Raw genomic sequence first — 72089 nt, 5'->3', positions numbered from 1 at the left:
TTCGTCGTGGTGGCCATTGACTATTTTACCAAGTGGGTGGAGGCCGAACCCCTAGCCCAGATCACTGAGCAGAATGTGCAGACCTTCTTCTGGAAGTCGGTAGTTTGCAGATTCGGGATACCCGCGTCTTGATAACGAACAACGGCAGACAGTTCGACTGCCGGAACTTTCGTAGATTCTGCTCTGACCTAAAGATCGAACAAAGGTTTACTTCTGTGGCGCACCCTCAGACGAATGGGCAAACTGAAGTAACGAACAGAATCTTACTCCAGGGGATCAAAAAGAGGCTGGACGAGAAGGCAGGCCGATGGGCAAACGAACTTTATCATGTCCTATGGGCGTATCGTACAACCCCGCGCACCGCGACGGGGGAATCGCCATTCAACTTGTCCTTCGAAACTGAAGCCGTAATACCCGTCGATGTTGGCGTCCCGTCTCCCAGAATCATCAACTTCAATGAGCAAATCAATGGAGTGGGCTCCGCGCAAACCTCGACTTGCTAGAGGAAGCCTGGGAAGAATCCCGAATCAGGGTCGCGGCTTACAAACAGAAAGCGTCCAACTATCACGACCTGAAGATACGCCCAATTGAATTCCGAGCAGGAGACCTAGTCCTGAGAAAGGCTGCTATCTCCCAACCGAAGAAGGTAGGCAAACTCTCCTTGACCTGGGAGGGGCCCTACCGAGTGAAAGAGATAATTCGCTAGGGGAGTTACAAGCTGTAGATATTGGGGAGCACCTACTACCCCACGCCTGGAATTCAAAGAACCTCTGAAAATACTATCAATAGATGGCCACTTGGCGTGAAAGCCAATGCCGTTGTAAGTACGCTTGAATCTGAATGATAAAGAGGATACTGTCTCCACAAAGACCAGGAGCGAACTCCTGGTCAAGAACGGGCCCAGGCAGAAAAGCCAAACCGTCTCAGAAATCCAGTTCACTAAAACTTGGGTAATCGCTGCTTGGTTCGCCCCTGCTCGTCTCCACAAAGATCGGGAGCGCACTCCTGGTCAGGAACGGGCCCGGGCAGAAAAACCAAACCGTCTCATAAACCCAGTTCACTAAAACTTGGGTACTCGCTGCTTGGTTCGCCCCTGCTCGTCTCCACAAAGATCGGGAGCTCACTCCTGGTCAGGAACGGGCCCTGACAGAAAAACCAAACCGTCTCAGAGACCCAGTTCACTAAAACTTGGGTACTCGCTGCTTGGTTCGCCCCGGCTCGTCTCCACAAAGACCGGGAGCGCACTCTTGGTCAGGAACGGGCCCGGGCAGAAAAACCAAACCGTCTCAGAAACCCAGTTCACTAAAACTTTGGTTCTCGCTGCTTGGTTCGCCCCGGCTCGTCTCCACAAAGACCGGGAGCGCACTCCTTGTCAGGAACGGGCCCGGGCTGAAAAACCAAACCGTCTCAGAAACCCAATTCACTAAAACTTAGGTACTAGTTGCTTGGTTCGCCCCGGCTCGTCTCCACAAAGACCGGGAGCGCACTCCTGGTTAGGAACGGGCCCGAACAAAGGCACACAGCTTTGAGTTAATCGATACTATTCAAAGGCACACAAGCGGAAACAGTAGACAGTAAAATGTAACTTCTATTCATAAAAAGTTGGGCCTCTAAGGGCCATTACAAAAAGTTGGGCCTCTAGGGACATTACAAAAAGTGGGGCCTCCAAGGGCAATTATAAAGAATTTTGAAACGGTGCCCAAAAGGAAAAGTGGTAAGCTGAAGACACCCCCTGACCCCCATCTCCCGGGGCGTCAGCTGCTGCAGAGGCGTCCTGCTCGTCATCATCCCTAGCCACCAGCGGATCAGGCAGGACGATGCTCGTCAGAATGACGTTCTGGTTAAATCCCTTGACCTGCTCAAGGCAATCCATGAATCCCAGTTTGTAAGATTAGTGGACAAACTGATGAGTTCATCCTTCTTCTTCTATACGGCCTCTGCCACGGCCCCTATCTGCCTCTCCCAAGCTCTCTCCCTCTGTGCATTGAGAGCTTCGGTGGCCTTCTGCTTATGGGCGGCCATCTCGGCCTTGAGCCTGCTTATCTCCTGGTCCCTCTCCTTAATGGACCTATGGAACTCGGCAGGCTCCCGCATCAACTTGTCGTTCTCCTCCTCGGATTGAGTGATCGCGGTAGACAACTTCCGACTCTTCTCGCGGAAGTCATGATAATACAATCCGATCTGATAAAGCGAGGAGAAAATGGCCTCGTCGGCCGCGGCTGGAGGCTCATTTAGAACCTTGAGCTTGTGTTGGTTCAGTAGGCCTTTGGTGATGATCTCCATGGCTACCCAGCTCTCACCCAAGCTGGTGTCGCTCTTCTGAACAGCCCAGTTGGATCGGAAAACATTGTCCCCGAACCTCGCGGGGGCGGGTTGGACTCCTTTAGCTGCGCCCCTGACTTAGAGGACCCCGCTCCCCAGCCGTATGCGCCGACCAGCTTCACAGTGGGCTTGCCCTTGGGGGGCGGTGCGTCCTGAGTCTATGCAGGGCTCGACACCTCGGAAGCTTTCCTTTTTTAGCCCTGTTGGCCCTGTCCCCTTGCCTCACCTTCTCCAGCTGGGACTGCTTTTGCATTTCTAAAATTCGACAGGACAAACAAGAATCAGTTAGGAATAAAGGAAAGAAAAGAGGAGCTAAAAAGCAAAACTAGCCACATATGTGCCGAGGTCGCAGTACTAATCCCGAGCCCGACCAGAATCTTTTCCTTAGAGAACTCCTCACAATGAATCATGCCCGTTCGTTGTAGCTCGTCACAGACTCGAGCAAACGTGAGCCCGTCCTCGCCTTCCAGGCTCAGCTTGCGACTCAGCGCAAGCGTGTCCGGCGTATCCCATTTTAATGGAACCGGCCATGGCTCGGAGAACTCACTGTCCTCAACATAGAAGAACCGGTTCTTCCACTTATGAATGGAGGACGGGATGCCCGTGATCATCTTCACCTCGGGACGCTGGCTGATGTAGATCCAACCCCCGTCCTTGTGCATCTTTAGATGTGCACGCATACAGAATAGAGGTATGGACAGGTTCCTTTCGAGACGACCTTGTACTAGATATATGAACCCGACCAGCGTCCTCCATGAGTCCGGTGCGACCTGGGCCGGCGCCAGGCCGTAATATCGGAGGACCTCGGCAAAGAAGGGGTGCAAAGGGAGCCTAAGCCCGGCTCTCAAGGACTCATCATATATACAGATGTCGGCACTCTCATTGCTGGCCCTATCTCCCTCTATGGCCGCCCTCAGTCTAAATCGCTCAGGGATGCAATATCTATCCCTAACCTCCCCTAGCCTGGACTCGTCAAGGATATTCTCCTCCTATAGAGCCTGAATGTTATACTAGGGATTGGCGTCCATCCGAGCCGCAGCTATAACCTCAACAGCCCAGCCCGGAACAAAAGTGGTGGACGCCTGTGCAACATCACTAACCCCACTCACCTCTGCTCGGAAGTAACTATCCGTCGGGGCCGGGGTGGTATTCAAATCCAAAATCACCTTGTCCCCACTATCTACGACCTCTACACTAACGCTAAGACTTGCCATGTACGGGCCAGGAACCCTGGGCAGATTCGTTTGGGTCCTCTCTGATGAGCTAGACCCCGAACTACCAGAGGATGCAGACTCCCCTGAGGACGACCCAGAACTGGACTCAGAACCAGATTCACTACGGGACATGAAGGATGCAGAAAAAGAAACGAATAAAGGACGCGCTCAAGAATATTACTGGTCTGAAGAGAGAGGCTCCTAACCCGCAGAGGACCACAACCTGACGAGCCGAACAAGCAGAGCAAAATGAGCAAAACAGGCAGAAGTAAAAAGTGAAAATGAAATGTGAAAGGTGAAAACCTCCTTTTATAAGCTTGAAGCTTGAGGTGGTTCGCATTCACGATCCAGGAAGCGCCACGTGTTCCTCATTAATGAAGGGCACACACTTCGAGGCAAGGGTGCGAGTAAATGCGGGCTTGTATAGGCTACGCGCGTACGATGTGGATGCGGAAAAATCCTCAATTGGTTAAGGGTTGTCTATGAAGCGCTTGAGCACTGGACACCTTCCTTCTAAGTGACTGTGCCCGTCTTAAAATCTGCCCGGCCCAAGCAGGACAGAATATGACGCGTCCGTTAAAAGACAAAAATATGCCCGGCCCAAGCCAGACAGAAAATCACGCGTTTCACAAAACGACAAAAATCTGCCCGGTCCAAGCCGGACAGAATATGACGCGTCCGCTAAAAGACAAAACTCTGCCTGGTCCAAGCCGGACAGAATATGACGCGTCCGCTAGAAGACAAAAATATGCCCGGCCCAAGCTAGACAGAATATGACGCGTCCGCTAAAAGACAAAAATCTGCCCGACCCAAGCCGGACAGAATATGACGCGTCCGCTAAAAGACAAAAATCTACCCGTCCCAGGCTGGACAGATTTCACTCCAAGTTTCTGCCGTCCCAGGCCACCCAGATGGCTTGCCCGGACAGATCCTTTCGCTTCATTTTTCCAGCCGCTCCAGAGCACAGTCTCATACTTCCCCAAATCATCACAATGACTTGGAGAACTGGAGGGCAACTGATGAGGTATGAAAAGCAACGACCAATTAGCTATCGACAAGTGGCCCTTAAAAGGCCCAGCACAAATCCAACACCTGCCCAGGGGTAATTCAGTAATTGCCTATGAGTGGGTGAACCTAAACCCACAAAAGGGCAGACACCTGTCCTGGGGTAGGTAATCCAACCACTCCAGGTCTCCTTCTATAAAAGGCCTCTAAAGGCTCAAAGCAAAGGGGGTAATAACTTCTGAACCACCACTCTTAAAGTTTTGGCTCTGCACTTCTGCTCATACTGACTTGAGTGTCGAAGGGCCCGTCCGGAGTACGACTCTGGGTTAGTCTTATGACCTCGTGCATTCTTGTGCAGGGCTTCATTCCTTCAGCTCAGTCCCTTGGGCCCGCCAGATCAGCTCTTTCGTCACTGCCGTATCTGTTATCGATTTCAGGCCTAACAGGAGGGGAAGAACCAGATAGGGTTCCTTCAAGGTAATGGATTCCCCCCCAAGCAGATTAGAAAACTCATCTGATGGATGGGAAATCTGATGGATGGGAAATGGTCCTTTGAGAATTGTCCTTTTGGGGGCATTCCAGCACAATAGAACTGCAATTTTGAGTCCTAGAGGAGGTAAGAGCCAAGGGAAGGAGGTCAGAAGCTTCAAGGGGTTCTTGGTCTTTTTCCACTAGCCCTTGCTGAGCGTGATGCAGAGGAGACAAGCAATTTTGACTTTTGCCCAGCTTGCGATGGGGATGTCTCCGGGTAGCTACTAGAGAGGGTGAGGGTAGCACTGGTACTCTCCTTTGAGTCATGAGGACAGCAGGATTTTTCAGCAATAGCAGCACAAGTACTGTCCTTGGGATCAAGAAGACATAAGGATTTTTCACCCTCTTTGGGTACTTTGAGAAGAGAGGCTGAATGAGAGGTCTAAGTTTCTTTCTCAACTAGTACACTGGGGACCGTGTCAAAGCTGTCATTACCAGTAAAAGGCAGAACTAGCTGTGCAATATCTGTACTAACCAGCTTATGCTTTTCTTCACACAAGGTTTTAGCCTCTAGTGGTGTCTTTTGTTGATGCACGGTGTTTTTAGAGAAACAGTGAGGCCCACTTTGTTCATAGGTCTAGACCATTTAATTGCTGACCCCACCGGGAGGGAGGGAGGGAGAAAGATTGGCTCTGCTGGTGTAAGGATTCTGCACTGAAAAATAGGGAGCTGATTTTTTGGCCCCCCAATAGGATACTTTTAACTTGCCCACGATTCACGTTGAAAGGTAGGGTGTATTATCAGCTCCCTATTTTTGAAAAATCCTGCTGTCCTTAGGGGGCGAGAAAATCATCCCTCGAAAAATAAGCTGAATAAAGGAATGTGGGAATTTGAAATGATGACAAGAATTAAATTATCTGCAACAGCATTTAATACGAAAATTGGGGATGACAAAACTAGTCTCTTCAGCTGCTCGGCTGTGGCAAGAGACTAAGAGTGTTATTATTTTAATTAAAAAAAACACGATATGAAAAGATTGAATGAGCAAGTCATTCTCCTATGCAACAGGTGATCTTCCTTTTTAACATGCTGAGTAAGTAATTCACCTGTGTAGCAGGTTGTCCACCCCCTTTTACCAATTGATTGATAAGCATTAACTTGTTGGGTTACTTTCTCTCTCCATATGTTTTTTAAGTTGGATGGTCCCATTTGGTGGACCCCACAGTTGTGGTACAAAATTGAACCATTCAACCAATCTGAATCGTTGGATCGTCAATGGCCTATGAGTGGAACATGCTCCCAGCCATCCAAATAAATACTTAAGAGGATTTAAATCTCGTTAGTGATAGAGAGATTTTAGGGATTTCTAAGTTATCTACAAATAAGGGTAAGATGGGTAAAATAAAAAATAAAAAGCTATTTTAGGCACAAAATTGTATCATTGGTAATTACGAAAATTTTGATGTAGATATGTTTTGATCTTTGGGGATTTTTAGTAGTTTTCCCTAGTTTTTATGTATTTTGTGAAGTAGGATGTCTCGTAGATCGAATGGTGGATGGGACAACGTGAATTGTGAAACCCCCATCCTGCTTTATTGTACTACTAGTGGGACAACATCGCACCGTTTGATCCGATCCGATCCGAATGGGATTCATTGACAGGTCTAAGAAAGAGAGCCATGTGAGATAATCGAGGGGTATGAATTGTCCAAAGGGGAGCAAACAACCCTAGGAAAGAGAGGCATGTGAGGTAATTTGAGTAAATGAATTGTCCACGGGGTAGCACATATTACCGGTAGTCTTGGGGACATGACTCATGTTGCCTCCAAAAAAAGCCATAATGGTATGACTAAATTGAGAAGAAATTAGAATCATCCACATCTAGTGACAGTGATTTTCTTTTTACTAAGGCCTACCTTTGACTGATCAAAATTGTCTAATTTAAAGGCTTTGCTCACATGTTCTAAATATACACCCAATCCTCCATCCTAACATCCTTTATTGCTAAATTGTGTCATTCATGCAATGCTAGCTTTATAACATAGTACATGCTAGGGCTGCAACAGGGTCGGGTTAGGTCGGGTTTTTCAAAATCCTAGCCCAACCCTGAATCCCATTATCTCGACCCTGACCCGCCCTGACCCTGAGTCAGGGCCGGAAAACCTCAATCCATTACCCGCCCTACAGGGCATCCCTAATTGACCCTAGTGCAAATACCTGTTAAGAGTACCAAAAATAAAGTAACCACTTATCATATGGAACAAAATGATCAATAAACAGAGAAAGGGAACAAAATAAGACAATATGAATTCAACAACATGACGGGCAATAGAGACAATTAATAATAATAATCTAAAGAAACATCAATCCAAGATAATAGAAAACATTAGCAAAAGAAACATGCACATATGGTTCAATTCTATAATAGAAAACTCAGGGTCGGGCCAGGTCAGGGTACCAGAGGCATTAACCCAAAACCCGCCCGACCTGAGTCAGGGTCTAAAAAAATGAACCCTGACCCGCCCTCAGGGATAGAAAATCCAGCCCTGACCCTATTCGGGCTCAGGGCGGGTCAGGGCTGACAGGGCCAAACTTGCACCCCTAGTACATGCAAGTCAAATCCTGCAATTGGAAATCAACAATAAGATCAAATTGTAGTTTCAAATAAAATGTGAAAGGAAATGAAATAAAAAAAGATATTGTTTCAAAATTAATGCAATGATGCAAAATTAAAGCATTGAAACTGTGGAATCTAAAATGAAACTCTCTCTATATTTGCACATTTAGGTTCATCGATACAACATATAGGGTCGCATATAGTTTCACACAGAAAGGAAACTCTCCATTTGCAACCTTTTTTAATTTCTCAAACAACAGAGAGATGATACAACGAGAAGATCTTATCTAGCCCACATACCATGTGGTGCAGAATAATCTAAATTCTAAGACCATCTAAGACATTATAGTTTGAAAATCTCCCCAATTGAACATTTCTAGCCATTAGATTAGAGAATTAATCAAAAAGGTGATGGAAAATGCCAAAGTTAAGAGCAGAGAAAAAGAAAGAATGTTTACCTCGAATTTAAAAGGCATATAGAGGACAAATCTGTTCTTCATGCTTTTTTCTTCCAAGTTTCATCTGTAAGATTACCAACATCTGTGGACCCCGATCCGAGAGAGAGGCGAGGGACGAGCCCCCAACGGCCTCTTGGATCATCCACGTGTGAAGGAGAGCTCTACCAAGGAACTCTCGAAACGGATGCCACCCTTATAGCATAGCACGACTGGCAATAAATGAATGAAATACGTCTTGATCTGGAGCCAAGGCTCGAAACCAAGACGTACCTAGAATAAACTCAGAGTCGCCATCCATGGATAGGCCATGGAACCCCAACAACAAATATGCTATGTGCAATGGATAACCAGAAATATGCATGGGCTCGTGCCTGATTACAAATGGCGAAGGTCTGAAGAGCACCCCCAATTCGTCCGAGTGCAAGCACTTGGTCTCTTATGCCTTTATTATTAACCTTGAAGAATTTTGGGCAAAAATCATGTAAAATGAGAACAAATATCCATGAGCGGACGTCTACCTAAACATGCATGGCTCGGGGATGGAATAATAAGCGCACACAAAATAATGAAAAAAGTGTCACCTAAGCATAGCTAGGTTATGAGTGTCCTGTCTAATTGGTGTCTAAGTTCTGGTGAACAAACACATGCATACTACAGCTAAAGGTATAAAATCAGAACATGAAAGTAAGAAAACACAACAAAACATACAACATGACAACACAACAAATTCTAAGACTCTAAACGATTTAGCCCGAGTCCTTGGATTGTCTGATGTTCATCCAAAGAAGCCTACGTATGCCCGCCTCCACAAGAATCAAGGCAACGTAGTTCTTCGCACCTATTCTAAACTATGGTGCCTAAGACACCTAGACCTCTATCCTAGACTCGATCTAAAAAACCGGACTAGTTATTAAAGCTTCTTGAGCGATTATTTAAATTCCAATGGATTGTGAATTTTAGGACATCCTATATGCCCTAACTAAATGCAGGTTAGCCCTAGGCTAATGCAGGTGGTTCCTACAACCTATGTGTAACTAGGCTGTGTTTCCTAGGAAAAACAAAGGGCGGACTAACACATCCTATTCTAGTCATCAGTCGGTGATATGAATCGCCAACTGACCGAACGGAGGCGCTCCTATAACTCTAGGACAAACCCCTAACTCTAAAAAACTCTCTATCTAGGACAAAGTCCTAACTCTAGAGGAAAATCTTTTTAAAAATAGGTATAAAAGATTTGTTTAAAGAAAGAATTTAGAAATTTTATTTATAAAGTTTGGCTGGAGTTGGGATGCAGATCTCAAGCTGCACTACGTACCTCGTGGATGAGGATCAAGCCAACGTAGTTCGAAAGCGAACTCTTCTAGCTACCACTAAAACCTTTAACACTCCAAATGATTTAAAGTTTTTGATGTTTTCAAATGTTTTTTATGTTTTAAGATATTCCAATATTTGTTTTGGATTTTTCAAATATTTTAGATGTTTTCTGAATTTTTAACTGTTTTCATCCTTTTGGTCAAAGATCTAAGGGAATACACAAAGCAACACCCTAGGGCCAAAACCTAGGGTCAATATGGGAAACCCCTAAACCAGGTAAACCAAAGTCAAAGACAAGAAAATGATTTAAGATCCCAAAAGGCAAAACTCTAATGACACTATGCTAGTCTCTAATAAAGAAGAGTGATAACAACACTAAGGAGAAACTCCTAACTGATAATACTAAAGAAATGATATACATGAGTCAAAGACTCTCTAATAATACCACCTAAATGACGAATGAGTCAAAGACTCTCCGATAATACCACTAAAAGGTCAAATGAGTCAAAGACTCGCTCCAAAAGAAGGGGGAACTTTAACATGAGGCTGGATAAGCATCCTAAAAGAGAAACTCACTAATGAGACAAAGCCTGTCTCCTTAAGAAGGTATGACTTTATAGCAAGACAGAGCTTGTCTCCTCAAGGGTATAATTAAACTCTAATGAGGCAGTGTGTGCCTCCCATGGGTTAATTTTCTACAAAACTAAAAATGGGCTCCCTAAGGGATAGATTCTAAAATGACAAGGCATATCTTCAAAGGAGAATCACCTTAATGAGACCGAGTGTGTCTCCTAATGGGGCTCCAGATAACTCTCTCATTGCCCTTGCAATGAGGAAGAGATTAACTACCATCTAATGGTGTCTAAAAAACTAAGTAAGTCTACTAAATGAAGGAGGGGGACACTACTTGGACTGAGCAAATCCCCTAAGGTTGGGCTTGGGCTAACGCCTTCATCGCCCTTGCAATAAATAAGGGAGGTATCTAGGAGCCGCTAGACAGCCACAATCAAAGACTTTACCAGAGTCAGCACCCCGTGTGGACCCCGATCCGAGGACGGTGAGGGAACGAGTCCCTAACACCCTCAGGATCTCCACAACGTGAAGGAGAGCTCTACCAAGGAACTCTTGAAACTGTTGCCACCCTCACAGCATAGCATGAGTGGCGATATAAAAAGAAAGAGATACATCCTGATCCGGAGCCAGGGCTCGAAACCAAGATATATCTGAAAATAACTCAGAGTCGCCATCCATGGACACGCCATGGAACCAAAAACAAATGCTCTGTTTGCAATTGATAACCAGAGATACAAAAGGTCCGTGCCTGGTGAGGAATGGAGAACGTCTGAAGAGCGCCCCCAATTCGCCCGAGTGCGAACACGTGGTCTCTTATGCCATTTATTATTAACCTCGAAGAGTTTTGGGCAAAAATCATGTGAAATGGGAACAATCATCAGGAGTCGTCTATCTAAGCATGCATTTCCTAAGAATAGAAATAATAAGCACACATAAAATAAAATAAAAGATGTGTCGCCTAATCACAACTAGGTTATGAGTGACATACCTAACTGGTGTCTAAGTTCTGGTGGACAAACACATGCATGCTACAGCTACAGGTATAAGGTCTGCACAAGAAAGTAAGAAAATACAACAAAATACACAATATAACAACACAACAAATCCTAAGACTCTAAACGATTTAGCCCGAGTCCTTGGATGATCTGATGTTCATCAAAAGAAGCCTACGTATCCCCGCCTCCACGAGAATCAAGGCAACGTAGTTCTTCGCGCCTATTCTAAGCTATGATGCCTAAGACACCTAGACCTCTATCCTAGACTCAATCTAAAAGATCGGACCAGTTATTAAAGTTTCTTGAACGATTATTTAAATTCCAGTGAATTATAGATTTTAGGACACCCTATATGCCCTAACTAAATGCAGGTGGTTCCTACAACCTATGTGTAACTAGGCTGTATTTCCTAAGGAAAACAATGGGATCACTAGCGCATTCTAGACCTAGTCATCAGTCGGCGATGTGAATCACCAACTGACCGGACGGAGGCGCTCCTATAACTCTAGGACAAACCCCTAACTCCAAAACAAGCACACAACAAACAGACAACAAATTAAAGGTAAGACCATAACTCTAAAACTCTCTATCTAAGACAAAGTCCTAACTTTAGAGGAAGAATTTTTTCAAAAACAATGTTTTGGAAGATTTTTGGTATTTTTAAAAGGGTTAAATGATTTATTTACAAAGGTTTGGCTGGACCTGGGATAAGAATCCCAAGCTGCACTACGTACCTCGTGGAAGAGGATCAAGCCAACGTAGTTCGAAAATCGAACTCTCCTAACTAAAACCTAACACTCCAAATGATTTAAGGGTTTTAATGTTTTTCAAATGTTTTTGATATTTTTAAAGTTTTGAAATATTTTTTTAATTTCAAATTTCTAATGTTTTTTGGATTTTAAAGCTTTTTCCAATGCTCTGAACCTTTAAATGTTTTCAATCTTAAAGTGAACACGCAAGTAACACTACAAACTAGGGCAAAGCCCTAAATCTAAAGGGGGAAACCCCAAATAAGCAACTAGCGTCTCAAAGAGACAAACCACAACAAGAAAGATAGTGCCCCAAGAACAGAGAAAACAATCTAAGATCTCAAGCAGGGAAGGCTCTAACATGAGGCTAGGTAAGCCTCTTAAAGGGGAAACTCTCTATATGAGACAAGGCTTGTCTCTGAGACACAAATGATGTAGACAAGGGTTTTGATGAGACCGGGCAAGTCTCCTATATACAAAGGAGGGGAGCTCTACTCAAACTGAGCAAGTCCCCTAAGGATGGGCTTGGGCTAGCGCCTTCATCGCCCTTGCAATGAATAGGCAGGGCAACTAATAGACCGAGTTGGTCTTTAACTAGCAGGGGTACACGCAGGGGAGGTTCTAAGAGACGAGGCTTGTCTCCAGAGGAGAGCTGCCCAGCGAGACAAATCATGTCTCCTAAAATGGAGGGCTCTAGATAACTCTTTCGTTGCCCTTGCAATGATAAGGGGGATAAAACTTAAGGGTGTCTAAAAGGATTAAATCCTCTACTCAAGGGGGGTTCTACTTAAGGCTAGGTAAGCGTCCTATGGGTGCTCTTCTAATGAGACCAAGGTGATCTCCAAAATGGGAGACTATCTAATGATACACAACACGCCTCTTAAAAGAGAGGCCCCAGCTAGCGCCGCCAAAGCTCTTGCAATGAAGAAGGGCTACAAATGAACAACCTCCTAGGCCAATAATTCTAAAAGATAAAAAGAATAACCTCTAAAGAAAGAGAAACCCCTATAGAATCCTTAGATAAGAAGGAAAACGGTCGCGAAACGGTTCCATTTCTAGAACAGGGAGATCCATTTGCTAAAGAAAGAACAAATCCTAAAAAGGAACAGACCAAGCATGTAAAATATATATATATATAAATATATATATATATATATATATATATATATATATATATATATATATAATTTCAAAAGGTATCAGCATTTGTAACACTATAATGATTATTCCCAACCCAACTTGCCCTTTAATCCTAAGCGAGCTTATAAGAATACCCCACTTCTCGGATTAGTACAACTTTTTAAAATGGTTTGCTCTCCCCCCATGCTATTTATAACCGAAGTTGGACTACAGAGTAGTAATATCATTCTCATGTCTCAACATCCGCATTCCCATATTTTGCCACCAGTATATAAAAGGAAAGAGACCAAAGCATGACTGAACCAGTATTATCTCCTCATGAGTGAACAAAACATATTAACACAATGTCTATGATAAAGCATTCTCATATTCATACCAATGAAACAGTCAAAGCATGATGCCCACAGCAAAAAAAACCAATAACACTTTGTAGTACTATGCTTTGAGAATAGGACAAACCAGATAGTAATATGAAAGGAGGTACTATTTTCGGATCAAACAGTTTCCAGACAAAATTCAAATTTCGCTTGCTGTCTATTAAGGAGAACCCATGAAAAGACTTCAATACACATAAGATTCAAAGATTCACAAATAATTCCATGAACATCAATTGGTTCAAATAATTCCAGAATATTACGCAGGGTAGCTGTCTGAATGTCAACAACTACATACTAAATGTATAGAAATGAACAAAGTTTAAGAAAATTATGAGCTCAAACCTTATGAAATCATACCCACACAGTTTAGAGGGTAACCTTAGTAACAGGGAGGCAAAGATTAAAATCAGTTTCATTATACCCTAAGCTCATACCGAAAATTATTTAGCAACAACTAAAACATCCGAAGTCTAATTATGCTCTAAACACCACTTTTATCCAAAAGATCATGAGAAAAAGAAAACCTTCAAAGAAGAATCGAATATTACCTGCGTGCTGAATTGATTTAGGTCCTCCTTGCTTCCTTTTCTTAAAATTTCATTTGACTGCCATTGCTGCACAAAGAGACTCCAAATCCACAAAGGCTTCGAGTAATATGATTGAAATTCCGCTGATTTGCAAAAATATATCAAATCCGCAAATGGAAGAGAATCCAGACGGGGTTGATAGAGATGGTATTTGAAATGGAGAGTAGAGAGGGCTGATGGTGGGAGTGGAATGGTGGCTGAGAAATGGGGTTTGTGAAAAAGGAAACAGAAGTGGGTTTGGGTTTATGGAAAAGGTGAAAATGGTGGATTTGGGTCTTGGGAGGTGGAGAGTGAGGTTGATGCGGGTTTGTAGAGAAGAAAATGAAATGGGTTTCGGGGAGTTTGAGAAGTGGAAATGAGGGTGGGATTGGTGGATGGCCGGATTTGATGGTGTCCGGTGGTTGGTGGAGAAACAGAAAAATAAGAAGAAGGAAAAGAAAGGGAAAAGATGGTGGTGGTGGAGGTGTTTGGGTGGGGTTTGATGAGGGAAGAAGAAATGGGTTTAGGGGAAGAAGATGGAATGGGGTTGGGAGTGTGGCTGAGAGGGGAAGGAGATGATCGGATTCCGGGCCGGAATCTATGGATTTTGCTGGTAAACGGGAGTTGGGGTTTGACGGATTCCGGCGGAAGTAAACGGAGAAGGTGAAGTGGGTTTGGGTGGAGATGGGCTGTGATGGTGATTTGCAGAGGAGGTGGCCGATGGGGGTTAAATGGTAATTGGGAAAAGAAGTGAAATGGGTTTGGGTATTGGGTAGAGGTGGGTTTTAAGGTGGCTGATGGTAGTGGGTTTATGTGAAAGTCCGATCGGAGGTTGTGAAGGTGGTGGTGGTGGTGGAAGATGGAAGTGGGTTTGGGGTAGCTTTGATGGAGGTGCGGTGGTTGGCCGGAGATGATGTCGGAGAAGAAGGCCTGCCAAAATCTCTCTCTCTCTCTCTCCATCTCTCTCTCTCTCTGTTTTCTCCCTTCGAATGAGATATTTTTTTTTTATGGATGGAAATGGGTTGCAGATAGGGAGGAGGTGGTCGGAGATGAGAAGAGGGTTTAGAAATGAAAATGGTGGGAGGGTTTAGGTGCGAAAATGAGGTGGCTGCTATGGGAAGGTGATTGATGGTTGGAGAAGGTGGGAGTGGCCGGCGAATGGTAGTTGGGAATGGGTTTTGGGAGATGGAGGTGTTGATGGTGAAATGGGTTTGGGGTGATGGAGGTGGTTATTGGAGTGGATTTGATGGGGATGGGGTTTGGAGAAAATGGCTGAGATGGTGGGAGAAAGGAGAGGTTGGATGGGGCTTGCCGGATTTAATGGCGGCCGGCCGGAATTGATGGAGATGGGGGTATGGATGATGGGAGATGAAGATGAAGATAGAGAAAAGGGTGGGGTCGGAGAAGATGATCGGAGGTAGAGGGATGGGGGTTGTCGGATTCCGGTAGGGGGTGGTCGGATTGTGGTGGTTGGTAGAGGTGGGTTTGGATATTAGGGGAAATGGGTATGGAGGTGGAGGAAGGGTAGAAGAAGAAGGTGGTGGGGGGGTATTAATCCGTATACCCCTATATCTTCCTGGACAGCCCACCACAGAAAATTTGAACTGGTTTTCTAGGTTCCTGCGCACCCTCGCTTCTGGCTGAATCACCACCCTTATTCCAACATTACACTACTCTACAAATGCCGTCCGTTTGCTAGGTAGACCACGACGGATTTTGATGACATTTTATGGGGATTCTAGTGGGACCCTAACCTAGCTTGGGAACAAATTTGGGACACTAAAACACTAGTTTGGTAGGGTTTTCATCCTACCGACGCTTATTAGGGTTCGGTCAAAATGGGGTGTCTACACCCCGTAACTAAGACATCTATGCAAACCATAATTTCTTTCGGACCTTTGACATAGGCCCTGCTATACAATGGCAATCACAACTACTCCAATGAATATAGCAAATTTAGGTTACCCTATAAACATGTGATTCAACTATACAAGCAAGTAAATTCTGATGAATGATTAAATGTCATGAAAGAAAATCAAGAACTAAACCAACAAACCTAGTGTCATTGATATAGAATAATTCTAGCCAACTATTTGAAATAACAAACAAGATATTTTTCACCTTGGAACCAAAACATTGAAGTTATAATGACAGTCATAATATCTAAAAGAATTCCCTGAAGGAGCGGTGTGAATAATGAACACTCAATAACAACACTCGAAACAAAGACATGAAAAATTCCTTGAAAATTTTGAAATATAATGGACCAGTTAACAATTAACACAAGTATGAAAAATCTTTAATCATGCTAAAATTGAACAGGTAATGCTACTATTCTGGAATATGCAATAAATGTTACAATCTAAACTTTTCATGAAACAAGGGCACAATTATGAAAATATGAAATATCCAGACATTAAATTCTCAAAAATTATTTTAGCACTCTGTTATGCGAACAAGTAGGGTAATTGTCTCTATTGTCCTTCAGTTTCCAAGTTGGATTTTTAGCATTATGGGACTCATCCAACATCCTCAATGTATAACACAACAACAATATTCAGTGCCCCATTACTATCACTAAAGAAGCTCCTAAACATATATAACAAGGGAAAACTGCTGATAACAGGACTTTGCACATATATCTACCTCATGCTTAGTTACATAACCTTATAGAGAGTTCCTTTTCTCATTTTTCATTATTGAACCGACTGATAATAAACTATAGGAAATCATGTTACACAGTAAAATAGGGATTGGCTTCTCGTACACCATGGAGCAACTGTATTGAGGATACCCCCTGTGTGTAGCAAGCAATGGCATTGAAACAATAACCCCAACTTAAACTATGCTCTTATGCTTTTCAAAAAAAATAAAAATAAAAATTCCAATCACCAACAGCAAGAGACATGACTTTGAATTCTAATAGGTTTCCAAAATGATCCCTAAGCATATAACATGAAGCTTAAAAGAAATTCCTTTTAGCCATATTAGAACAGAACTATCTATAGGCATGCACAAGATGATAAAGACACGATTGAACTGAAATTGAGCATTCACATGCACATATACACACTAACATGTACAAATCATACACATATAGATGCACATATACTCACACCTTCTACACCTCAACCGTGGCATAATCTATGTTCTTCTTTAGTTGTAAGAAAAATTAAACTATCATGGTTCCCAAATGACTATCATAGTCATTAGATTAAGAAAGAGAAAAAGATTTCAACCACATGATGATCAGCATTTAGGCATATACACTCATTTAACTCAAAAGACATAGATGGATAAATTTTATGATTAAAGCTTTGTACAGACATAGTGATAAAAAAAAAAATCAAAACGCAACTACGAGGTATAAGCTTGCTTGGCTCAAATATGCACAATAGCTTATTAAAATCTTAAATTTCAACATAGACAAATGGCATTCCAAGGATCTTTCATTTAGCTAGCTACAAGTGTTGGAACTCCTTGCTCAAGTTTGGAATATAAGTCTTGAGAACTGGCAACTCTTGTTCAAGGTATGCCATCACATTTCCAATTCAAAACATGGGCTAAAGTCTAAACTCCAATACAAGGCCTGACCTCCAATACTTAAATTTTAAAGGTATACATTACAGAATCAAATAACACCACCTTTATCAAATGAAAACAACTTTTTCTACTCAGTAATCCCAACCGTCCAACCCTGGAAGCATCACTAGAGGAACAAGTGAAAACACCCTTTTTACTAAGAGCAGGTCATGAGTACAAATCCAAAGTGACCTTCCTTTGGCCTCACGGTAATTAGAAGGGTCTCAAGGTTCTCAATGCATTGATGTAACACTAATATATTAATTGAATTTGAGGCAAAAGACCAATTTTCATTGAAGCTTTAAAACAAACATGTCACCTGCAACCCAACAGGCGGAAAACTGTTTCTCTTGGTATGCTTGCATTTAAACCAAATATCACTATAACAGGGACATGTTTATACACATACACACACATCATATTACTCAATCACATTCCATCAGATAATTGCTAAAAATAAAATGATTACAAATCATAAGACCCCCTATTAACTTGTAATTATTTGAGGGAAATATTCACAAGTGATGAATGAATTATTTCAGACTTTCTATAGGAGGATAACCAGATACAATCAAATAAAGTTCCACAAGAAACAAATTCAAATCATAAAGACACTATGCTTAATTTAACAAAACTGATTATCATGCATCATGAAACAAAGATAACTCCAACTCATGGAAAATTTGCATAGATCCGAACATTAATCACAATCACATGGCATCAAGCAAAATAGTGAACACAATAACATTAATCTGGAGATATAATGAGACATAAGGTAATTTCAGGGACTATTACCTTCTTCCTTATTATCCTCCTCTTCAATCTAATGCTTCTCCAATCACAAATTACAAACAACAGTAGCGCATATCTTCTTTTTTTTTTCTTTGATTTTTTTTATATCAGCTTCAAAACCTTCAGATCTAAGCTAATAACACACATATATGAAGATCAAAACCAGATCAGATTCTGGCAAATATTTTGCCGGAAAGAATGAGGTTCAATGCCGGATTTAACAAAAGGAAGGTGAGTCCAAAGTTGCTGAGATTGAATCAAAGATCTCAAGGCTGAAAATAGGGTAATTGGATCGAAGGTAGCAATGACCGGCCGGAGCTCGGTCGGAGAAGATGAAGTTAAGAGGTTAGGGTTTGATAAGCTAGTTTTGAAAAATGAGAAAAACAAAAGAATCACAGATCCAATGGTTAATCAAAAGAGAAAGCAAGATTTACAGGAAATCATTGACCGGCCGGAACTTGTATTCTCGCCGGAATTTTGCTCAGAGAAGAGATCGGAAATGGGAAAATAAGGGTTAGGGTTTGGGCAATCAATTTTTCTCTCTCTCTCTCTCTCTCTCTCTCTCTCTCTCTCTCTCTCTCTCAAATCCTCTCTCGAAATTTGTTAGCGAAAATGAGAAAACCTCCTCCCTTGATTTTTCACTGTGATTTTTTATATACCCAAAATGAGATCACCACTATTGGCACTCCACCAACTGATGAGCGCGCCAAAAAGTGATGGGCGCGCAAGGTTGGATCGATTTTAGATGGGCTAATTCACCCCCTTTTTGTAAAAATAATAGATTTACCTCTTTTTCTTCCCATGGACAGCCCTCATCTTGACTAAATCAACCCCCTTATTGCTTATATTACACTACCCAATCTACCCCTCCTATTTGCCAGGCAAACCATGACGGATTTTAACAAAATTTTGCGAGGACCCACTTGGGATTCCAACCTACTTTAAGAAGAAAATCGGGACTCTAAAACACTAGTCTAGTAGCGTTTCACTCGAACCATGCCATTTGGGGTTCGGTCAAAATGGGATGTCTACAACATCTGATCAACGTAAACCACATATTGATGTAATTCTACCAATAAGCTGTCTAAAATCGCAGCAAAATGAATATCTGTAATATCTGTAACATATTGCCGAGTTAAGAGTCGGTGAGAGGCTATTTCCTTATTGCTCGCAGCCTTAGAGTCTTGTTGCGGGGTTATTTGGTTATGTTCCTTTGGAAAATACCCTTCATAAAATTGAAAACCCAAAGAAATTGCTTTGCTTCATATTTGGGTCGGTCAAAATGTGTCGTCTGTTCAGCTTTGTCATTCGCGTGACAAGCACGCTCTGCCAAAGAGGGGCATCTGTAGACACCCCATTTTGACCATACCCTTAATAGTGTTATGTGGTTAAAAATCCTCATCAAATCAGTGAATTAGGACCCAAATTTCATCCTAAGCTAGGTTAGGGTCTCACCGAGGTCCCTACAAAATTTCGTCCAAGTCTGTCGCAGTTTGCTTAGTAAACGAGTGAGCGTCATAGTGTAGCAGAAGGGGAGTGAGATATCCAATAGAGGGTGTGCCAATACTAACCTATGGCCAACAACATCAAGAGCAAAAATTAGGCCCATTGCTTACCTGAGTCACCCCTTATAGATTTAACAGGTTCTTAAGTACATTAGGTTGGGGGCTGTCCCTTGAAGCAAAAGAGGGCTAAATTTTACAAAAGGTGGGTGGTTTACCAAGTTAAGAGAGTGCACTTATCAAAACAAAGGTGTACTAAAATTGAACCCACTAGTGAGCCAATTCATGAAGAAAAATAGCCGGGTTTGTATAAATACAACATAGGATATGATTGTACTGATCATGTGTTAGTTCTCAAAATTTTCCAAAAACTAGTGTTTGGTTCTCATTCCATGGAAAATAGTCAATGATTTTATCCTAGCCATCAAAAGAAGAGAGATCAAATGGATGTCTAGAATCAATTTTTGTGGACGCGCTTTCATATAAGAGTAATAGATAAAATGAGCGGATACTCATTCTTTTGAGTAGAACAACAATCAAAGGGGATGAACTTGAGAAGAATTAGGGCCATTCATTTCATAAGAATGTAAAGAGAAATCATCTTAGCCACCCCTCTTTTATTGTAGGAAGAATAGTCAAATAATAACCTAGATGGGGCTGAATAAGGACAAAGGGAGGAGGGCTTTATATATCATTTTCTATAAAAGGGAAAAGGGGTCAAATATACTAGTATTTTTCATTTATCCTTGTTATTGCTTGAGCCCTTATAGTTTAAGAAATTGTAGCCAAAATGCGTTGGGGTGGGTTGTTCACTGAAATGAGGGGGTGTGAATTTATCACTTCCTTAGTAAAAGCTATCAAATTAGGGTTCTGAAGAGGGGGGGACTAGATATCTCATTTCAGAGACTGAGAGAGGGAGAATGAAGGGAGAGGAAGAGAAATTGCAGAGGAGAGCTTGATCTCCACCTCCGATTCGCGGCCTCTTCATCATCTCTCGCTATCAGCTCATCTTCTTTTTCTCCGATCACCTTGCCGAATGTCCGACCAATTTCCGGCAAAATCTCCTTCTCCGATCACGCCCTTGCCGGATTCCGGCCAATTTTGGGTCGGATCTTTCTTCTTCACTTTCCTACTTCAATTGTCTCAGCTTTGTTACTGATTCGAGCCTTGTAAAGCCATATCCACCTTCATTTTGTTTTAAAACCCTAACCTTCATCATTCTCCACCTTTTTGCATCATCCATCACCATTATCTCTTTCATTTTCGCTTGAAAACTCAAGTTTTAAGCAGAGGGAAGCTCGGATATGAAAATAGAGAGAGAAATAGTCGTCTTCTCCAGTAAATCTTGCCGGAATCCGGCGGCCCTATCTTAGATTCTATCATCATCTACACCATTTCAGGTCCGTTGATCTTGTATAGATCTGAGGGATCTCTGGCGAATTCCGTCCTTCTCCGGTCGGATCTACAAATTTCGTTGTCTCCGCGAATTCCTTCCTTCTCAGATCTTTAGCTATTTCCATTTTCCTCGGCGGATCTCCGGCAAATTCTATCATCACCGGTCGACAACCATCAACCCTAGTAGCTTCATATTTGCTAGAATCAGCGGTCTCTTCAACTACCGGATCAAGTAATAATCATTGAATTTTTATGATCGCTTTTCTTGTTTCATATACCTGATTCTGCTTTCAATCTTGAAATCTCTATCCAATATGAATGTGATTTAGATTCAAATCAGGCTCTTCAATTAGTGGCATCTCTTATTGACATGCTGGTTTGAATTTAGATTGGATTCTTGGGTCTAATCTCTGAAATTTATAGCCTATTTGGTGTTATGATTTCGATATGGATCAAGAGCTTGGCATTGATTTTTCACATTTGGAAATTATTTGGCTTTACAATTTGGATTTCTGATGTTAATTTCTGAGAATTGTAGTCATTTAATATTGTGATTTTGATCTAGGTTAATTGCTAGGATTTTACCTTTCAATTAGAAATAGATTTTCCTTGGATTTATAAGGTGAAGAACATTGGAAATTTCACATGGTTTAAAGTGTACAGAAAATCAAATGATTGTTATGGTAAAGGTTTTAGAAGCAATAACATGTGTTGATCCTAATTATTGTTGATTCTAGTAACCCCTGTGAGCTACCTTTTCCCTTGTCATCAGATTGTATGGCATATAATGCCAATTCAGCCATACTTTAGTAATGGTATTTCTTGAGTAGGTTCCCTTTCCAACTCTTTTTGGTACTTATGTATGATGATCTGTCATCTGTGAATTCTAGGCTGTTAAGAATCTCATTTAGATCTTGGAATTCCTTGGGATTTGTATCTCAAAGTTAGAGCATCGATACTAGTTTTAGCACTCCATTGATAATCTTTATATCTAATAAATCTTGAATGACCGTTAGCTCTGTGTATGTTATGCTCCAAATTCTCGTAGATTTTGCAGCTCGTGAATTTTAGTCTTATAACCCTCGCTCAATCTGTGCTTTACGTTGATCAAATTGCTAAAATGTAGGGATTCTTGGGTTCTGCTTTGTTAACTCACCTGAGTCCTTAGGCTTTAATGCAGTATTACTCATTCGGATCATACTCTGCGTTGTTTGGGGGTAGGAATTTGAGTCATAAACCGAGATTATATTTGTTGGTTCTTGTCTTCTTCAGCTCAAAATTTATTGGTTTCGGGTTTCGCATATGTTTATCAAGAGAATGCAATGTATCATTTAGGTCTTGGTATTATTTTCTTGATCAAGATGATTAGGAAATGTTTAAGGCAATGATGGCGATAGTCGGAGCCTCCCCTTTAGAGAGACAAGTTGTGTCTCTATAGAAAAAGCCCATCATTGGGGGACTTGCTCAGTCCAAGTAGTGTTCCCCTCCTTTGTATAGTAGACTTGCCTAGTCTTTTAGACGCCTTTTAGATATTAGTAGCCCCGTTCATTGCTGGGGCAATGAAGGAGTCATCCAAAGCCCGTCTTTAGGGGACTTGCTCAGTCCTTATAGCAACCCCTAATTCTTGCTTCCCGTTGATAGAGACTATCTTAGCCATATAAAGCCTTCAGTGCTAGGGATCTTAGATTGTTTTCATTGTTCTTGGGACGCTAGTTACTTGTTGTGGATCGTCTCTTTGAGGCATTAGTTACTTATTCGGGGTTTCCCCTTTGGATTTAGGGCTTTGCCCTAGTTTGTGGTTGTGCTCGTGTGTTCCCTTTAAGATTGAAAGCATTTAAAAGTCTAGAGCATTGGAAAAGCTTTAAAATCCAAAAACATTAGAAATTTGAAACTGAAAAATATTTGAAAAACTTTAAAAATATCAAAAACATTTGAAAACATAAAAAACCTTAAAAAATCCAAGTGTTGAGTGTTTTTAGGAGCGTAGTTAGGAAGTTCGTTCCGAACTACGTTGGCTTGATTCCTTTCCACAGGGTACGTAGTGCAGCTTGGAATCCACATCCCAGGTCCACCCAAACCTTTAAAAATAAACATTTCAAACCTTCAAAAAATGCAAAAATATTTCAAAACCTTTTTCAAAGAGATCTTCCCCTAGAGTTAAGAGTTTGTCCTAGATATTTTGGGTGTTTTAGAGTTAGGAGGCTGTCCTGATTTGTATTGATATGGTGTGTCCTGTCGCGTGAGTCCCTAGAGTTAGGAGGCCTCAAGTTGATCGGTTAGACATTTAGTCGAACTGATGGCTAGACTAGGAAGCATATAGTCAGCCCATGGTTTTCATTAGGTTGCACAGCCTAGATACACATAGGATATAGGGCCCACCTGCATTAGCTTAAGGCTAATCAACTTGCATTAGTTAGGGCATATAGAGAGTTCTAAAAATTACAATTCACATGAACTTAAGCAATTATACAAAAAGCTTTAAAAAGCAGTTGAGTCTAGTGGATCGAGCCTAGAATAGCGGTTCTAAATGGTTAGGCATCGTAGTTTAGAATATGTCATCGAACTACGTTGATTCTGATTCTTCCCGAGGCCGGGATACGTAGAGCAGCCAGGGTGGATGGCCATTCTGGTCCGAGTCAAGTATTGCTTTGGAGTTTTAGGATTCGTCTTGTCGAGTCGTGTATATAATCGAATTGCGTTGTATGTTTTGCTGTGTTTTCTTACTTTCATGTACAGATCCTATACTTTTAGCTGTAGCATGCATGTGTTTGCACACCAGAACTTAGACACCAATTAGGTATGACATTCATAACCTAGTTATTCTCAGGTGACACTTATTTCATTTCTTTTATGTGTGCTTATTAATCATCTCCGAGACATGCATGATTAGATAGACGTCTTCTCTGAGATATTCGTTCCCATTTTATATGACTTTCGCCCAAAACTCTTCAAAATCATTAAGTAAATGGCATAAGAGACCAGGTGTTTGCACTTGAGCGGATGAGGTGCTCTTCGGACCTTCCAAATTCGTAACCAGGCATGGACCCATATATATTTCTGGTTATCCGTTGCACAGAGGATTTGATTTTGGGGTTCCATGGCCTATCCATGGATGGCGACTCTGAATTATTTTAGGTATGTCGTGGTTTGGGGATTTATCCTTCGATCAAGAGGTATCTAGTTTGTATCGCCACTCGTGCTATGCTATGAGGGTGGCACCGTTTCGAGAGTTCCTTGGTAGAGCTCTCTTTCATGTGGATGATCCAGCGGATGTAGGGACTCGTTTCCTCTTCGTTCTTAGGATCGGGGTCCACAAATAGAAAAACAAATTCCAAACAGAGCCGGTCGACCACGGGTTCTCAGTCGACCGCAGATTGGTTACTGAAAATGTAAACAATTTCCAGAAAGGTGTAGCTCGGTCGACCGCGGTTCTTTGGATCGAAAAAAAAGTCCAGAAGCCTATCAGTGGGCGACCGGGGTAGCCCTGTCGACTGTGGCTATTCAAAATAGACATGGCTTTTCACTTCCGTTTTCAAACCTTTTCATGCCCTTTTGCTTCCCAATAGTCATGGATGATTTTTAAACACAATGGAAACTTTGTGGATGATCCAAAACGGTTGAATCACAAAGAGTTGCGATCAAACGGTCATTATTCAAACCAATCCGAGGGATGCCTTGAAGGGATGTTTCTCTCAATGAAAAGGCATCAATTGCTCTATAAAAAGAGGACATCTTGCTTTTCGAAGAGAGTTAGTGGTGTATTTTTCTTCCCTATCAAACGGTCATTATTCAAACCAATCCAAGGGATGTCTTGAAGGGATGTTTCTCTCAATAAAAAGACATTAATTGCTCTATAAAAAGAGCATAAATCTGTCTTTTCAAAGAGAGTTAATGCTGCATTTTTCTTCCTCTCTTGCAATCTCCTACTGTCTTGTTTTTCAAAGTTTAGTTTTCATAAAAACAGTGCACTAAATACTGTTTTCTGCAGAAACAGTTTTAGTGATTTCTCTAAGGCTTGAAGTTCTTAAAAAAGGCGTTTTGGGTTTGATTACGCTTGTGCAAAGCATCATCAAACATTTGTAGCATCTTCCTACAAGGCTTCATTGTATCTTGGAGGCAATTCACGGATTCCCATTGCACACAACTGGTGGGAGCGAAATTTGTCTTAAGGAAAGCAATTACGCGCCTTGAAGCAACTCTACAGAATTCTATCTTCTCGACATTCCCACCAACAAGTAAACCTGAAACAAAACTCCATCAATCCTTCTAATTTTGGCTTACAATTCGGTGAATAACTTTAAATTTAGACGATAGACATGCAATAGGAAATCTATTGGCGATTTTGGTGGAAGGAATAGGAAACCCTTTCCCGAAAAGCCAGAAGTAGTTTTTTAAGGAACTGAGCGAAAATCATGGAATATTTAGGGGCCATTTGGATACGCGGATTTTAAAATCTAGGTTTTTAGTTTGAAAACAGTGTAAAAGAGGGTGCATGATCAAGCTATTGTATGCTGTCCTGACAACGTTTCTTTAATTTTAAGTGAGAAATTCAGGTTTTAAAAATCGCTCCCGCATCCTAAGATTTCTAAACCTTGGAAATATGGGGGGATCTGCTACTCTCTGGCTGACAGAAAGAAGGGCGAGAAGTTAAAAACGACGGCTGGTCCTCTTCTTCTCTTGTCTCTTAGCTACAATTTTAAAGACATCTCAAATTCTAAAATCCTCGTATCCAAATGGCCCCTTAATGTTTTAGCCTCATATACGTGCATGCCAAAATTTTCAAAAAATCCTAGAATTCTTGAATTGCGTTATTTACATGAGTTTAGGAAAGGGAAATGATATCCCCCCCCCTAAACGGATAAAATCCCCCCCTTTAACGGTTTCTGTGAGAATAGTTCATTGATTGAGGATAAATTCACCCCCTTTAATGTCTTTCCTTGCCTTTAAAACTTAACGAATAATGTTAAAGGGGGGGATTTTATCCGTCAGAGGGGGGGATATGATTCCCAGCTTTGTTTGGTTGCACAAAAGCTAGGCAGCCATCTGCATTTGATTTGGATCTGGCATGCCATTCCACGTTTGGTTGCCAAAATGCGTTGGACTCCCATTGATTCCCTTGGATTTCTCTCATGTAATAATTGCTTGTCTCTTTCTTATCCCCTTCTTCCAAAAGCAAAGAACTATGGTTGAATTTTTTAGGGAATGATGCTCTCTCTCTCTCTCTTCCCTCTCTCTCCTCTCTCCCTATATTGGTAATGACACCCCCTACTTTTTCTCCTACTCTCTGAGTATTTGCCGTGCAACCAAACACTACCACACAATTTTCCGAGGTAATTCTAGGAAAATCAAAATGCTTGTCTCCTCCCTTTGACTTCCTATTCCACTACTCTCCGAGCAACTCCAAGCAACCAATCGTAGCATTAGGAAATTGTAATTATGTGTTTCTAAAGATATGGAGATTGCTAGAGGAAGTTGCCCAGTTAATAAAAACTCTGCGGAAATGAGAGAGAGAGAGAGAGAGAGAGAGAGAGAGAGAGAGAGAGAGAGAGAGATTTAAGGGATCCTTTTGTGTTTTACAAATTTTTTTTCGTCCTAGGAATGAGGGTACCACGTAGATCGAAAGCCAGATGGGGGACTGTCCACGTGGGCGTGAACAGTGAAACCCCCATCCTGCTATATTATAATATACACACACATATATATAAATATATATAGAGAGAGAGAGAACATTTTCTACACACTAGTGTAGATAAGTTATCTACACATTACCTTAAAATACAATGGGGATCACATTGTTTTGTTTGATCCAAACCATTCATTTGATTGGCCCTCACATAGATTGAGTGTGCCCTCACATAGATTGAGTGTGCCCAAAAAATCAACTCCATAGGATCATTCTGACAATTGGATTCTGATTGGCCCTCACGTTGTTTTGTATAGAGAATATATTTATATCTCTAGAAAGCAGACTTCATTATCTTACAAATGAATCCAGTTTCAAGACAATTGGAGCTCAATAACCCTAGTTTTAAATTATGACAAGTTGGTACTTCAAATCTAGTTAATTTTTTACTGTTTTGTATATCTATCTTCTAGAAATATTTGGTACTTTCATAGTGTGACTCCCGAATAGGAACTATATGGGAATTTTTTATCTTAAAGTCTGTTTTGAATAATTTGAATCATAAAATTTCATTGAGTAAAATTTTGCACTTTTATTTTATGAGCTAAGGGTGACGCCCTGTCTTATTCACCATCTTGTTTAGTTTTTCTACATTATGTGACGGTGATTTAGATTCTAAAAATATATATATTTTCCTTAACCTTGACCTGGGATTTTAACATGATTGATTACCTTCAATGGTTAATGAGATAGCTCATATATTTAATGATATCATTTTACCCTTGCTATTGCACAGACCCCCGCTATAGTCACTAATCACTAATTCACTATACATTAGTTGGGGCAGTCATGGAAAGATTGCGATCAAATTCTCGAAATGGGAGGACACACTTATGCCAGTAGACCCCTCATCCTCCGTCGATGGTCTCCAGGACTACCTCTCGAACAACCTGAGCTATCTACCATTCCTATTTGGGTAAAACTGCCTGGCCTCCCCTTACAGTACTGGAACAATAAAGATATTAGTAAAATTGGCAGCGTGATAGGAAATCCCCTCTACATGGATTCCAAAACAGCGGATGAAACCAGGTTAAATTTTGCAAGGATTTGAGTAGAAATCGAAGCTGGGGACCCTCTACCAGATTCTATAGAAATTCATTCTCCCTTTGGGGTCGCAACCCAGTTATTTGAATACGAATGGAAACCTCAGTCTTGCAATCTTTGCAAGATTTTCAACCACTCAACCGATAAATGCCCTGCTTCAGCAAAGTCCAATCCCAAACCTGGCCAGGAATGGAGACCCATTTCTCGAAAAGAGCCTCCTAAAGCTCCCTCTGCCCCTTCCTCTGATCCTGATCTTATCCAGGATTCTTCTACCCCTGCCTCTTCCCCTAAACCCCAATCCCAACCAAGAAATGAGTCTAATCTCTCCATTGTAACAACCCAGAACCCATTCGACATCCTCAATTCAGTTGACACTGAAGAAAAAATTTTTGATTTCATTTCAGAGGATGAAGATGTTAGTGCCACCTCTGGCCCCTGTGCAATCCTCGGGAATAACAGGTCCTTGGGTCTAGATGGTCCCAGTATTCCCAACTCCTCTGACCTTCTTTCTTCCCCTGGCCCCTTAACTGAACCAATCGAAAATTCCCTCCCACCTTCTGACTCTGATCTGAAGGACACCCTCCCCGAATCCTCTGATCTCCCTTCCTCCCCCCGTGCTGATCACACAAGATCAACCAAAAACTCCCCTCTGCAAAATCCTCATGATTAAGCTTGGGACCTGGAACATAAGAGGGCTTGGTACCAAAAATAAGAGAAAGGACATAAGAGATATTATCCGTAAAGAAAATCTCCCATTTCTCAGCATCCTTGAAACTCATGCTCCTATCCACAAAATCCCAGAATACATGAAAAAAATGTGCAGTGGTTGGAATATTTCAACTAATTATAACAGCTTTGATAGAGGCAGAATATGGATCATTTGGAACCCAAATTTGGTGCAGGTAAGAATCCTCCAGGAAGCAAATCAGTTTATGCACTGTGAGGTCAGATTTCTTCAAACCAATATCACCCTCCTAGTTACCTCTGTCTATGCTCTAAACAGAGGAACCGAAAGGAGAGTTCTGTGGAATCATCTATCTCTCATTGCTAGAAGTGTCTCCCTCCCATGGATCATTATGGGAGACTTCAATATCATAAGATTCGCCTCTGAATTCTTGGGGGGAACTGGTCCCTCGGCTCGTGATATGGAAGACTTCAACTCCTGGATTGATGAATGCTCCGTCTCTGATCTTCGATCCTTTGGGCAAACTCTTTCTTGGAATAACCAATCGAATGAGAATAATTGGAAGTTTAGAAGGCTAGATAGAGTCCTTGTTAGCGAAGAATGGCTTTACCAATACCCCTCCTCCTTCGCCTCTTACCTTCACCCTGGGCTATCCGATCACACCCCTATTACAATCCAGTTAAACCAATCCCCTCAAATCCCTAAACCTCCTTTCAAATTCTTCTCCATGTGGCTTGAAGACCTCTCTGTGTTTGAAGTCGTGGAGAGAGCATGGAACATAGAGATCGATGGATCGCCTCTATTCATTGTAGTCAAAAAGCTCAAAGAAGTGAAAGGTAGTCTAAAAATCTGGAATCGTGAGGTTTTTGGCAGAATAGACATTGAAGCTCCTCGGTTGAGACTGCTCCTTGAATCTACTCAAGAAAAGATTGCAACTTCCCTTACGGATCAGGCGTTGAGAGATGAAGAAGTCTGGATCAAAGATGAATACATTAGGACGGCTAGAAAGGAGGAGGCTTTCTACAGGCAGAAATCTCGATCCCAGTGGCTGAACCTTGGGGACTCGAACACTGCTTTCTTCCATGTGGCCATGAAAGCCCGAAAAAACCAAAACTGCATACAAGGCACTGTTACTACTGAAGGGTCCATTTCAACTAATCCCGACGAGATAGCAGAAACTATGGTTGAGTTCTTCTCTTCTCTTCTCAACAAGGAGGAATCATCCCAGCCAGTCCATCCCAACAGCATTCCCGAACCTACCAGATCTCTTTCGGAAGCTGACTCTCAGTGGCTTACCAGGAAATTTTCTGCTGACGAAATCTGGGATGTCATCAAAAGCTCCGATGGGAACAAGTCTCCAGGCCCTGGTGGATTCAATGGGTGCTTCTTCCAAGCATTCTGGTACTTAATTGGGCCTGCCATTGTTAAAGCAATCCAATTCTTCTTCCAAAGAGGTAAAATCTTACCTCAACTAAATGCCACCTTTCTAGCTCTCTTGCCCAAAACCCCTGATGCTAGCTCCCCAGAGAAATACAGGCCCATATCTCTCTGCAATTTCTTGTACAAAGTCATCACTAAACTCCTGGCAAATAGACTTAAACCCATTATGCATAGCCTCATCAGCCCTTTCGAGTTAGCATTCATTAAAGGTAGGAGTATCCATGATAACATTCTCCTAGCTCATGATTTATGTCATAATTTCCACAGAAAAAACCCAAAAAAAGCAATGTGTATTAAATTAGACCTCAAAAAAGCTTTTGATAGTGTCAACAGATCCACCCTGATTTTCTTCATGCAAAAAATAGGCTTCCCAGAAATTTGGTGCCGGTGAGTGCTTGAATGCATTTCTACTCCCTCTTTTTCTGTCCTAGTCAATGGGTCTCCCCGTGGATTCTTTTGGTCTTCAAATGGCCTCAGGCAGGGTGATCCCTTATCCCCCCTCAGGCAGGGTGATCCCTTATCCCTTATCCCTTATGATCTATGCTGAGCCTAACATCACTTCAGCTACAGGGATCCTAAAATGCTTAGAGTCATTCAAGATTTGCTCGGGCCTTGAATTTAATCCTGCCAAAAGTGAGGTCTTCTTTGCAGGCATCCAAAGCAGCAGCAAGAGAGCTATTTGCAACATTCTTAAGATCGAAGAAGGAAAGCTCCCAATAAAATACTTGGGTCTTCCCCTGATCACTTCAAGGCTCACCTCTAGAGATTGCCAACCTATCATGGACAAGATCAAACAAAGGATCTCTTTGTGATCAAACCATCACCTTTTTAGAGCTGGTAGAGTGGATTTGGTTAAATCCGTTCTCAGCACTTATCAAATTTATTGGTCTGCAGCGTTTCATATCCCCAAAGCATCTGTCAATAATATTGAGAAAATCCTTCGAAACTTTATCTGGGCAGGCTCAAATCTTGAGAAATCTCATCACCCAGTATCTTGGAACACAATTTGTAGCCCCAAATTTGATGAGGCCTCGGGATCAGAAAGGTATCAGATTTGAATCTGGCCGCCCAGATCAAACAACTTTGGCACATCCTTACCAAGAGAAACTCTCCCTGGGTTACCTGTTTTGATCGAAAATACATCAGAGGAAGAAGTTTATGGACTCTCCCCATGCCTGCATCCCCATCCTGGGCAGCTAGAAGCATTATAAAATCTCGTGACATGGCCAGCAAGCATGTCTGCTTTATTGTCGGAACTCAGACCCCTCTGCATTTTTGGACAGATCCTTGGCATCCAAATGGTCCCCTCTCTGCCCAGTCTTCCATTACGACATCCTTCATTCCCCAGAAAGCTTCTATTGCTGAGGCTAAATTTCAGGGTGGGTGGGATTTGATTCAAGTGCTTCCTCATCTTCAAGAGCTTAAGCAGATCATCAATACAGGTCTTTACACAAAAGCTGCTAATTCTAACCCGATTTGGAAGCCGGAATCTGATGGCAATTTCAGGCTACGTAGTGCTTGGAACGCCGTTAGATCTCCTAATCCTAAACCTCCTTGGGTATCATCAGTTTGGTTCGCCGGTCACACTCCGAAGTTCAGTATCACAGCTTGGCAAGCTCTTCAGGACAAAATGAGTACCAGAGATAACCTTCACTTCCTCGGCCCCAACCATGATCGCTCATGCCTTCTCTGCAATTCTGCCTCCGAAAGTGTCAACCACATCTTCTTCAACTGCTCTTACTCGGCATGGATATGGCGATTGATTCTCCGTCGCATCTCAGATAGAAGAAAGCAAAAAAAATCCCTATCTGATGAGGAAAACTGGATTAGGAGCAAATTCAAGAAAAAAGGGCAGACCTACACCTTTGTCCGAACTCTTCTCACTGCTTCAATCTACTTGATCTGGCAGGAAAGGAACTCGAGACTATTTCAAAAAAAAAAACCCATAAAAGGTTCCTTCTAAGTAGAATTATCAGTGCAACGAGATCTCGTATTTGGCCCTCAAGCTGGAAGATGAAGACTCTAAAGAAAACCAAAGAATTTCCAACTCCTTTAATCTTCCCCTGTTCAGCAAAGCCACCGAACCAAAATTCTATCATTGGGAACCTCCTGTTGCCTATGAGATCAAGTTGAATCCGGACGCCTCCCTGGCTAGTGATACCACCTCGATTGGAGGCCTTCTCTGAGACCACAAGGGTACAATCCTTTCTCTCTTCTCTGAACTGCAATCCTCACCCTATCCAAAAATTAGAAATTGAAGCCATCCATCATGGAATCAAATTAGCCGCGAAGCACCAAGTTAAGAGGCTGTGGATAGAATTTGATTCGCTCATCGCTGTTATGGCCATAAACCTGCTTTGGCAGTGCCCATGGCGGAAAATCTCAACGCTCGAATCAATTAGATCCATGCTCAACTCTTTTGAGAGCTGGAAGCTGACCCACATTTGGCATGAAGGCAATAGAGCAGCTGACTTCTTATCCAAACCCACCTGTATCTGTAAAGGAGACTCAATTACTCTTGAATTGGTTCCAGAGGAACTTGCAAAAATTGTTTCTGATGATGTATCGGGAATGATTTATCCTAGATTGTAAATTATCTTTTTTCCTTTTTAATATAGCTGGTAGGGGTGGCCAACTGGTTCGGTTCTCGGTTCTCGGTTCCTTTTTTTCGGTTCTCGGTTCTCGGTTCCATGAACTGTAAGAACCGAACCGAACCATAGTACACAGTAGGACCGAACCGAACCGGACCGAACATAATCGGTTCGGTCCGGTCCGGTTCTTCGGTTCTAATGGCTAATTATTAATTATTAATTATAATTTATAAAAACTTTTAATTAAAGTTATAATATAAGTTACTTTCTTATTATAAGAATAGTATTAACTATTACTTATTAATATTATAAGTAATTTATATTATTAAGTATATGTATAATAGAAATATAAAAATATTATGAGGAAAATGTTTCTAGTCCGGCCGACTAGAGATCATTCTCTAGTCCGCCACCCAAAAACACATGGGTCCCACATATTTTGTGGTGATCTAAAGCATTCATTTGATAGGCCTCATCATAGATAGGATGTCCACAAAAATTCAGCTTCATAGGATCTTCTTAACCCTTCGATTTGTGGAGTTAAAAAATGGACAGATTTGTGGCAGTTTATAGCCGTCCATTTTAAGCTCCACAAATCATAGGGTTGGGATGATCCTATGAAGCTAATTTCTTGTGGATACCGTCTCTATGTCAGGCCCCATCAAATGAATGCTTTGCATCACCCAAATATGTGGGACCCATGTGTTTTTGGGTGGCGGACTAGAGAATGATCTCTAGTCGGCCAGACTAGAAACACTTTCCTCAAATATTATATATATATATATATATATATATATATATATATATATATATATTCAAAGTTCGGTTCTTCGGTTCCGGAACCGAACCGAGAACATTAGACCCGGAACCAAACCGAATAAGTTCGGTTCTTCATCAGTGGAACCGAACCGGACCAAAAATATCTTTTTACAGTTCGGTTCCGGTTCGGTTCTTCGGTTCCGGTTCGGTTCTGGCCACCCCTAATAGCGGGTGGGGGTATGCGTAACCCGAAATTACCGAACCAAAAAAAAAAGAAGTAGAAAGTCGATCAAAAAAAAAATTGACCCAGCTCTCCTCCATAAAAGGGATCGAATGCAAAAAATGGTTCTTCTTAAATTTTTCCCCGACAGGAATAGGAAGAGAGGAAGCGAAATTGCAGAGAGGGTGTGGGGTTCCACCCTCGGGCCACCCGCCGAATCCGATCCTCGACTCCCCTTCAACTCCATTAAATCCGAGCTTCATCAACACTACCATCTCAGACATTATGCCCTAGCTCCATCAGCCTTCTTTCCAAATTCACCCCAACCACCAATAGCCACCTCCTACCTCTACCACCAGCACTGGATTTCTCCTCTTCCTCACTCTAGATTAGGGTTTGCATAAAAAAGGAGAGAGAAGCAAAGAGATAAGGGTTTGGAAACTTTAGGGTTTTGGTAAGGAAGAGCTCAAGGAAGAAGAAGACTCTGGGGTTCTTTCAACCTTTAGTTTGGGGTTTCATGGAAGAGGTTCTATTGGGGTTAAAAAACAGAGAATAGGTTCTTATATCTCCCTTTCATTTTCAACAAATTCTCCATTGCCTTTTCCTTTCCTGAACCAGACCAAGCAACATGTCTACCTCTAAGTCTTCATCTTCCTCTGAAAAGTCGCCCCCACCTACCACTACCTCTCCTTTTGAAATTGAACTCCCAATGGAACCCAACAAACAACAAACACAGAAGCTTGATTCCAACTCACCAAATCCAAAATTAACTCCATTAAAACGTCCTGCTGACCCCCAAAACCATTCCAAGGGGGAGAAAAAAAAGTTGCATTCCACACCCAAGCATAAGCAGTCCCAACCAAACAAGGAAGATACCAAAGCTTCAGACCAAGAGGATGACAAGGAAGATACCAAAGCTTCAAAGGAAAATGCTGACAAGGTAGAAAAGATGAAGAAGTCCAAAACTGTGAAGTCTAAACGTTTTTGGAGCTATGAAGATGAGATTGCCATCTTGGAAGGCATTATCAAATTCACTGAGAATGGCTCAAAACATCGATTGTCAGGTAACATCGAGGCTTTTTAGCAATTCATGAAGAAATCTATTCCATTTGAATTTACCCAGAGGAAGTTATATGATAAGATTCGCAAGACCAACACCAAGTATGAGACGTTGAGAGATGCAAATAAGGGGGAAGACCCATTCTTTGCAACACCCCATGATCAAAAGGTTTATAAGCTATGGAAAATTATATGGGGGGCCGAGAAAGATGATAATGGGCAAGGTAATGTTTCTCGAGAGAATATTGCTCCTCTTCTAAGGCCAAAAAAGGATGTGTCTATGCCGAGCAAGAGCAGTCCTTCCATAGCCATCATGCCTCATGAATATCTCTACTTACGTCTCACTAAGATTATGGATATGTCACGTTTGGATGAGAGTCAGATTAAACAAGGGTTGAATTTGATCGAGGATTCAAAGCTCAAAGAGTGGGAGGATCAGTGGAAGGAATTTGATATGATGAATATGCAAGTGTATACAAAGCAGCTCAAATTGGTCAGTGATCAGGCCAATCTCATCTGTGAAGCACTAAAAGTAAAACCTCCACTTAGTAAACTTTTTTGAAAAAAAAAAATGAAAATGACATTTTGCAAGCCCAACAATCCATTCAGTAAAGGGTTGATTTTTGATGTGGTAATGAAAGATTTTTTGTAATACTTGTCTAGCTAAACTTTTTGGGTTTTATATTTTGATAAACTAAGAATGTGGATTTCTGATTGGTGTATTTTATTTTGTGTAGCTGTTACTTCTTCCGGATAGGAAACATGTTGCTAAATCCTTTTTATGATTATCAAATCCTTTTGGAAGAATTTAGCAACATGTATCCTGACAGAATTTTGATTGGATAGTCCTCCTTGGGAAGCTTTGGTATACATTTCTTTTAAATACAGATGCTATCCTAACAGGGTCAGCACAATGCTAATGTGATTGGATAGTCCTCCTTGGGAAGCTTTGGGATACATTTCTTTTAAATACAGATGCTATCCTAACAGGGTCAGCACGATGCTAATGCCCTATGGGTGGGCCTATTCCTCACATTTTTATTAACCATTCGTTTCCCACTAAATGGAGATTGGTTAGTTCAATTGGATTATGTATTTATAAATATTTGCACGCATTTTATTTTCATTTAAATCTATTTGGTGGTTGTTATAAGCAACTTTTTTCATTTTGTGTATGTTTTTACAGTTTTTCCAGATTTTTTTTTCACATTTTCTAAATTGATTTCTGTTTTTTTTTTACAAGTTTCCAATAGGTAAAAAAACTCGCATGGTAGTGATTTGTATATATTTTGGTGTTTCAGACTCATGCCATTTCACAAAATGTTTATACGTTCCTTTATGGTTTTTCTATTAAACTCTCAAAAGATTTGATTTATTGAAACATACTTCATGTATAATTGGTTCAATTAAGATGTTCTTCTAATACCACAAAATTTAGGTAATTTTCTAATGAATTTAACTTGGTCCCTTCATGTTTATGTGTTTTTCTATGAGAGTCACAAAGAAGTTACAAGTCTTGGGATACTTGGAGTTGCTAAAGGGAGGAGCTTGATTTTATTGCCATAAACATTAGTGAGTATAGGTACAATGTAGCTTTTACCTTACCCAGTGCAGCAGTGCCCCAACCACTTTGGGCTTCCAAAATAATTTTTTCTACCATTTTTGTGTGCTTAATTTTATGATGTTTCTCAATATTCTTTTGAATTAGAGGAAATGGTTTGTGAGCAGCTGCTCAGATAAGCTTATCTGAGCAGAGCTCACAAACATAGGGGTGCCACATTATTTGGATGATCCAAAGCATTCATTTGATAGGCCCTCATATAGATAGGGTGTGCCCAAAAAATCAGCTCCATGGGATCATCCTAACCCTTCAAACGGTCAACACAGCAGAGATTTGTGAAGGATCTGATTATGGAAGTACTCTACAACATATAAAATATTTAAGTTTTTATTTCAGCAAGAAGATTAGGATATGCTGATACACCAAAAAACCTTGAATTGTGAGTTGTATTGCATTCTATTGTTGATGGTTTCTTCTCTTTTGCTCTTGAATTGGTGATTCGCAATTCAAGTGTTTAACCATTTTTGTGGTTGACCTCCTTCTATTGGTGCGTTTTGGGTTCTCCAAATTCGCTTGGTTGAAGAAATGATTGTCACTTTTGTATTTTATTTACTGACATGTACTCCTCTGGTGATCCTAACACTCAATTTGCATAGGCGCTCACAGGTGCTGTTATATTTCTCAGGCACATGGGCGACCCGCAACAATTTTGTCTAAAAGTTTCAGGTCTGAATGCTTGCGAATAACTGCTTCTAAAGTTTCTATTTGTTTTTATTATGATTTTTTGTTATATTTTAATTTGTTCCATTTTATTTGTTGTATTATGCTGAGGTTTTTCATGTTTTCTGAATAAAATCCCATACATGTATCCCTCTTTGATGATAGAAAATAGCCATTTTCCATTATGCAGATAGGAGCTGGAATCTCTCAAGTGTCCACTATTTTTTCCTTCAGTTTTTTTCCCCATTTCATTGGTATTGTCTATTTAATTTTGTCAGGAACAACTTAGTCATTAGTAAGGAGAACAAATTGGATAAGATTCTAAACTTGGATTTAAATTGCAGCAAAAATAAGCCATCTTCAAACATTACACCAGCAGGGGTTCAAGTAATCGTACTGAATTTCATGTGTTTACGTCCTTGGGGATGTAATTGCCACACCCATTATCAGGTCAACCGTAAAAGAAAACTTCCAGTATCAGGATTTCGGATAAAAGATGACAACGATAGAAAAATGAACCCATCCTATTTCTGCTTATTCTCGATAGGATATGCTACTTTCATGCATGTTGGGAATTGGATAAGCAACTCAATTTGAATTCAAAATATAATGCTGAAACACCATAAATCGGATGCATGAATCTGCAAATTACCATTAAAAAAAATCTGCAAAATGTAACATTATTTTTAATTTTCATGAGTCACTGCAAGTGCAAGAGTGTTGAATGAGAGTGCTTCTTTCACTAATCTATTGATACTTCTAACTGTTTCGCACTTTAGGACTTCTGTATTTCTATTTTTATTTCAAAAATATCTTCTGTATTTTTGTTTCGGAGATGATAAATTCGCACCCCCTGTCAGTGATTCGCACCCCTTTTACACATCAAAAAGCGTTGAAGTCTGCCACACTTCACTTTCAAAGGGGTGTGAATCATCCTATAGGGGGTGTGAATTTGTCATCACTGTTATGTTTTTATAAATCGCTTTTGCCTTCCAAATTTATTGAGACTGACTTCATGTTTTTGCTGGATTGCTTGCCTACATTTCTATTGGTTCATTATCTCTACCCATGGGATTTCTTTTCTTCTTTTTCCCTCTATCTAATTTGTTGTGGGCATCTTTTCATTTACTTCTCTCTGCTTCTAACTCTGAAGTTTCAGACAATCTTTGGTTATGGGGTAAAGTGATCATGGCAGAGACCATATGTATAGACATCAAAGGAATTGATTTCGACACTCCCTTCTTTAGATGATCCCACTCTATTTTACACGTTTCTGGTAAATGAATAGGTTAGTAGCATGCTTGGCCATATTTCATCTTTGCCAATTTGCAACGTCCAAGCATAGGAGATATCATCTTTCATAACATATTGATTTCTCATCTCTCTCTTTTTTTGATCAATTTGGATGGAAGAAGTATGTTTTTTGGTCGTTAGGTGATACGTGTATTGGTCTTTTCTAGGTTTTGTTGTCTGTAATTTGGCGCTTATCAATCACTAGAAATGGGTTTTGGCTCTTCGATTTGGAACTGAAAATTTATAGGGCAAGTTATCTTTGTGAATCCATCTTATTTAATTGCATGGGTATTCTTGGTTAACAACTTGCTTCCAATAGTTTTAATTGCTAGTTTCCTTCCAACAGTCCCTTGGGCCATGTTTGGATGCCATGAAATTTGTCTTCATGGACTACTACTTCACCAGGTGGTGAGAGAGCGGTAGAGGGAGTGGATGAGGGAGAGAATTGTCCCACACATACTTCTCAATCCTAAATTTATTTGGCAGATCGTTTAAAAAATATGGCTTCTTTTTATACTTATAAAAATTGTTTGCATATCTATCTATCTATTACTAGTGTGGCTACGCGATCACAGGGATTAAATGGCATTTTACATCGAGAAAAATAAAAACATATTTGCTAGGGACCATGGCAAAAGGCATTTCGTGGATGGGCTGTTGCATGTGAGATCAGCCACACAAGCTTAGAATTTGTCTTATTCATTTAATTCGTCTGAGGTGGCTGCTCTCACATGCAATAGCTCATCTGTGAAATGCCTTCTGTGATGGTCCCTAGCAAATCCCATAAAGCAACGCGTGCGATTATCAAAATAAGACTTGATATTTTTTTCTTAAATATCAATGTATACATTGGTATAAACAATTTTCACCATTTCTCTCATTTAGAATATATCTATGGTTTGCACAACTAATTTCAAGTTGCGTAAATGAACGGAAATATCCAACTAAAAAATAATATTTTGTGAAAAATGGGATGTGCATAGAGAAAACATGCTGGAGTTAGGAGATGCTTTGAGAAACAAAGTCTAGCAAGTGGTTGGAAAAAATTATGAAGAATTCTAAGGGTGATTGCGTGGGAAATTGGAAACGCTTGATGGCATTATTTATCCCCTTAATACTTAATAGTGTTAGGTTATAAAAAAAAAGGAAACTTTTCTAGCTATTAATATAATATATTGTCTGGCCATATATTTGTCTTGGCCTGTGACTGTCAATTGTTGCATGATGCATCATAAGAATCACTTTATTATGGGAAAAAGTATTCCACCTCCCTTAACAACATTTCTACTTCATCTTATGCACATGCTGCTTCTTGATGTTTTAAGATCCTAAAAGTTAAAATTTCATTACCAAAACTCAAATTCCATACGAAGAGTCCAAGCTTCGACCAAACAAGGACCTAGCTATTGAGGTATTTCCTGATGGGGTATGAAAACAACTAATTAGTTGTCGACACGTGGCCCCAGAAGGGCCCACCACAAATCCAGCATCTGCCCAGGGGTAATCAGGTAATTACCAGAGAGCAGGTGAACCTAAACCCACAAAAGGGCCGACACCTGTCCTGGGGTAGGTAATCCAACCACCCCAGGTCTCCCTCTATAAATGGCCTCTCAAGGCTCAAAGCAAAGGGTAATAACATCTAAGCTACCACCTTTAAAGTTTTGGCTCTGCACTTCTGCTCATAGTGACTTGAGTGTCGAAGGGCCTGTCCGGAGCAAAGGCTCCGGGTTGGTCTTCTGACCTCGTGCGCTCTTATGCAGGGCTTAGTTCCTTCAGTTCAGTTCCTTGGGCGCGCCAGATCAGCACTTACGTCACTGCCGTATCTATTACCAATTTTAGGCCTAACAGATTGGCGTCATCCGTGGGACCCCGAACTAAAAGCTGTTCAACTCCCCTTTATAAAATGGCAGGACGGAGGAGTGCCCGGGTACCAACTGCTCGGACAACCCGACCTGAAGCGCCTCGCAAGACTCGAAGCGAATGAGTGGCCTCACAGATAATGGCTCCTTCAGCAATAGCGGAACAGAGCCCGGCCCATTCGGAACACCTGAACCCTGCTCCTACTCCCGAACAAGTCCAAGCTCTCTTTCAACAGATGACTACTCTTGTTGGTCAATACTAAAATCTAATCCAAGCGCCTCCCCAGCATCCCCCAGAGGCTCCGCGACCTGTACAAGAAAGGTCGAGTGCCCACAGGGGGGAGCCGGCACATCTTAGTAGAGACTGGACCCACCACTCTACGAGGAGAGTTCATCATTCCAAGACCAGGCATGCCCATACGGAACCTCACTATCGTTGCAGGTCACATTCTCGCTCAGTGTAAAGGCACCGAGCCCAGGAGGACCGTGCACCACGAGAGAGGCCCAGACATTGTCGAAAAAGCTCGGAGAGTCACTCCGGCTCCGCAGTGAGTCCCTCTGCGGAGATAAACAGATCAGTGGGCCGAGCAGACCAGAGGGATGATCCAATGCTACGGAGGATAGAAGAGATAGACCATTGTATAGAGGAGCTGGCAAAGGATCAAGGCCGGCCTACTGCAAAGACGTTCTCAAGCAGACCACCGTTCACCGACAATGTTATGAACGCGCCAGCGCCCAGAGGGTTCAAAATGCCGACCGTTCTGCAATATGACAGAACCACCGACCCTGTAGACCACCTGGAGACGTTCAGGACTATGATGCTCCTTCACGGCACCTCTGACGGGTTCCTCTGCAGAGCGTTCCCGACCACACTGACCGGTGCAGCCCGGGACTGGTACTCATGGATCAAACTGAACTCCATCAGCAACTTTGAGGACTCCGGGGACAATCTGGTCCGTCATTTCGTGAGCAGCCGGAGGCGAAGAAAAACAACAGTATCCCTAATGGCCTTGCGGCAGGAGGATAATGAACCTCTGAAAACATTCGTCAGTCGTTTCAATAGGGAGGCCCTCCAAGTGCCAAATTTGGATCCTTCAGCCGCCATGAATGCACTCCTCGCAGGCGCCAAATCCAATGATTTCCGCCGATCAGTAGCTCGCCAAAACCCGCACTCACTGGCGGATCTGATGGCTGGACCCGAGGAGTACATACCCATGGAGGAGACTCTGGCAGCCTTAGATTCAAACCGAAGGAGGGCCTCTGAAGAAAAGAACTCTACCACGCAGCGTAGGGATGATAAGGCCTCCAGAAGAGAAAGATCCCCCCAGAGGAGGGAAGAGAACTATACCCCTCTCAACACCTCCCAAAGACACATACTGGCTGCGATCAAAGGAGAAGAATTCGTGAGGTGGCCGACCAGGATGATCTCCAAATGAAACAAGAGAGACAAGTCGAAGTAGTGTCGGTTCCACAGGGACCACGGGCATGACACAGACGAGTGCTGGCAGCTCAAGGAAGAAATCGAGTTGCTGATCAATCGGGGATACTTGAAAAAGTATGTCAAAGATGACGGCCACAGGAAAGAGCGCAGGGAGAAGAGCCTTCAGGGCCAGAGCCCTCGACGGTCACAGCCGCCCCCTGTGCGGAATCAATCTCCCCCACCAGCAAGCCCACAGCTGGAGATGCGCCGATCCCAGCCTAATGGGGTCATCAACACAATTATGGGCGGACCGGCCGCCGGGGGTACATCATCTACTGCTCGAAAGGCCTACGCACGCCGAGTCAATGCCGTGCACACATGCAGCAAAAAGATGAAGACAGAGAATGAGATCTCCTTCTCAGATGCAGATCTCGACAACTTGATACTACCTCACGACGACGGCTTGGTCCTAACCATTCTCGTTGCGAACTGGGAGTTAAAGAAAATCCTTGTCGATAACGAGAGTTCGGCCGACATCTTGTACTATCATGCTTTTAAGCAAATAATGATAGGAGACGACCGCTTGAGGCCGGCGAACTCCGATCTGTTCGGTTTCTCGGGAGAGATCGTGAAAGTAGAAGGACAGATTGAACTCCCAGTCCTCGTAGGGGAGCCGCCCTGTCAAGCCTTCGCGATGGTCAACTTCCTGGTAGTGAGGGTCACATCAGTCTACAACGCTATCTTAGGACGACCCGGCTAGAATCTCATCCGTGCTGTTGCCTCCGCTTATCATCAGAAAATGAAGTTCATAACTCCAAATGGTGTGGGAGAAGTCAGAGGAGATCAACCTCAATCCAGGGAGTGCTATGTCATGGCACTCAGAGGAAAAAATGCATCGGAATCCCTGCCGATTGAGCTACTTGATCTAAGAGATGAAGCCCAAGTGAATGAATCCGCTGAAGACCTCATCCCCATTCCTCTGTTCGAAGACGATGGCGAGAAGGTCATCCAAATCGGCTCCTCTCTGGACAGTAGCACCCGGCAGAACCTCACCCAGTTTCTTCAAAACAATGCAGACGTCTTCGCATGGGCTCCCGCAGATATGCTCGGCATAGATCCGGAGGTCAGCACGCACAGACTCGGTGTCGATCCCACCTGCAGGCCGGTGAAACAAAAAAGGAGACATTTTGCCCTGGAAAGGCAGCAGGCGATCAAGGAAGAAGTAGAGAGGCTCTTGAGGGCTGACTTCATTCGAGAAATCCAATATCCGGACTGACTGGCGAACGTGGTCCTGGTAAAGAAAGCCAATGGGAAGTGGAGGATTTGCGTTGATTTCACCGATCTGAACAAAGCTTGTCCCATGGACAGCTACCCGCTCCAAAAAATCGACCAGCTGATAGATGCCACCGCAGGTCACGAACAACTGAGCTTCATGGACGCCTTCTCCGAGACGATCAGAATGTATGAGTCGAATATACCAAAGACTTCCTTCATAACAGATCAGGGGACATATTATTACCGTGTCATGCCTTTCGGCCTAAAGAATGCCGGGGCAACATATCAGAGGCTCGTAAACAAGCTCTTCGAAAAGCAAAGCGGCCACAACATGGAGGTCTATGTAGTGACATGTTGGTCAAAAGCCAGAGCGCACAAGATCATGTCTCCAACCTGAAAGAGACATTCCAAGTCCTAAGGGATCATAACATGAAGCTCAACCCGAACAAGTGCACATTCGGTGTCAGCTCGGGAAAATTCTTGGGATTTATGGTAAACCGGAGAGGGATAGAAGCCAATCCGGAAAAGATCAAGGCCCTGGTGGAGCTCACTCCACCAAAGACCATTAGAGAAGTACAGCGGCTAACCGGGATGGTGGCCGCACTGGGGCGCTTCATCTCAAAATCTGCAGAGAGATGCCTGCCTTTCTTCAACGCTGTCAAAGGAATCAAAACAGCACCCTGGACACAGGAGTGTCAAGTCGTATTTGAGGAGTTGAAGCAGTACTCGTCCTCTCCACCGCTATTGACAAAGCCAGAGCTGGGCGAGGAGCTGCTTTTGTACCTATCCGTAAGCCCCATGGCACTGGCAGCTGTGCTAATCCGAGAAGAGCACAACCAGCAGAAACTGATCTACTATGTCAGCAAGGTCCTACATGATGCTGAGATCAGGTACCAGCGGGTTGAGAAATTGGCATACGCTCTGATCATGGCAGCCAGAAAACTAAGGCCGTATTTTCAAACTCACACAATAAAGACCTAACCGATCAGCCGCTCAGACAGGTTCTCCACAGACCAGACAACTCAGGGCGACTTGTGAGATGGGCCGTGGAGCTGAGCGAATTTGATATTCAGTACCTGCCTAGGCTGGCGATAAAAGTCCAAGTGCTGGCAGACTTCGCGGCTGAGTGCACTGTCCACTAGCAAAGCATCGAGTTTGAAATTGTCCAAACCCCAGTTGTAGAGAAGGTAACTATAACTGGGGAACGAACAGAAGCTGAGACTGAACCAGTAAGAACAGAAGACATCCCTATACCGGCAGAACAGAATCCATCGTCCGACGAACCGCTCCGGGAAGTATATGTGGACGGATCTTCAAACAAGGTTGGTTGTGGAGCCGGTTTAACCGATAACTTTGTTCTGGATTACGCGCTAAGGTTCGGATTCTGTGCGTCCAACAATGAGGTAGAATATGAGGCTCTCATCGCCGAAATGAACCTAGCAGTCCAGAGCAGCGCCCAAAGGCTGAAGGCGTATTGCGACTTCCAGCTGGTCGTAAACCAGATCTAATGAGTCTATGAGGCCCGCGATGAGCGCATGATTAAGTATCTCTCCAAGGTCCGCCAGTTGACCAGCAATTTTAAAAACTTCGAGGTCATCAGAATCCCTATTATGGAAAATGCAAAAGCGGATGTGATGTCTAAGCTGGCAGCATCCGGTTACACCACTCTTGGGAGTATATGTATGGAATTTCTGAAGAAATACAGTATCGAAAATGAAGCAGTAGAAGTAATGCAGGTCGAGCACGAGCCGTGCTGGATGGACGAAATCATTGAGTACCTGCGTAACGGGAAGCTTCCCGAAGCAAAGAAGGAAGCCCGCAAAGTGATACAGAGAGCAGCCCGATCTTCCCCAGATGGTGAGAGCCTGTACAAAAGGTCGTACACCCTTCCGTACCTAAAATGCCTCCAGCCAAGCAACGCCGCATACACTCTGCAAGAGACGCACGAATGAATTTGCGGAGAACACCTGGGGGCAAGGCCCTGGCCATCAAAGTACTACTGAGAGGCCTGTACTGGACAACCTTGAGGCAAGACGCTCTGGACCTGGTCAAAAGGTGCGAGAGATGCCAAAAGTTCTCTCCCACCATCCATCAACCGGCTGTATCCATGGCCCCGATCATCAGTCCACTCCCTTTCGCAGTATGGGGGATGGACATCTTGGGCCCTTTTCCACCAGCCTCCGAAGACGTGAGTTCGTCGTGGTGGCTATTGACTATTTTACCAAGTGGGTGGAGGCTGAACCTCTAGCCCAGATCACGGAGCAAAACGTGCAGACCTTCGTCTGGAAGTCAGTTGTTTGCAGATTCAGGATACCTCGCGTCTTGATAACAGACAACGGCAGACAGTTCGACTCCCGAAACTTTCAAAAATTCTGCTCTAATTTGAAGATCGAACAAAGATTCACTTTTGTGGCACACCCTCAGATGAATGGGCAAACTGAAGTAACGAACAAAATCCTACTCCAGGAGATCAAAAAGAGGCTGGACGAAAAGGCGTCCCAATGGGCAGACGAACTTTATCACGTCCTATGGGCGTATCGTACCACCCCGCGTACCGCGACGGGGGAATCGCCATTCAACTTGTGCTTCGGAACTGAGGCCGTAATACCCGTCGATGTTGGCGTCCCGTCTCCCAGAATCACCAACTTCAATGAGCAGCTCAATGGAGATGGGCTCCGCGCAAACCTTGACTTGCTGGAAGAAGCCCAGGAATAATCCCGAATCAAGGTCGCAGGCTACAAACAGAAAGTGTCCAACTATCACGACCTGAAGATATGCCCAAAAGAATTCCGAGCAGGGGACCTAGTCCTGAGGAAGGCTGCTATCTCCCAACTGAAGAAGGTAGGAAAACTCTCCCCGACCTGGGAGGGGCCGTACCGAGTGAAAGAGGTAATTCGCCCAAGGAGTTACAAGCTGGAAACACTTGGGGAGCACCTACTACCCCCCGCCTGGAATTCGAAGAACCTCCGAAAATACTATCAATAGCTAGCCACTTGGTGCAACAACGAATGCCGTTGTAAGTACGCTTGAATGTGAATGATGAAAAGGATACTGTTTCTTTGCAAATCTTCAAACACTCCGTCTCAGAAACCCAGTTCACCAAAACTTGGGTACTCGCTGCTTGGTTCACCCCGGCTCATCTCCACAAAGACCGGAAGCGCACTTCTGGTCAGGAACGGGCTCGGGCAGAAAACCAAACCTGCTCGGAAACCCAGTTCACCAAAAATTGGGTACTCGCTGCTTGGTTCACCCCGGCTCGTCTCCACAAAGACCGGAAGCGCACTTCTGGTCAGGAACGGACCCGGGCAGAAAACCAAACCTGCACGGAAACCCAGTTCACCAAAACTTGGGTACTCGCTGCTTGGTTCACCCTGGCTCGTCTCCACAAAAACCGGAAGCGTACTTCTGGTCAGGAACTGGCCCGGGCAGAAAACCAAACCTGCTCGAAACCCCAGTTCACCAAAACTTGGGTACTCGCTGCTTGGTTCACCCCGGCTCGTCTCCACAAAGACCGGAAGCGCACTTCTGGTCAGAAACGGGCCCGGGCAGAAAACCAAACCTGCTCGGAAATCCAGTTCACCAAAACTTGGGTACTCGCTGCTTGGTTCACCCTGGCTTATCTCCACAAAGACCGGAAGCGCACTTCTGGTCAGAAACGGGCCCGGGCAGAAAACCAAACCTTCTCGGAAACCCAGTTCACCAAAACTTGGGTACTCGCTGCTATGTTCACCCCGGCTCGTCTCCTCAAACATCGGAAGCGCACTTCTAGTCAGGAGCGGGCCCGGGCAGAAAACCAAACCTGCTCGGAAACCGAGTTCACCAAAACTTGGGTACTCGCTGCTTGGTTCACCCCGGCTCGTCTCCTCAAAGACCGGAAGCGCACTTCTGGTCAGGAGCGGGCCTGGGCAGAAAATCAAACCTGCTCGGAAACCCAGTTCACCAAAACTTGGGTACTCGCTGCTTGGTTCACCCCGGTTCGTCTCCACAAAGACTGGAAGCGCACTTCTGGTCAGGAACGGGCCCGAGCAGAAAACCAAACCTGCACGGAAACCCAGTTCACCAAAACTTGGGTACTCGCTGCTTGGTTCACCCCGGCTCGTCTCCACAAAGACCGGAAGCGCATTTCTGGTCAGGAACGGGCCCGGACAGAAAACCAAACCTGCTCCAAAACCCAATTCACCAATACTTGGGTACTCGCTGCTTGGTTCACCCCGGTCCGTCTGCACAAAGACCGGAAGCACACTTCTGGTCAGGAACGGGCCCGGGCAGAAAACGAAACCTTCTCCGAAACCCAGTTCACCAAAACTTGGGTACTCGCTGCCTGGTTCGCCCCGGTTCGTCTCCACAGAGGCCGGAAGCGCCCTTCCAGTCAGGAACGGGCCTGGGCAGAAAAATAAACCTTTGCGAGAATCCAGGTCAATGAAAACCTAAATACCTGCCGGGAGCGCTGTTCTGTTCTGAAACAAACTGTCTTACAAGTGTTATTGGCCCACAGTGTTGAATTAATTAATACCAGTCAGAGACACACAAGCGGAAACAGTAGATAGCAAATTGTAACTTCTATTCATGAAAAGTTAGGCCTCTAAGGGCCATTACAAAAAGTAGGGCCTCCAAGGGCCATTACAAAGAGAATCAAGAAATGGTGCCAAAAAGGGTTACATGAGGGGCTCAAGACGCCCCATGACTACCATCCCGCGGGGGGTCTGCCAGGGCTTCAGCTGCTGCAAGGGCATCCTGCTCGTCTTCGCCCTTGGTCACCGGTGGACCAGGAAGGACAAGGCCCGTCAGAAAGCCATTCGGGTTGGATCCCTTGACCTGCTCAAGGCAATCCATGAATCCCAGCTTGTAAGATTCAGTGGACAAACTAATGAGTTCGTCCTCCTTCTGCACGGCCTCTGCCACGGCTGCCGTCTGCCTCTCCCGGGCTCTCTCCCTCTGCGCGTTGAGGGCTTCGAAGGCCTTCTGCTTCTAGGCGGCCATCTCGGTCTTGAGCCTATTTATCTCCTGGTCCCTATCCTTAATGGACCTATGGAGCTCGGCCGCCTCCTGCATCAGCTTGCCGTTCTCCTCCTCAGACTGAGTGATTGCGGCAGAAAACTTCCGGCTCTTCTCGCGGAAGTCGTGATAATACAATCTGATCTGCGGGTCAGCAAAAATAAATGAACAACGGATCAAAAAAAAAAGGGGAGTACCTGATAAAGTGAAGAGAAGATGGCCTCATCGACCGCATCTGGAGGCTCGTTTAGAACCTGGAGCTTATCCTAGTTCAGTAGGCCTTTGGTGACGATCTCCATGGCCAACCGACTGTCACCCAAGGTGGTGTCTCTCTTCTGAACGGCCCAGTTGGGCCGGAAAACATTGTCCTCGGGCCTTGCGGGAGTGGAATAGACTCTGGTAGCTGCGTCCCTTGACTTAGAGGTCCCCGCTCCCCGGCCGTATGCACCGACCAGCTTTACAATGGGCTTGCCCTTGGGGGCGGTGCGTCCTGAGTTGGTGCAGGACTTGAGACCTCGGGAGCTTTCCTTTTCTGGCTCTGGCCCCTGCCAAAGGCCCCTTGCCTCACCTTCTTCAGCTGGGATTGCTTCTTCATTTCTAAAATTCAACAGGACAAACAAAAACCAGTCCGGAACGAAGGAGAGAAAAAAGGAGCTCAAAAGCAAGACTAATCACATACGTGCGGGTGTCACAGTACTAATGCCGAGCCCGACCAGAATCTCTTCCCTAGAGAACCCCTCACAATGAATCATGCCCGTTCGTTGCAGCTCGTCACAGACCCGAGCAAACGTGAGCCTATTCTCGCCTTCCAAGCTCTGCTTGCGACTCAATGCAAGCGTCTCCGGCGTATCCCATTTTATTGGAACCGGCCATGGCTCGGAGAGCTCGCTGTCCTCAACGTAGAAGAACCTGTTTTTCCACTTATGAATAGAAGATGGGATGCCTGTGATCATCTTCAGATCGGGACGCTGGCTGATATAGATCCAACCCCCGTTCTTGTGCCTCTTCAGATGTGCACACATGCGGAACAGAGGTATGGACAGGTTCCTTTCGAGACGACCTTGGACTAGATATATGAACCTGACTAGCGTCCTCCATAAGTTCGGTGCGACCTGGGCAGGCACCAGGCTGTAATATCGAAGGACCTCGGCAAAGAAAGGATGCAGAGGGAACCTAAGCCCGGCTCTTAAGGACTCATCGTAAATACAGACGTCGGCACTCTCATTGCTGGCCCTATCCCTCTCTATTGCGGCCCTCAATTTGAATCACTCAGGGATGCAATATCTATCCCTAACTTCCCCTAGCCTGGCCTCGTCAAGGATATTCTCCTCGTACAGAGCCCGAATGTTATATTGGGGATTAGCTTCCATCCAAGCCGCAGCTATAACCTCAACAGCCCGCCCGAAACGAAAGTGGTGGACGCCTCCGCAACATCACTACCCCCACTCGCCTCTGCTCGGAAATAGCTATCCGTTGGGGCCGGGGTGGTATTTAAATCCAAATCACCTCGTCCCCACTATCTATGACCTCTACACTAACACTATGACTCACCTTATACGGGCTGGGAACCCTGGGCGGATTCGTTTGGGTCCTCTCCGACAAACTAGACCCCGAACTGCTAGAGGATGCGGATTCCCCTGAGGACGACCCAGAATTGGACTCAGAACCAGATTCACTACGGGACATGAAGGACATAGGAAAAGAAATGAGTAAAAGACGCGCTCAAGAAGATTACCGATCTAAAGAGGGAGGCTCCTAACCCGTAGACGACCACAACCCCACGATTGACGAGCCGAACAAGCAAAGCAAAAGAAAAGAAAAAGAAGAGAAGTAGAAAGTGAAAAGTGAAAATGAAAGGTAAAAACCTTTATTTATATCCTTGAGGCCTGAGGCGGTTCGCATTCGTGAACTAGGTGATGCCACGTGTCTCTCATTAATGAAGGGCACACACATCGAGGCAAGGGTGCGAGTAAATGCGCGCGTGTATAGACTACACACGTACAATGTGGATGCGGAAAAATCTTCCAAGTGATTGAGGGTTATCTATGAAGTGCTTGAGTAAGGGATATCTTTTAAGTGATTGTGCTCGTCTAAAACATCTGCCCTGCCCAAGCCGGACAGACTATGATGTGTCCGCAAAACGACAAACATCTGCCCAGCCCAAGCCAAACAGAATATGACGCGTCCGCAAAACGACAAAAATCTACCCGGCCCAAGCCACACAGAATATGACGCATCCGCTAAAAGACAAAACTCTGCCCGGCCCAAGCCGTGAAGAATATGACGCGTCCGCTAAAAGACAAAAATCTGCCCGGCCCAAGCCGGACAGAATATGACGCGTCCGCAAAAAGACAAAAATCTGCCCGGCCCAAGCCGGACAGAATATGACGCATCCGGAAAACGATAAAAATCTGCCCGGCCCAAGCCGTACAGAATATGACGCGTCCGCTAAAAGACAAAAATCTGCCATACCCAAGCCGCACAGAATATGACGCGTCCGTAAAAAGACAAATCTGCCCGGCCCAAGCCAGATAGAATATGAGGCATCCGCAAAGCGACAAAAATCTGCCCGGCCCAAGCCGCACAGAATATGACGCGTCCGCTAAAAGACAAAAATATGCCCGGCCCAAGCCGCACATAATATGTCGCGTCCGCAAAAAGAAAAAAATCTGCTCGGCCCAAGCCGGACAGAATATGATGGGTCTGCAAAACGACAAAAATTTGCCCGTCCCAGGCCGGACAGAATATGACGCTTTCGCAAAACGACAAAAATCTGCCCATCCCAGGCCGGACATATTTTACACTCCAACAGAGGTCATCCTAGGCCGGACAAATTTTACACTCCAACTTCTGGTCGTCCCAGGCCGGACAGACGGCTTGGCCGGACAGATTTTACGCTCCAACTTTTGGTCGTCCTAGGCCGGACAGACGGCTTGGCCGGACATATTTTACACTCCAACAGAGGTCGTCCCAGGCCGGACAGATTTTACGCTCCAACTTCTGGTCATCCCAGGCCGGACAGACGGCTTGGCTGGACAGATTTTACACTCCAACTTCTGGTCGTCCCAGGCCGGACAGATGGCTTGGCCGGACAGATTTTACACTCCAACATCTAGTCATCCCAGGCCGGACAGAGGGATTGACCGAACAGATTTCACCCCATTTATCCCGGTCAATCCCAGCCGGATCTCTTACTTCATTTCATCGAGCCATCCCGAACACCGGCTTGTTTTACCGTTCAGGAACATAACTCCTCGCATTTCCCCAAATCGCTACGATGACTTGGAGAACTGGGGGCAACTGATGGGGTATGAAAAACAACAACTAATTAGCTGTCGACACGTGGCCCCAGAAGGGCCCACCACAAATCCAGCATCTGCCCAGGGGGTAATCCGGTAATTACCAGAGAGCAGGTGAACCTAAACCCACAAAAGGGCTGACACATGTCCTGGGGTAGGTAATCCAACCACCCCAGGTCTCCCTCTATAAAAGGCCTCTCAAGGCTCAAAGCAAAAGGTAATAACTTCTAAGCTACCACCTTTAAAGTTTTGGTTTTGTACTTCTGCTCATACTGACTTGAGTGTTGAAGGGCCCGTCCGGAGCAACGACTCCGGGTTGGTCTTCTCACCTCGTGCGCTCTTGTGAAGGGCTTAGTTCCTTCAGTTCAGTTCCTTGGGCCCGCCGATCAGCTCTTACGTAACTACCATATCTGTTACCAATTTTAGGCCTAACATTTCCCTTTCAGGATTACAAATTAGAATCCACAAAAGTCTTTTAATTTCAACTACAGAAGATGTCCAAAACATCAATTAATGAGCTAAGCAATTAGTGGTGTACGCTGTCCATTAAGAGCAAGCATACACATGCTCTTCACAAGCATCTGGTAGGCAAAAACTTGTACAAAAGCAAGAGCTAAAAGAAAACTTCCAGCCTTACCAATGAGTCAATGACACAAACATTATGAAATTGGATTTGATTTGCAATCATTTTCACCACTTTGACATTTCTTGAAATAAATGGAGGGCTGCAAACTCGTTGAAACATCAACTGTTCAATAGCTTGATGGAGTTTCCACCATGGGACTTCCTACCTATAGGATTCTGTCTCTTTATACGAGTCCTAGCAATGAAAGAACTTCCAAGCTGATTCAATCAATTTAGAAAATACATCACATGAAGATCAGCTTCAAATAGGAGCTACAAACGACATTAGATCCATAGAAATTTCACACCTCAATGCCCTAGGATTGCATATAGTCGAACATGAAGTTGCAAATCAGCATCCATAAGTGGTTTAAGACACCATAGTTGGATTTTGGGTCATCCAATGGCAGAGATCTAGATGCAAATCACAAGTACATATCCTTATTGGTATTGCAGCAAAACAATTGTGTTGGATCTGTTTGTTCTCCAATTAGTGTCTCAAAGAAGACTAGTCCTGTCTTCCATTTCATTGTGAGCTGACTCAAACTTCAGAGCTGAAAAAGCTCCGCTTCCGCTGTTTCTACATCATTTTTCATACAATCTCCCCAGGAATTACTTCAAATTTTGAAGGAACTAAACTACTAAAAAATTCAAGGAAGAAATGAGGTTCACCATGGAGAAGCTTTACCTTGCATTGTACTTTGTTAAGTTCTCAGTTGCAGCGTCGAAAGCAAGGTTATCTCCCACTTTCTGAAGTTCTCAGTTGCAGTATCGAAAGCGAGGTCAGCTCCCACAGCAAGAACATTGCCCCCAACTACACTTGAAAAGTTAACAATGAGGCTTGCAATCAACCCAATGCTTGTGTTGAACCCTTCATAATCGTGCGAGTACTGGAGTTCCACTTGCAAGCACAAGCACCATATTTCAAAATGACAACCAACTCAGACAAAATCATTGAATTGAATAGTTCAATGCAAGCTAATTTGCAATACAACTCACAGTAATTCAGCAAAATAAGCAAATTATGAACCATGATAAAAGAAAATGGATTCAGCACTAGTTTCCCTTTGTGTCTGCATGTTTCAGCTTTCCATACTTATCTAACAGATGAGATCTAAATCATCTTTTAGAAAACAACAAAACATGCAACCTAACAAAAACAAAGAGATACTGGAAGAAGAAATATCAAATATCTACATGACTCTCCTCTTCATATGTTGGAATCATAGTTTCTTTTTTGTTTCTAATATTTCTGCTAGGAATTTCTATTTTTCTTTAAGTTAAAACTGGAAGACTTTAGAAAAAATAAAGAACTAGCTAACCCAGTTCACTATGGAATTTGCGAACTGCAAACTATGAAATCATACTCGAAATGCGCAAACCGCCGAAGTGAGTAACATAGTAATAAACTATGGCTTTAGCAAGTTAAAAGATCCAGGATGGACAAACCAATACCCGCAAGAGTAAATTGAACATCTTTTCTTCTTTTTATTTCTTCTTTTAGTTATAAAAAACAGGTGCTGGACTGAATCCAACCCCCACATTTACTTCGCATGGGGGCCTAAGAAATCATTGCACTTCAAGCCATGGAACTTGGTCTAGAAACACTACGCATGAAAACAAGCGGATCATTTCAGCACCGATCAAAATTGTTTTTGTCCTAGTTTCTTAAGGAGAAATGTTGAATGGACTAGGGAAGATAGAAAGTCAATGTGATGAGGAAAAGGAGAGAACTAAAAGCTCCTCATGGACCTATCCAGAGCATCCCAAGGGATTGGAACTGCTCCTATTGTGGCTACTAGAGCTTTTGAAAAATGATAGAACTGTCGCTGGTTTTGAAAGAAATTTGATCGCAGGAAGAGTGATTCTCATAGAAAGAATTATGAGGATATTCAAAATAAGGAGTGGCATAAAGATGGGATGACAGAGGTCTTAGAGGAAGGAGACTATTCTTCTTTGGTTGTCTGGTAAAAAGGTTTTAGATAGATCTTTAGTCTTGAAAACCTGCTGAATTAGAACGGTAAAAGAAGAATGAAAGGTGAAGTTTTTGCATAGGTAGGCTGAATGGTTTTGGAAAATCCCTCTGAGATAGGAACCTAGAAAACTCAATAGATGCAAATTACTTTTCTGGTTTAAGTCGGAAGTCCAAGCATCAAAAAATTGCATAATAGGGTAGTTTAGCCCGCAGATCAACTGTTTGCCAAAACCCATTTGCCCAACAAAGCAAGAAAGAGAATGAGGAGGGAGTATAACCATTCAAAAAATAATGAAGTGGGAGGGAGTATATTAACCCCTCTCCAACTTTTTTACTTTCCAACGCGGGAGTATGTTGCTTGTTCTTCCCACAAGCATTTTTCACCTCTTTCAAAAAGCACCCACTTCCCAAAAAAAATTATTCTTTTCTTTTCGAAAGGCATTTTTTATTTTGAAAATACTCTAACACGGTATTCTCTTCAAGTATAAAATAAAAACGCAAAAAGAAAAAAAAGAACAGGGTAGAGAGGAGAAAAAAGAATAGTTGAAATCTTTAACTGTTCTCTGAACTTGATACTTCACCAACCATTGTCTAACCCATCGTCCAAGACCAGCGAGCTGATCGTACATGTATCAACAAATAGGAGGGAGAAGAGAGATTAGGTGAATCTCTTTAAACCTAGTTGTGATGGTAACGACAATGAGCCCTAGCAAAATACAGCAATGACAGCGAACTGTCAGCAATGAGCTGATCTTGCATGTATCAACTGACGGGGCTTGGACAAAGAGAGTTTTTCTATGGGGCTTGGACAAAGAGGAAGATTTGGGGCGGAAGGAGGGAATTGGATTTATAAGATTTGAGGAAGTGCAATTTTTGCAGACGTAGTTTTTGTGCAAGGGAGCACGAGGAAATCGCTTCTTGTGTCTATTAAAAGGGAGATCTACCGAGGATGGGCAACAAAATTTAGGGGAAAGGAATAATGATGTCGGTAATTTTCTGTTCTATATTAGGCATGGATATTTTTAGACCTCACTCTTGGAAAGAACCCAGGATTGAAACTAGTAAACAAAGTGTTAGACCGAAAATCGGTAACAGGTACGAGAGTGACGTAAGAGCTGAGCTGGATGACCAGAGGAGCTGAGTCCTGAGGGACCGGAGTGAAGGAAAACGAAGTGGCTGAGTTCTGCTATGAGGGCTGAGTCCTACACAAAGGAAAGCGAGGTCAGAAGACCAACCCGGGTTTTACTCCGGACAGGCCCTTCGACACTCAAGTCAGTATGAGCAGGAGTGCAGAGCTAGTCTAAGAGTTTGGGTGGAGAGGGTTTTTCGTATTACCCATTGGTTTGAGCTTTGAACCCCTATTTATAGGGGTAAACCTGGTGAGGTGTCCAGGACAGGTGTCCTGGACAGGTGGCCGCCTGTGAGTGGCTGGAGTTCACCTACTCCAGGACATGTGGCGGCCTATGAGAGGCTGGAGCTCACCTACTCCAGGACAGGTGGCGGCCTATGAGAGGCTGGAGCTCACCTACTCCAGGACAGGTGGTGGCCTGTGAGAGGCTGGAGCTCACCTACTCCAGGACAGGTGGCGGCCTGTGAGAGGCTGGAGCTCACCTACTCTGGGACAGGTGGCGGCCTGTGAGAGGCTGGAGCTTTACACCCCATCACAAAGCGACATTTTTTCAAATTTAGAAAATAACAGAAAAGGACTGCTTTGCTTCAAGAAATGGCAGTAATTTGTAAGCTTTTGGAAATCTTAATCAGTTAGTTCAAATAAGAACTAAACAAAATATGATCAAAGATTCTTACTTGATATTCACATGCAAGTACTGAACTTGAACTTGGATGCATGAGAATGAACTAGTTAAGAAAAGACTCAACTTTCCAGATTGTTCAATAACTCACGCTTCACGCATCTTATCTAAACAAAACTTGCAGTTTATGCAAAAGTGACTCTAATCAAACATGACTGGAATTGAATGGAGGTTTCAAGTTGCTGAAATGTTTGAATTTTATTTGTTATATTGCCGGCATAGATTTAAATTTTGGCCGAAATATTTCGATTATGGTTGCTACAGAAACGAAATCCAATTGAATTCAAAAAATACAAGATTTTTCACCAGAAATTTTGGGAAATTGTCTGAAATTTCGGGATTTTGTCTATATTTCAATAGAAATAAGCAAAACATGCACCTTCTCAGATAGAAAAGTAAAGTTTCCATCGACATGTCGATATTTCTACAGAAACCCAAACAAATATCAATTCCACTCACAGACAAGGTTTTAAATTTCAGCTTCGGTGTCGGTTTTGGCCAACACCAAAATCGAAATATTTTGGTTTCGGTGGAAATTTCGGTCGAGATCTTGTAAAATTCTGTATAAAATTTCATTTCTTTTAAATTTTGGTGAAAATGTCTAAAATTTTGGTGGAACTCTTGTAAATATGCATGAAACGAAATTTCAAAATTTCGGTGAAATCTTGTAAAAACCCGATTCGTTGTGTATTTCATTTTGGTCTTGGCCCAAACCGAATATTTTGGCCGAAACGACATGTTTTGGTTGAAATTTTAAACCTTGCTCGTACAAAAGTGAAGAACAATGAGATTCCTTTAAGATATTTCCAAAAGAACAAGAAAAAATATATAAAGACAAACCAATGGTGAAGAGTCTTACCTGGATTTGGCTGTCGGCTTCAAAGTTTTATAAGAAAAAAATTTAATCCCAAAATCGAAATGTTATATGATTTTGGCCAAAATGTTTTCGTGATTATACAAGATTTCAGCGAAATTTCATACTGAAACCGAAATGCTTTCATCTTGTTGATGACCGAAATCAAAACCGAAATTTAAAATCACCGAAATTTCCCCGAAACAACCGAAATATTTTCGTTTCCATCCCCACTGAAACGAAATCTCAATGAATTCCTTACACATTATTTTCACGAAATTTCGACTGAAATTCCAAAATTCAATCAAAATGGTCGGAACGACAAAAAAAATGGAAAGATGTTCTGATTTGCATTTCTATGCACAACAAAATAATTTTATCTTGTGCATGGGATGTCTGATCAGCATGGGACCAATAATACCTCGTAACACTATATGTTATGCACATAGAGATGGGGTCCTTGGAGGGGAGACTAGTCATTATACTTTCTTATACTTCATTACATGTTATGATTTGCATTTCATTTCATTTCATTAATGTAGGAAATGATATATTTTTTTTTAAATTGACAGATGACCTTTTTTCATTAATATTAAGATAGCATTCGGGACAAGGAGTCCCACCCTGCTTTACAAAATATTAAAGATTCAAGGCACGGGCATACCCGGAGGCATTTTCAGAGATGCCAAAATAAAATAAAGAAAAGTACAATCCGAGGCTATTCCTTTCTTCCTTTCGGTAACCTGGATTGGGCTTACACAAAAGAAGTTATTTCTATATCTTCCCTTTGTGCTCCAACCTTTCCTAGGCTATCCGCCACCTCATTCGCTGATCGCCTACGATGTTCAATCCTTGGATCAAGTACCCGAATCAGATCCAATATTTCTACGATCAGTTCGTGTAATTTCCAGGGTCCCTTTGAGAAACCAGAGGCCCATGCTACAACATTCGTAGAGTCACCCTCGACGATTAAGGGGCGTTGATTGTTCTCGAAAGCCCACCGCAACCCGAATAGGAGTGCCCAGATTCTCGCTTCATTTACATAACTGTTGGACCCGAAATTTTACAAAAAGGGCATAATAGTAAAATTCTTTATTAAAAAAAGGAAAAAAAAGGAAAAGAGTGGTTACACGTTACATTATGTTATCCCTAAAATAAAGGGATATACACAAAAAAACACTTAAGTGAGAATCACCCACTTTGAAAAAAGTTTGAACATTCGTAGAATCACCCACTTTAAATCCGCAAAAGTTTGAACTTTCGTGCGAATTACTGTAAGCCCAATGGTTTCCACCTTGGCATTCACATCTTATTTTGATGATTCCAATACACAAGTGATTTAAGATCACTAATGTGTTTGATTGTTTAAGTTGTAGATCACATTGGTGCTAAGACAACATTGCTTGGATTGAGGCCAAGAAGATCTCATAGGACCACATCATGAAGGCCAAAGTCATCAAAATCCAAGACAAATGAAGACTTGAAGAATTCCATTGAAGATCAAGTCATGTTAGATTGTAATCGATCCAATCTTAGTTTTAGATTTTAGAGGCATAATTAAGTAAATAAACAAACACCCTAAATATATAAGTGATTTGGCTTTGTGGACTTCCAACACCTTGGAACCCTCATAGCAATCCCAACTTGGTGTTAAGTTGGAAGCCTAAAAACAAGAAATGAAAATCTGCATGAAATAGGCTTCTCGGAACTCCGAGAATTCTCAGAACTCCGAGAAATATTCTCGGAACTCCGAGAAATGGTCCAATAGACTTTTTTCCAACTTCTGTTTGTATTCCCGGAACTCCGAGATTTTTTCTCGGAACTCCGAGAACACTACAACGGTCGGATTTTTAGCCGTTGCGAATTTTCCAGGAATTACAACAATGCCATTGAACGGTCATATTTGGTTTTTCCTATATATATGGGCATTCCAAACATTCCAATAATCAATCCAAAGACTCTTAAACTCCATTTGAACATCCAAAGAGTGAATCAAACTTGATTATGCCTCTCATCCTCTAAAAGCTTAGGATTTGGATCATAGGCTAAATTTGTACATCTTCTGCAATTCTTGTAAACCCTTGTGAGGGATTTTTTGTTCTTTCTTTCTTATCAAGAACGTTGTATTGGGCGAGTGTTCGGAGAAGCGTAGCCCACTCTCCGTGGTGAAGATTGGTGGAGTGGAGTAGGCCTCGCGTTTGGAGGACCGAACCACTTTAAATCTCGGCTGCAATCTCTCTTACTCTTGGTCTTTATTTGCATTTGCACTTTAGATTTAACTTGTGTGCTTGAATTTTTTTTTGATCTCTTAATTTCCAAAATTGGGTTTGAGTTTTCAAAAGAGTTAAAACTTGTTAGTAACCTAATTTTTCCCTCCTCATTTGTTGCCAATTCGGGACCACCCTTGGAATTTCAATTACCCACTTTAAAAAAAGAGGCTACGTAACTCCCCACAAAAGGGGAAGTGATCGTGGAATCTCGGATAAGGGATGAGGTGGCACCCACAATGGCTCTAAAAAGAGAAAGTGGAGATCGTGAATTAAAGATAAGGGATGAGTTAGCAGTAACCAACTAGTCTAAGCAATCTCTATAAATAGAAGAAATGTCCCTTTAAGAGAAGAGGGGATCCGGATATCCAATCGAGGGGAGGAAAAAGCTACCCAAAAGGGGATCCATTCCCGGAGAGAAAAAGCTACGCAGGATCGGATCTTGGCGAAAGAAAAGCTATGTGAATAAAAGAAGAAAGAGGAGAAAAAAATGTGAGAAAAGATTACTGACTAGCAGTGCCCTTTTTCTCTTTCGTTCTTTCTTTGCAGACTTCTCCCAAAAGGTTCCAGAAAAGAGATTAGGAAGAAGATCTTTCTCCTTTGGGAGAAAGAGGAAAATTCATTTAGAGGATTTATCTCTAAAGGTCCCTTTAGGATCTCTTTCCAGAGACTCCCTAAAGGGAGAAGACCTTTCTCTTCCGGCAGAAAGATGATAAAGACGGCGGTTCCCCTAGAAGAAAGAAGAGATTTCTCCTTCGGGAGAAAGAAGAAAATCCCTTTAGTATCTCTTTCCAGAGACTCTCTAAAGGTTCCTTTAGGATCTCTTCTTAGAGACTCCCTAAAGGAAGAATACCTTTCTCTTCCAGGAGAAAGATGATAAAGACGGTGTTTTCCCCCCAACCCAAAAGATAAAGACGGCGGTTCCCCAAAAAGAAAGAAGACGTTTCTCCTTCGGGAGAAAGAAGAAAATCCCTTTAGAATCTCTTTCCAGAGACTCTCTAAAGGTTCCTTTAGGATCTCTTCTAAGAGACTCCCTAAAGGGAAAAGACCTTCCTCTTCCGGGAGAAAGATGATAAAGACTGCAGTTTCCCCCAAAAGATAAAGACGGCGGTTCCCCAGAAGAAATAAGACATTTCTCCTTCGGGAGAAAAAAGAAAATCCCTTTAGAATCTCTAAATGTCCCTTTAGGATCTCTTTTAGAGACTTTCTAAAGGAAGAAGACATTTCTCTTCCAGGAGAAAGATGATAAAGACGGCGGTTTTCCCCCAACCCAAAAGATAACGACGACGGTTCCCCCAAAAGAAAGAAGACCTTTCTCCTTCAGGAGAAAGAAGAAAATCCCTTTAGAATCTCTTTCCAGAGACACTCTAAAGTCCCTTTAGGATCTCTTCCCAGAGACTTCCTAAAGGGAGATGACCTTTCTCCTCCAAGAGAAGGATGATAAAGATGACGGCTTCCCGAAGGAAAGATAAAGAAAGTTTGGGGAATCGAAGAAAGTTATCATGACAAAGAAATTCCACCAGAAAGTATCTGTTAACAAAAATCAGATCTTTCTAACGGATAATGAACAAAAGTTGTATTTAGATAGGGGAACCTCTTGATGGATAATCAGATGTATTTTCTTTCTTCAAGAAATGTAATTAACGGCCAATAAAGCCGGAAGTGTACGATCCCAACCAAAATTAATAAAATCTCTTTTCACAAGAGGGAAATTCGATCCTAATTTATTTTATGTGTGTGACTCTCTTTTTCATGCATGTGAAATTTGTTGCGAACAATTACAGATACCAGCCGGTCCAGAAAAAGTCATCACCATTGATGCACTTGAATTTCTAATGACCCCCCCCCCCAATTCCAGCCTTGCCTGGATTACCAAGCAAGCAACCATCAAAGTTGAGTTTCAACCACCCCAATGGTGGTGGGACCCATTTAGGTTTAGGTTTGGTTCTAATTGTTCTGTCCCATAAAACTGACCACCAATTCCTTATGAGATCTCCCATCCCATAGGGGATTCTTTTCTTAGTCTTTGTCCATGAGACTAACCCAACTTTGATGTTTGAAGCCAGACGAACAGAGGTTTTGCTCTTTTCCTCAAGGCCCTATTTGGTTGCAAAAAAGGTGGAAGACGGCTGGGCATTTTATGGGATATGGAATGCTAAATGTTGTTTGGTTGTCAAATTTAAACTCAAATTCCATTTGACTTCAAGACATTGAGGAAACATCATCATTACACTTTCTCCTAGTGGCGCTTATGTGGCGAGAGTTGTCCCCTCTACTAAAATTCCAATGGCAAACCTCCTTTTTGGAGTTTTTTTGTGAGAAGAAGATTGGAATTTATTTTTTGCCTTTCTTTCTCTCTCTTCCATTTCTCTCTTTTCCACCACCCATTTTGATAATGACACCCAAATATTTTCACACCTCTTCCAGCAACCAAATGCCTTACCGCTTTTTCCTTTTGACTACTACTCTTCTCCCTTAGACAAGCCTGCACAACTTCCATGCTTGTCACCTCCACCTTTAACTACTTCTTCCAATAAAATCCCAGCAACCAAATAGGGCACAAAGATACGTTTGTTGTGTTCCTTCCTGTAGACACCCCATTTTGACCGGACCCTAATTCTCAAAATCGAATAAGATTTTGAAGCCCAATCTCGAAATTTCCGCAAGACCGAGCCCTGAGTGTGAAAGAACTTGAAAAATACCCATTTGGAGACCATTGTTGAAGCCTTTGGGGAGCCCGAAAGATTCTGAACCTAATCAATATTCACTGTTCAATTGCCTCGATACCATTCCTCATGTCCCCAAGATTTGAAAAAAATTGAGAAATAACCTTGAGTTTTGGTATTGACACCCATTTTATTTGTACCCCTAAGCTTCAAATACTTGATTATAACCATGCTTTGATCTTTCTTCTAATACACTATGTCTGTTAGTGTGTAAGAGGTTACCAAGGGCCATTTGTTATACCTAGAGTATCCCTGCAAAATTTTGCGGAAAACAGGCGAATAATGGCAGAAAAGACAAGCGGAATTGGTGTGGATATCAAGTGTGGGTGTACTGTTATCAATCACATGTGTTTAAGAAGTGGGGTGCATTATTGAGGAAAGGATGCACTCAGGTCAGCCCATAAATCAATTAAGCAAGAGGAGTACAAATTGTCTTAGGAGGGGGTTATCTTGAAAGAGGAAGGGGTGTGAATCATCTAAATGAGGGACTGCCCAGTAATCGAATTAAAGTAGAAAAGACACTAGATGGGGCTGTCTACGAAGCAAAAGGGGCCTTGGATATATCACTTTCCTTATATTTCTATCCAAAGTCACATTCCCCGTGGCTAAAGAAAAAATGGTCATAATTAGATCTTAAGGGGGCTGTACATATGAAGATGGGGGAATCAAATTATCATTGTTTTTTTTAAATTTCCCTCCATTAACCGAGCCACCCTCTATAGTGTTAAAAGAGTAACCCATTCTCGTTAAAAATAGGGGTGGGTATATCAAAGCTGGGACGGTGCTCAAATCAGCCCACACTCCCTCCTTTAAAAGGGCAATCGAGTGGGGTTTTCTAAAAAGGGGATCTCAATTTTTTTCAAGGAAACAGAGAGAGGTTTTAAGAGAGGGAGGAGAAGAGCTCAAGCACCATGGATCTAATCCGATTCTAGCCTCCATCTCCACTTCGCCATCTCACGCCACCATTGATCCCCTTATCTATAAAAGGCCATTGTGGATCTCATTTTCGTTGAAGAAAAACCCTAACCCTTTTTAATCTCATCTTCTCCGATCAATAAGTCCGGCTAATATACCGGAACTCTAGAGCGATTCTCACCATTGGAGATCCAGAGAAATTAATTGAGAAAAGTAGTGAGGGTTTGAGAGAGGAGTTGAGAAGGGAAAAGAGAGATTGGGAGATGGTTTTGAGAGAAAATTTCAAAGAAATCTGAAAGAGAGAGAGAGTGAGGGTGGCCGTCGGTCATCTCTTTTCTGCCGGCCGATCAATTGCCCTCGGCATTTCATCTCCGGCCGGTCTTCACTCCGTTTCACCTCCGCCGTTGGCCTTTATCATTTTCCCCGGCGAATTTCTTCCTTTTCCAATCGGATCCGCAAATTTCGCCGTCATCGTCTCGATTTCCGTCGATTCCGGTATCGGCAATTCCTCAATTCCGATAGATCAAAATTCGGCTAGATCCTTTGCTATTTTCACTTTTTCTCAGCTAATCTCGCCGGAATTCGTCGAAACCGAGCTCCAGGCCAAAGCACTCTCAACCTTATCTCTTCGATCCCTAACCTCTGTCATCATTGGATTGGATCTTCACCATCCAGAGATCCTACCAAGATTCGACCTCTTCCATTTTCTCTTCATCGGTCTGATTTGCCTAACTGATGCAAGATGAAGGAGATCTAAAGCTCCAATCATTTCAGAATTCTAGAAGTATACCTGACATTTAATTTGGAAGCAAAATTTCAGGTAAGTTAATTAGACTTGTATTTTATCTTCTATGATGCTTGATCTATACTTTCTTTTCTTTTCTTTTCTTTTTTGTGTATGGCTGCTCTTATAAGCCTGTGATGCTTTTATGATATATGTGATGTTTAAATGATTTCGATACTTGTAGATTGTATAGAGAATTTACTCGGAGTCATATTGATGTGAGAGTTTTCGTGTTTTGATTAGTTTTATAGCATGCAAATTTCAAAGATAGATGTTCTGTTCCTCCTTGTGCCTAAACTATGTATGTAAAATGTTCATAGAGGATATGAACCTTGAGAATTATATATATTTTTTAAATTTATTAGATACATTCTTTATAAATAATTTAATTACTATGATTTTTTTTACTATGATTACATGAAAGTTTATGACTGTTTTGCCAAAGATCTGAGGAAAATCTTGTTGGTCCTTTGAATGAAATGTTCATCAAGTTCTAGCTCTGTTTCTATCAATGTGTTTCGAAATATTTTCTGCTCTAAACAGAGGATTTACCTGTACTTTGTGCATGCTTTAAGTCAATTGTTTGTGTTTTTTTATTTGTTGTATGTATACACAAATTTACCTGTTGGTTTAAAAATATCCATCTCACGAGAAATTTTGATATGAGATTGTATTCAATTTTCGAAATAGTTGAATATCCAGGCTCTAAGTTTGACCACACGACATTTTTTTATTTTTTTTATTTTTTTTAAAACGTCTGCATGAAGTTGATCTATGTTGCTGGAAGCAATTATTATGTTTCAATTGAAAATTTCTTATGTCCTTGAGTAAATATGTATGCGTGTCATTATTTGTGAATTACATGAACTCTAGTTGGCTAACTAAAATTATATGTCTAACTGTTGTGTAAGGTGTAAATTAGGGAAGTGTAAATGTAATTTGTTGATGCTAATAAAAAATTATAGATTTGTAATAGACTCTTTGTTGCTCATGGATTCTCGAGTGTCACTTTGTTCATTACAGGGAATAGTGTTTTCATTTTGTACATTTTGTTAGCTCTTATATCCTCGACATGTGCCGCCCCCTTTTCATCTTGATTTTTGACAGCTGTTACTTTGATATTTGCAGCCCATATACCCTTGATAATGGCAACCATCTCCTCATTTTGATATATACAGCCCCTTACTACTTTTGTGTTTACATTCTTCACTTCATTTTGATATGTATATCCCTCTTACCACTTTGGTGTTTACATCTTTCACTTCATATTGATATGTATAGCCCCTTAGCACTTTCATGTGTGTGTCCCTCGTTTCACTTTGATATTAGCAGCCCTTTCCCCTCCATATTTCAAGATTTCAGGTTATATTCAAATTGTGTTTATTCTTTTTCCTTATTATTTTTCTTTCCTTCATCGGAATTTTCAATTTCTAGTTTTCAGTGTTCTTTACTGCCCTCTTGTGTGAGGGCGATGAAGGTGTTAGCTTAAGCCCATCCTTAGGGGACTTGCATAGTCTGTATAGTGTTCCCCTCTTTTATTTAAAAGACTTGCCCAAGTCTTTTAGATGTGTATCCCCTAGACATTAGGTTTCCCTCTATCATTGCAAGGGCAATGAAAGAGTCATCTTGAGCCCACCCCTTTGAGGAGACAGGCTATGTCTCATGTAGGAAAATTCAAACCCTTTGCTTTGTCTCATTAGACCTAGTTATCCTTTGATTTTAGGAGACATGTCATGTCTCATTAGAGCCCTTCTCAGAGTCACTAGCATAGGAGTCTATCCTTAGCCAGAAAGTCTTTCCCATTAGCATAGGAGTTTGTCCTTAGCTAGAGAGTCAGTCCTTCTTTCCGGAGTCAGTCCTATCATCTTAGGAGTTACGATTCTGTCCAACCTCTCATCAAGTCATTTTATCCGCTCCTGCAAGGTAGAGGATGCTGTCCAACCCTTGCAGAGTTGTTATTCTGTTCCCCCCCGCAAAGCATAGGATGCTGTCCAACCTTTGCGGGATATTCAGGAGTCTATCCTCCCCTTATGATGATAGGATTTTGTCCTTTGGTGTCAAAAACTCAAAAACATTCAGAAATTTCAAAAAACATCAAAATATCTGAAAAATCCAAAATTCTCAAAAATCTTGAGTCATTAGGAGAGTAGTTACGAATTCTGTTTCTAACTACGTTGGCTTGATCCCTTTCAACAGGGTACGTAGTGCAGCTTGGGATCTTTATCCCAAGTCCAGCCAAACTTTTCAAAATAAGCATTTCAAAACCTTCCAAAAATTCATTAATTCTTCAAAACCTTTTCAGAAAGATCTTCCCCTAGAGTTAGGAGTCTGTCTTAGCTGTTTGGGGTGTTTTAGTTAGGAGTCTGTCCTAAGTTGCATTGATATGGTGTGTCCTGTCGTGTGAGTGTCCCTAGAGTTAGGAGGCCTCGAGTTGATCGGTTAGACATTTAGTCGAACCGATGGCTAGACTAGGAAGCATATAGTCAGCCCGTAGTTTTCTTTAGGATGCACAACCTAGTTACACATAGGATGTAGGGCCCACCTGCATTAGCTTAAGGCTAATCAACTTGCATTAGTTAGGGCATATAGAGAGTCCTAAAAATTACAATTCACTTGAACTTAAACAATCGTACAAAAAGCTTTAAGAATCAGTCGAGTCTAGTGGATCGAGTCTAGGATAGCGGTTCTAGATGGTTAGGCATCATAGTTTAGAATAGGTCATCGAACTACGTTGACTCCGATTCTTCTCGACGCCGGGATACGTAGAGCAGCTGGGATGGACGGCCATCTTGGTCCGAGTCAAGGCGCATTAGAGTTTTAGGATTCATCTTGTCCAGTCATATATAGAGTTGATTTGTGTTGTATGTTTTGCTGTGTTTCTTACTTTCATGTACAGATCCTATACCTTTAGCTGTAGCATGCATGTGTTTGCACACCAGAATTGAGACACCAATTAGGTATGACATTCATAACCTAGATATTCTTAGGCGACACTTCGTTCATTTCTTTTATATGTGCTTATTATTCCATCTCCGAAACATGCATGATTAGATAGACGTATTATCGGAGATATTAGTTCCCATTTCACATGACTTTCGCCCAAAACTCTTCAAAATTAATAATAAATGACATAAGAGACCAGGTGCTTGCACTTGGGCGGACGAGGTGCTCTTCGGACCTTCCAAATTCGTAACCAGGCACGAACCTTCTTTTATATCTCTGGTTATCCGTTGCAACAGAGCATAGTATGGGATCCTTGGCCCACTTCCTTGGATGGCGACTCTTCTTTGTTTAAAGGTACGCCTCGAATCTAGGCTAGTCCCCGAATCAAGAGGTATCTCACCCTTTGTATCGCCACTCATGCTATGAGGGGCACTTCTTTCGAGAGTTCCTTGGTAGAGCTCTCCATTCGCGTGGATGATCCTGAGACTAGTGTGGGGCTCGTCCCCCCGCCTCTCTCGGATCGGGGTCCACAGGCTGGCGACTCTGCTAGGGAATTCTTTTGAGATATTGCCTAACTCTGTTAAAATGCCATTTTTTACTAATTTTGAAGAATTTTGGGCTAAAATCATGTGAATTGAGAATTTAATCGCTTAGAGTCCAGGGACACCAAATAGGTGTTTAAAACAAGAGATTGACACACTACACAGCATACATCATCATGTTTTTATTTTCTTTTATTGATTTTTTATTATTATTGGCTCCACGGGATAGATACAATGCGTGCCAGATGGGATGTCATTACCCTGCTGGTGCTGTTGTATCTATTTCCAAGCTATGCGCCAGAGCTGCAGCTGTAGACACTGGGTGTGCTGGTGTTCTACAGCAGCCGATGAGCAATGAACATACTCTGTATAATGCTGGGTGTGCTGGCGTTATACATCAAGGGTATGGTCATAAGCATAGTACCCTGCAGAAATGCCTGGGCCCTACTTTTATTTCATTATATTATGTATATATATATTAGTTGTTCCCTTTAGAACCAAATTAGGAAACCCTTGCTAGGACAATATATATATGTACTCATATAGGACGAACATGTGTTGCTTACACATGTTAGAGCCTAGATTTAGGAGCCATGTCCTATCTATAGATTATTGTAGCTCACTTTATGTGGCTACAGAAGCAGTCCTAGTACACTCACATGTCTGTCATGAGTCGAGACTCTCTCGACTCCACTAGATTAGACTAGGGCTGGTGCCCCTGGTTAGGGTGTATATATGTATATATACCTATTTATATTGATTATGGGATTAGGGCCTTCTTATTCAGTGAGGTTTCCTTATCTAATTCTATCAATCCATCTTCAAGATTTAGACCCGGTCTATGACCTACTTCTGTCATTTTGTGGCCGTGGTCTTCTTTCTGATCTACTGATCATCTTTGATCATGGATGAAAAATTCAGTGTTACCTATCATATCCTTCTCATATGATTGATTCTGATCTGATTATGTTCCACTTGTTTGATTGAGAGTTTGTCCTGCTGACATTTATTCGAGTGTGTATTCTTGTGGACAGCCTCGCTTTATCTTACCCTTTCTCCCTGCATAGCTGTTATGCTGCCAAATTTTTTGCAAATACCTTGAGTTTGGTCATTATCTTGTAAACTTGTTGACAAACTCTATTTGCTTATCTTACCATATCTCTTTGCATAGATGTTATGCTGCCGGATTTTATCCGTGGGAAAGATATATTCGCATCATCTCTTGTCTCAACTTGTATATGGGATTTTCATTTGATTACCCTATATTGAACTTTAGTGTTTGTCAATTCCATGGCGGGAGTCTGACCTTGCTGACTTCATTCATTTGCAGTACCTATTTCTATTCAACCCACACTAGAACCTATGGCTGAATCCGGAAATACTCTGGCTGAAATGAATGAATTGATGAAGTCTATGCTCCAACAGATGAATAATATGAGTGAGGAGATAGTCCGTCTGAAAAGTGATAGAGGTTCTGCTTCTGAAGGACCTGCACCCCATCAAATTCCGCTTATACCTCCTCCACCCCCGGTGGCAGTGAGGCCTGTTGTATTCCCAGTTGAGGATGACTTTGATGAAGAGCAGTACGCAGAAGAGAATTGTCTCCCCCATCTGGATACAACTGATAAAAGCAAAGGGATTGTAGACAGGTTGGATAAGCTAACCCAAGAAATGGAAAGCGTGAAGTTCCAAGGCCCTAAGAAGCTGAATATGGTCGACTTCATGATAACCCCAGGTGTTGTTCTTCCTCCTAAGTTCACAGTACCTGATCTTGATAAGTATGATGGGACGGGATGCCCCACAAGTCATCTGAAATCCATCATTCCTCTTCTGCAACAGCATGGCTTATCTCCAGAGCAGATTGCTCTCCTATTCCCCAGGTCTCTAGTCGGAACTGCTAAGAAATGGTTTTTGAGCTTAAAATCTGAAGAGATCAGAACTTTGGAAGACATTGCCAACAAGTTCGTGGAACAGTTTTCCATGGAAGAGGGAATCGATGTAACCAAAAGGGATTTGAAAATGTTGAAATAAGGGCATGATGAAACTTTCACTTCTTTCATCCGAAGATGGAGCAGAAAAGCTACTCAGATGACCCACAGATTGTCCGATGAAGATCAGATCAAGATTGTGGTTAAGAATCTGTCTCCACAGTATTATCATCATATGGCTATCCGGTATTTTCTTGGTTTTAATCATCTTATCAAGACGGGAACCCAAGTAGAGGATGCACTGGCTAAAGGCCTAAAGACAAGGACCTCAACTGATGTTAGAGACGGAAAGAGGACTATGGTAGCAGCTGAAGATGTCAGTAATGTGGAAACCTCTCGTCAACTTTTCAAGAAGGTAGCTCAGAAAGGAAGCAAGCTTATTCAGAAGTCAGATAAAGAGATTCCTCCATTGCCGAAGAATCTTGAAAAAGCTTTGAGAGAAATGGTCGAAGTGGGTAAACTTAAACTTCCTGAACCTTCTCCTCCTCCAAATCCTCTTCCTAGCAACTTTTATGAACAAGACTTCTGTGAATATCATCGAGTTCATGGACATTCATCCAACAGTTGCCAAGCCTTGAAACATAAGATCCTAAAACTTATCAAGGATGGTACGGTAGTTGTTGGAGAACCCGATGCTACCAGAAAAACAGTGCGAAGGTCAGTTGGCCCTTTACCGATGGTAGGAGCTATCTCTATGGATGAACCATTATTGGATCCTGCATCTCTTATTCGTCCTATCTCAGAAACATCACCTATTCCATCAAACTCTCGACCAATGGAAGAATCATTTGAATGGTCGGCCCTCATCAGAATGGAAAACTGGATGGTTAAACTTTTTGGTCAGATGGCCATGCTAACTGAAGAAGTGAGGGAGATGAAAACTCAGATACGATATCTGTCTACCGGATGTGATCCAGCTCCTAAGCAGTTTGCCGATATGGGTACTATGACAGATGAAACATCAGTTCAGAGTTTAATTCTTGACAGATATGTTGATTTGCATAGTGGGACAAAGCCTGTCATTGTTTCCAGTGAGGTTAAGAATATTGAACCATCTCACCAACCTCTTAAGAAGCCAACAAAAGTGGAAGAAAGGATGGGTCGGAAACTGAGGAGGGAGTACACTCAACTACCTTGTTCTCAGGAAGTCATCATGAAGAAATGGGTCAGTGACGGTCGTTTGACACTTTTAGATCCGAAGCTTCTTCCTAACCCACTCCCCAAACACTGGAGAAGAGATCAGTATTGCGAGTACCACGGAGGTATTGGTCATACAACAGAAAAGTGCCTGGTATTGAAATACAAAATTCAGGACGAGATAGATGGAGACTCTTCCCTTCTTCCTGAACTCTGTGCTTTCGTGAATTATGCACCGGTTAGACCCATTCAACCCTTCAAAGGTTCCACCACCTCTGCTTATGCTGCCTTAGAACAGAGAAATGAATCGAAAGGAAAAGGAAAGATGTCAGAATTTGAGCTTCCGAAGAATGTCAGGGCAGAGAGCATGATGCCACCAGCAGGTTTTCAAGGGCAGTTTGGGCCAGGTAGACAGAACTACATGGGACCACCTCTGCCAAGATTCCTATACCAAGATCGAAACCACTAGCCGACAACATCATGGAGGAAGGCGTGCTACATGTGAATTTCAGTGCCTAGTCCTTGTCCATGTCCAGGTGTCATGTTTCAAGTGAGGTGTTCCAAATGTCATGTTTCAATATTTGACTTCTATCAAGTGTATACCAACTCTTGTGTTGAAAGTTGGTGAGTCATAGTGTCAATGTAAAAAAAAAAAAAGTATGTCATGTTTGTCAGTCTTCTCGTTGAGTCCGTGTTTTGTTTTCTATCAAATCTTATGTAAAGCCCATAGAGGCGTGTTTGTGAGTCATTTATGTATTTCAAACTTTTTCAATTCAATAAAGCATTTGCTTTTGTATCTTCAATGTTTTATGATTCACTCTTGGATCTAATGTTTAAAATAACTAAAGACACCCTTCTCGGATGAGAATGCAGACGAAATTCCCCTCGAGATCTGAAACATGATCAAACGGGAGGAAGAGCGTCGAGCATAGCTACTCAAAGAAGAAATCGAAGCTATCGATAGTGGTATCGAAATCCAAAACTTGGGAAAGATGGATTGGCAAAACTTTATCTCTCGAGGAGAGCGAGGAATTGATAAACCTGTTTATAGGGGTTCAAGGTGGTCTTGCTTGATCCTATGAAGATAAACCAGGTGAATGCCTTGTTGTGATGAAAAGCAAGACTCCATCAGCTTTAGATATCAGTCGTAAAGCAAAATTCATGAGAGTGAAGCATCAGACATCCAGTCGAGCTGATGAGAAGTTTAGAGAAGACTTTTCAGAAAATGAAGTCATCAATTTGAGCCCAAAAAGAACATTTGGGCTACATGTTTTGAAGTGGAATACTTCAAGAATAAGGACATTCCTAATGTCTAAAAGCAAAAAAAGAATAGAAGGAAAAGGGAACGTGTCCCTAAGACAACTCCTTAGAAAAATTAAAGACCCAAGTGATGGAATCTATGAGATAGATTGAATATCATAATTGTCTCCAACATTTGGAGACTATCGAGAGTTGTATAACCTTGAGCATAAATTCAAGATATTCGATAAGCGCATAAGTTCAAATGGAGCACCGTGGTTGAAGTCTTGCTTGCAAATACCGCCAGACTACTCGACAAAAACATTCAAAGTCTTGAACCTTAAACATTCAAACGCTTGTATGTAAAAACACCAGGAGGCCATCCTTGGATGTTTGAGCCGTTATAACCAAAATCCTAACGTCAGAAAAACCGCTTGTAAATTTTTGAGCAAAAAATTAAGCCAAACATTCTTTCAACCACATTATAAACCAGGGGCATTATGCACCTGAACTACGTCATGACCTGATCCCTAGCTCTTCGGTGGTACGTAGGCAACCTGATCAATTCAGGTTCGGTCAACCTTTGGGATAAAAGCTAAATCATCCCTCTTTCAAAATTTTGAAGCTAAAAAGCTAAACCATTATTTGATAAACCCCAAAGCGAACTACGCGGACCTGATCCTCCATTTTTGGGGTACGTAGGAAGTCTGGCTAGACCAGATTCGGTCCAAATCATTTGAACCAAAGAAACATCCTACCCCTTTGAACCTAAGTCTACCTAGAAAGTCCTTCTGGTAAAGCAAGCAAATGGTCAAAGCAAATGAAACAAAAACAGAAAGAAATGAAAAGGACGAGAGTCTGAAGACCTGGTAGGTTGAAAACCTGAAAGGGCGGCCTAGAGAAAAATGAGAATCATTTTTTTTGCTAAGTCAACAACTAAAGAGGTTAGCTTATGCAAAGTAAGGGTAGCGGTCTGCTAGATTGAAAAATTCAAGAAGGCAATCTAGTCAGCAGCAAAGACTTCCCACAGACAGAAAGTTGGTGAGATACAGAAGGAACTCCTCAGTTATGGAGAATTTCAGAAATTGAGTTTAGAGGGAGAACTCAAAGCAAGAATCAAGACAAGCGGTCTGCAAGACTGAAAACCTGGAAGACATAAGTTTGACTTCCTGGAAAGAAGGAGAATCAAAGAGATGGAGAAGCAGTCTTCAAACAGGGCAGGATCCCTGAATCTGAGTGGTGTCGGCAAGACTTACTTTGACACCTCCCTAAACTAGGGGCATTAAAACTGAGCAATCCGAAGAGGGGTA

The 72089-nt window shown here is 42.4% G+C and overlaps 4 protein-coding genes across 4 annotated transcripts in view; all 4 read left to right on the top strand.

Moving 5' to 3' along the window:
* The window catches only part of LOC143865804 (uncharacterized), a 1198-nt gene extending 695 nt beyond the window's left edge, over positions 1-503 (top strand). Inside the window, exon 2 of the mRNA XM_077375908.1 lies at positions 104-503. Coding sequence (XP_077232023.1) covers positions 104-503 — 400 coding nt within the window. The remainder of the gene's footprint in view (positions 1-103) is intronic.
* Positions 504-28605: 28102 nt separating this feature from the next.
* Positions 28606-31887, top strand: LOC143865802 (uncharacterized). Its single transcript, XM_077375907.1, has 3 exons — positions 28606-30133; positions 30819-30969; positions 31071-31887. Exons 1-3 carry the CDS (start codon positions 28606-28608, stop codon positions 31885-31887), a joined length of 2496 nt encoding a protein of 831 aa, XP_077232022.1.
* A 2697-nt stretch (positions 31888-34584) lies between these two features.
* Positions 34585-35115, top strand: LOC143865801 (putative transcription factor At1g11510). The gene has a single exon (XM_077375906.1). The coding sequence runs from the start codon at positions 34585-34587 to the stop codon at positions 35113-35115; it is 531 nt and encodes a 176-aa protein (XP_077232021.1).
* Positions 35116-40594: 5479 nt separating this feature from the next.
* LOC143865800 (uncharacterized) lies at positions 40595-41422 on the top strand. Its single transcript, XM_077375905.1, has one exon. It carries the CDS (start codon positions 40595-40597, stop codon positions 41420-41422), a length of 828 nt encoding a protein of 275 aa, XP_077232020.1.
* The last annotated feature ends 30667 nt before the right edge of the window (positions 41423-72089 follow it).

The sequence above is a fragment of the Tasmannia lanceolata genome, unplaced genomic scaffold (genome assembly GCF_043159265.1).
Source record: "Tasmannia lanceolata isolate RefF3 unplaced genomic scaffold, GAP_Taslan_0.1 ptg000112l, whole genome shotgun sequence".
NCBI lineage: Eukaryota > Viridiplantae > Streptophyta > Magnoliopsida > Canellales > Winteraceae > Tasmannia > Tasmannia lanceolata.
Note: the sequence above shows the minus strand (reverse complement) of the source record. Positions and strands in the feature narration are given on the sequence as shown.

Excerpts from the sequence above, each read along its gene's own strand:
- LOC143865802 (XM_077375907.1), top strand. The coding sequence starts at position 28,606 with ATGAAAAAAATGTGCAGTGGTTGGAATATTTCAACTAATTATAACAGC. Across the intron at positions 30,134-30,818 it reads CGAGTTAGCATTCATTAAAG|CGTTTCATATCCCCAAAGCA; the intron begins GTAGGAGTATCC and ends ATTGGTCTGCAG. Across the intron at positions 30,970-31,070 it reads GAGGCCTCGGGATCAGAAAG|AGGAAGAAGTTTATGGACTC; the intron begins GTATCAGATTTG and ends AAAATACATCAG.
- LOC143865800 (XM_077375905.1), top strand. The coding sequence starts at position 40,595 with ATGCTACGGAGGATAGAAGAGATAGACCATTGTATAGAGGAGCTGGCA.
- LOC143865801 (XM_077375906.1), top strand. The coding sequence starts at position 34,585 with ATGAAGAAATCTATTCCATTTGAATTTACCCAGAGGAAGTTATATGAT.